The sequence below is a fragment of the Eublepharis macularius genome, chromosome 5, assembly GCF_028583425.1.
Source record: "Eublepharis macularius isolate TG4126 chromosome 5, MPM_Emac_v1.0, whole genome shotgun sequence".
NCBI lineage: Eukaryota > Metazoa > Chordata > Lepidosauria > Squamata > Eublepharidae > Eublepharis > Eublepharis macularius.
In genome coordinates, this window is record NC_072794.1 from 111,876,184 (window position 1) to 111,948,272 (window position 72,089).

Sequence of the window (72,089 nt, forward strand, 5' to 3'; positions counted from 1 at the left end):
ATGGAAAAATGCAGACTTGGCAACTGCCGTGACCTGGGCCTCCATCGATAGGGAGGCATCCAGGAGCACGCCTAGACTCTTCACCACTGGCAAAGTTGCCAGTGGTGTCCCATCCAGGGCAGGGAGCTGGATCCCAACATCTGGCAGCCCCCGTCCCAGCTGCAGGACCTCCGTCTTCACGGGGTTCAATTTCAGCCTGCTCTGTTTCAACCATGCCATCACAGTCTCCAGAGCTCTGGCCAGATTGTCTGGGGCCGTGTCTGGCCGGCCGTCCATCAACAGAAAAAGCTGAGTGTCATCCGAATATTGATGACAGCCCAGCCCAAACCTTTGCACCAACTGGGTGAGGGGGCACATATAGATGTTAAATAACATCGGGGAGAGTATCGCCCCTTGGGGAACCCCGCACACCAAAGGGTGACGGGGCGATACAAGGTGAATGTGCTTTTAATTGCTGATTTCCGGCTGCTTGCAAGCATTTTAACCCAGGATGCTGTAAAATTGCTAACAAGGTAGACAGGAAATGATACTAAAGGCCTGCCTTACTTTGCAAGGTTTGTATAAGAAAGTTGTCCGCATACCTCATTGAAATACAAGGAGATAATGGAAGTGACCTTTTTTTAAAATATTCTTTATCTGTGTATCTCCCCCTGCCAAGAAGGGCTTTGGGCTTATGTCTATCCATCAGCATCCCCCTGTGCCACTGCACAACCTGAGGAAGAGGCCCAGTCAATGCAGGCATCAAGTGCAAACTCTCGACAAGAGTTTTTCTCACCATCATTAACTGACATATACAATAATAGACTTTTTCCCACAAGTCATTTTTGTTTCATTACATTTTTAAGCCTTCTTTTCATTTTCATTTTGCTCATGGGGGCTATAACCACCCTGCCAGTTTTTGAAAGATTAATTAAGGGATTAAAACTGGAATGGCAGTCACAGGTGAATGGGTCTCTAGGAACCTGGAGATCAGGGGAAGAAAAAGAAACAGATGTTTTGGAAAGAGGGGAGCTTGTTCTGCATCACTGATCTGAAGGGGCTGTTCTTCAAAACAGGGACTGCTGGATACAGATTTCACCAATGATGGTCTTCTTTTCTGTAGCAACCTCTATTGTGGAGGCTAAAGAATTCTTGGGTAAAGGATGAAGACCTCATTCAGCATTTTCCCCTGCCAGACTGGACAAAATTAGTAAATGCATAAGTGATTTCCGTGAGATAGAACTGGTCAAAAGATTCTGCTCTCATTTTTGTCAGGAAGTAGCAATGGTTCCAACTTTTCGTTAAAAATTGTTCTTCCCTAATCAAATTGCTAGTACGTTTGTCCCTGGCACAATGTAATATTACCTATACATTTAGGGCTGCCAACCTCCAGGTGTGGCCTGGAGATTTCCAGGAGTTACAACTCATCTCCACACTACAGAGAAAATGGAGAAAATGGCAGCTTTGGAGGGTGGACTCTGTGACATTATACCCACTGAGGTGCCTTCCTTCCCCAACCCCTACCTTCCTCAGAGCTAAACTACACAGTAGCACCTGGAACATGTTCTTTACATGTCAGGTAATGCAATGTTACCTGGGAAGTGTAGTGTTACAAAAAACGGCCACTCAGGAGAGGAATATCACAGTGCCCTCCTCTGCCTGGGAGAAGACCCTTGTTTGTGCAGATGGTTGTTCGGCAATTTTGTTTTAGTTTTGCCCCTGCCCCCACTCTCTGCTTGCCTGCAGAAGACTGGGTCACTAGAGACAGAGGAAAATCCACAAGGAGCAGCTGCCTACATAGCGCAAAGCCGTCACTTTGCTCGCTCAATTTTCTCCATACTGTGCTCTGAGTGGAGGGAGCAGTGCTGACCAAACCCAAGCCACAAACTTGGAGCAGTGAGGCGGGTTGCTCATGGCAATCCATCACTCTGAGAAGATGTGAGTTCTTTTCAAATGTGAAACACAACTATATTATGCTAAAATTGTGACAATGTGTAATGGCATACCCAGCCATGGCAGCCGCGCCCCCGTGTAATGGGAGCCGCGACCCCCGGGGGCCCCCGGCCCGCCGGAGGCGGGGCGGGGGGCGTCGGGGGGAGCGGCGCAGCCGCGACCCCCGGGGGCCCCCGGCCCGCCTCCGGCGGGGCGGGGGGCGTCGGGGGGAGCGGCGCAGCCGCGACCCCCGGGGGCCCCCGGCCCGCCGGAGGCAGGGCGGGAGGCGTCGGGGGGAGCGGCGCAGCCGCGACCCCCGGGGGCCCGGTTGTCTTTGTCTTCGTCTTCGTCTTCGTCTTCGTCTTCGTCTTCGTCTTCGTCTTCGTCTTCGAAGACTTCGTCTCACCAACTCACACTGATCGTTACTTACACAAAAACTCCAATCATCACCCCCGACAGAAAAGAGGCATAATGAAAACATTAGTGGATCGTGCAAGACGGATATGTGAGCCGCGCTTTCTCAATGAGGAAATTAATCATCTAAACCACGCACTTCAGGCAAATGGCTACTCCAGAAATGAAATCCGAAGAGCAATCAAACCCAGGATGAATCAAACAACCAAGGAAAAACAGTCACCTACAGGAAAAGTGTTTTTGCCATATATCAAAGGAATTACTGATCAGATGGGAAAGCTTATGGAAAAGCATAACCTTCAAGCAGTATTCAGACCCACCCGAAAAATACAACAGATGCTACGATCAGCAAAAGACAGCAGAGACCCCCTCACCTCTGCAGGAGTATACCGTATACCCTGCAGCTGTGGACAAGTTTACATCGGGACCACAAAGCGTAGCATCCAGACAAGAATAAAAGAACATGAAAGACACTGCAGACTTGGACAGCCTGAAAAATCAGCAGTGGCTGAACATAGCCTAACTCAAACAGGGCACAGTATCTTATTCCAGGACACCAAAATACTGGACAACACTTCCAACTACTTTGTCAGACTGCACAGGGAAGCCATTGAAATTCACAAGCATAAGCAAAACTTCAACAGGAAAGAAGAAACCTTAAGAATGAACAGAGCATGGGCTCCAGTTCTGAAAAACACCAGGCCAACAAAACACTCCACACCCGACAATAGCCCTGCAGAGAAGATTAGCACATCAAGCACCAATCCATATGCAAAAGAACCTCCTCAGGATTCAGTGAAGCCTCCCGCCATTAGCATTCCACACCCTGGGAAACTCTTACAGAATGACTCAGCTCAACCCCACCCCTCCTGAGTAGATACAAATGACCTACATCTTTTCCACACTGTGACACTGAGAGATCTCTGTCTTTTGGTGCTACACCTCTGAAGATGCCAGCCACAGCTGCTGGCGAAACGTCAGGAACTACAATGCCAAGACCACGGCAATACAGCCCGGAAAACCCCCAACAACCATCTTTAAGTTTCCTTGTCATTTTATCCATTTCTGCCATGTACAACAATTTGTAAATCCAGTCTTCTACAGTTGGTATTTCTTGTGTCTTCCATTTCTGCGCATACAAAAGTTTTGCCGCAGCAGTCATGTAAAATAACAAAGTTCTATATTGCACTGGAACAGTCTCCATTCCAAGGTTAAGTTTCCTAACATTTCTTAATGAAATCTAACTCAGTCACATTAACGATGAAATGCATTCAACTTATCGTAGCACGTATTACAAGGTTAAGTTTCCTGCCTAGATCTTCATGAGATTTCTTTTGGCCAAAACCCTGATCTCCTATTTGGATTACCATTTTTATATATTATCTTATGCAGAAATCTAAGATCTTTTCATATGATAACATAGATAAATATCAAACCGATCATAATTTAATTCTTTTTTACTATTTCCAATCATGTGACATTCTACCTAGCCAAAAGTACCACTATGCCTATGCCCAGCTGCAAGATAAGAGAGATGGATAGTAAAAATGACAGGAAAAGTTACATGACCAGATCATCCTTGGTCTCTGCTAACAATTACAGAACATTTATCTGATACTGTTCACTATTTTTAATTGGCTGTCAAAGATAAAGAAGCACCAGTTATACACCATACTAGAAAAAGAACTACAGTGAAGTTCATACAGCGTTATTTAGAATGCATATGTTTCACTAAGTATGTGTTCTAAACCATAATCAGCAGTCTACTGGTTTGAATCCCACTACTGACATGAGTTCAGTAGGTGGCCTTGGGTCAGCCACTCCTCTCAGCCCCAGCTCCATTGTGGGGATAAGAATAACACTAACTTGTTCACTGCTCTGGGTGAGGCACTAATATGTGTAGAAGAGTGGTATATAAGCACAGTTATTATTATTATTTATATTTCCATGACACCATCCCTTGACCTGTGAAATTAAGTATTTTGATAAATATGAAAGTGATACAAAATATAAATGCATTGCATAATGTGTGAGTGTACATATACAAACTTTAAAAATTGTATTGGATAATACCGCAAAGCATGATTACTGAGAAAGCTGCTTTCACTGCTTTCAGTGTGGAGAGCTGCTTGTAGATCAAAACAACCTGGCGAGCTGTCTTCATGCAGAGTGCACTTGATTCTCTTGGCTTTCAATTCTGCTTTCGTTCAGCATGGGTAAATCAATGTGTCAGCAGTAAACATTTGTATCACTCCTCTCTGAATGACCTTTTAAATTTTACTGCCTATCGTGTCAAAGCAATTAAAATGAACAATACAGTTACTAAGCTGCTAAGATCAATTAATGGCTCTTAGGCTTTATCTATTGATCTAGTGACATCTTCAAAACCCACTGGTAACAGACTATACATACTTCTCTTCTATCCACAACATATACACAACGAGTGATTACATATTCTTATCTTCTAAATTATATATTTAAATGACATATTCTTATCTCCTAAATTAATTAGTTGAACTCTTTACATCAAGGATTGGTGACAAGTTGTGGACAGACTATGCTTGGCAGAATGTACACTGAGAATAACTGACATCACACAAATTGGAAACTAAATAAATCACTTTTATTTAACAAATACATTTCTTCTGAAATCTCTTTAGAAATTAAACAATAGAAACAAACTATGTGGCATTCCTCAAATCCACGTGTAGGATGCTGTGGAAGTGGTACTTAGAGGGAAATTAATCTCCATTGCCTCCTGTCATGAAGAGCAAAAAGAAAACATTAGAAATGAAATGATATCTAGAATAAGAAAACTAGAAGATGAACACAAAAAAGGCCACCCAATCTATAAACTTACTTGCTTGAAAATTAAAGGAAAAAACCTCCTCACATTCTATACAAGCTATTAAAGGCACCCAGGAAAAACTCAAACTAATTCTGTAAAATTAGCCGATGTATTTGCTGAATACTACCAAACCATTTGTACATCAGACAGTCCTGACACTAATCATATTTTAAATTATTTATCATCACAGGAAATTATTTGGAAAAAAACTCACAAGAACATAAACAATATCTGGACCAACCAATCACAACAGAAGATGTTACAGTCACTATCAAATCCTTGAAAAAAATAATAAAGCTTCAGACAGGGATGGATTCCCTGCCAAATTTTTACAAAAAAAATACATTCACCTACTTTAAACTCCACTAACTGCCACATGCAACTCTGTTATGATAGGAGGTAGCATCCCTCTATCTGGATCAGAGGCTGAAATAGTAGTTACTCCAAAAAAGGACAACGATATTACAAATACTAAATCTTCTCAACCAATACCCTTACTGAATCAAGACCAAAAGATCTTTACAAGCATATTTGCCAAAAGATTTTCTAAATTTAAATAACCAACTACATTCACCTTGACCAGACTGGCTTTATGCCAATAAGGAATCTTTTTGACAATACACGTAACACTTTAACTATAATTAATTTCTGTGAAGCATACAAAACCCCTGCATTACTTCTGGCCTTTCAGATAGAGAAGGCATTTGATTAAGTGTAAATACCATATCTAAAACTTTTACTTCAAAAAATGGGTTTTGGTGACCAATTCTAAAATGCCATTAATGCTCTTTATCTTTCTCCAAAAGCTACAGTTAGGACTAACAATGTACATTCTGTCAGGGCTTGCCGCGGCTGCCACTGGGCGTGGCACTGGGCAGTCAGCTCCTGACGTCACAGGGGGGCCAGGGATTCTGCAGGACCCTGCTCTGTATACCTCACCCTGACTCCCTCTCAATCCACTCGCTGGCCTGCTCAACCTGGCCTGCTTACCCCCTACATCTTCCACCATCTCTTCCTCCCAGGCCTCTCCTTCAAGCCTCCACTCTCCCTCTTGCCTTTTCCTTGGCTTCTCTCCACTCCAACTCTGCTCCATCACTCCCACTCAAACCCACCACCCCAGAGCTCTTCCCAGCCACCCTTTATAGGGTTTCCTCTCTCCGCCCCGCCCTCCTTCCAGGCTTGTTCCTTCTCCTGACCAGGCCCAGCTGTGCGTTCCTCCAGGTGTTTCCCTCCAACCACTAATCCCTCCTGGGCTCCTTTGCCTTGCTGGTAGGGTGGGGTTGAGTGCAAGCCATCCCCAGCTGAGGGCTCCTTGGCCTTGCTCACGAGGAGCTGCCCCAGCCAGCCTCTGTGCTTTTGAGCTTGCCTGGCCTTGCTCACGAGGAGCTGCCCCAGCCAGCCTCCGTGCTATTGGGCTTGCCTGGCCTTGCTCACGAGGAGCTGCCCCAGCCAGCCTCTGCACTGCCTGCTCAGCAATGCTGGGCGGGGCTACCCATCTCTTCCCCCAGAATGCCTGTGACAGCCCCCCCTGGAGAGGCTTGGCTTCTAGCAACTCCTGAGCCAGGCTGCTGTCTTCTAGCCATGGTGTGGCTCTGGGCTGTAGAGGCTGCTTCCTCTCCCTGCCAGGAAAGGGCTCTGCTTGGGCTGCTGCTGCTGCTGCTGGTCCCACATCCCCCCTGCTGTGGCCCTTTCCCTCTGGCCTGCTTAGCCCCCTTTCTTCCCCCTGGAAGGTGGGACTGGCTGGTCTCTCCTTGCCCCCTCCACCCCTCTGAGGTTCTGGCCTTTTACCCCTTTCCCCTGGAGTAGGTAGGTTCTGGCCCTGGTTGCCGGCTTGGGGGGTGGGGTTGCTGCCACCCTTTTGTCCCCTGCTGTTCCCTCTTGTCAAGTCTGGGGGCTGGGGCTCAGACCCCGGACACATTCGATAGATATCCATATAGCAAGGGGAACTAGACAAGGCTGTCCCCTTTCCCCATTTCTGTTTGCCATAACTATAGACAGGGCCGGTGCTACCATTAGACCAACTAGGCAGCCGCCTTGGGCACAGACCTCAAGAGGGGCATAGTTTTATACAGATTACTTTCTTGAAAAAAATGCAACTGAGAAAACCTATTGAGCACCCCCTAAATGATCCTGTCCACAGACATCAAGCAGCTCAAAAGCTCACCGTAACATTTATTTATTTATTTATTTATTTATTTATTTGATTTATATCCTGCCCTCCCCACAGATGGGCTAAGGATGGCTAACAACATTAAAAAATACATTAAAATCACAAAAACATACAATCAATAATATTTTTTAAAAACTTCCGGGTCAGGCCCAAGGGCAGTCCAGGATAGAGTGAGTTGCAGTAGTCTAGCCTGGAGGTGACCGTTGCATGGATTACTGTGGCCAGGTCCTGGGGTGAAAGATAGGGCGCCAGTTGCCTGCCCTGTTGAAGATGAAAAAAGGCAGACCTGGCAACAGTCATGACCTGGGCCTCCATTGAAAGTGTGGCATCCAAGGTCACACCCAGACTCCTCATCATTAGTGAAGGTTTCAATTGTACCCCATCAACAGCTGGGAGCCGGTTCCCAGCTCAATTGCCCCATGATCCAGACACAGAACCTCTGTCTTCAGGGGATTCAATTTCAGGCGACTCTGATGTAACCATACCGTCACAGCCTCAAGACCCTTGACCAAGGAATCCAAAGCAAGATCGGACTGGCCATCTGTAATGATTCCAAGTAAATGTGTGCATGTATCTTTAAATGCTTGATGAGATAGGTGAAGAGTGGGGGGGTGAAGGAGATGGATGAGTGAGTGATATGATTGGTTGAGGACTGAGAGGGTGGGTGGAGTGAATGCAATTTGAGACTGGGAGTAGAGAGAAAATTTTTAGTCAGAAGAAAGCATGCTAGCTGTGTGCTGCCTGAATATGTTGAAGTGTTTATGAGAGAAATATATCCTGTGTGGAACCTGAACTGAGCATGTTTGTGAAAGGACACTCAGTCAGGGAAAGAGAGGCCAGCTGTGTGAATGAGAGTAAATGAAGTAACTTTAAGAACTGAGAACTACGTTTATGAAACCGATACGCTTCTTGACTAAATAAAAGTTTATTTTTGTTTTGTTATATCCCAGTGTAGCTGTCATTGGTATATCCCATTCCTATCTTCAGGGCCACATAGAACCATGAAGGAGCCTGACGCTTTGGTAACGTTCCTAAGGGAAAATGTAAATAAAATATCTTGGAATAAAATATTCCTGGTGGCAGCAGACTACCCAGAGGGTTAAGGGATAGATTAAAAGAAAAATCTACCCTAGAGAAAGTAAAGGTCATAACACCATCCATCAGCAGATAGAGCTGAGTGTCATCCGCATACCGGTGACAACCTAGCCAAAAAGCTGTGGGCTAACCGAGCAAGGGGGCACATATAGATGTTAAATAGCATCAGGGAAAGAATCACCCCCTGAGGGATGCCACATACCAAAGAATGGTAAGCAGACATCTGTTCCCCGAGTTCCACCCTCTGTCCTAGATTGTGAAGGAAGGAGTTCAGCCATTGCAGGGCTGTTCCACGAATCCCCACATCGGCAAGGCAGTGGGTCAGAAGATTATGATTGACCATGTCAAATGCTGCTGTAAGATCTAAAAGTATCAGCAGTGCCGACCCACTCCGGTCCAGGTGTTGCTGCAGATCATCTGTGAGGGCAACCAGAGCCGTCTCTGTACCATGGCCAGGCCTGAAGCTGGACTGGAATTGATCCAAGATAAAGGCATCACCCAGGTATACCTGCAGCTGTTCCGCTACCGCCCTCTCAATTACCTTACCCAGGAACGGAATATTCGAAACTGGGCGATAATTGGCTGGATCAGCAAGATCCAGTGATGGTTTCTTTAATAAGAACCACACCACTGCCTCTTTCAGTGAGTCTGGATAAAAACCAGAACTCAGAGAAAGATTAATGATGTCAGCTAATGGTGCCCAAATCCCATCACCACCACTTTTCACCAGCCATGATGGGCATGGGTCCAGTCGGCACGTGGTAGGTTTCACAGCATGCAGGACCCTGCCCACCTCCTCCTGGGAGAGTGGCCTGAATTGATCTAATATAAACCCTGAGGACAACCAAGGGGCCTCCAGTACACATACTGCATCAACTGTGGTGGACAGATCCCAGCAGAGTGAGAAGATCTGATCCGCAAAATAGTCTCCAAAAGCCTTACAGCTTATTACCGAATTTACATTTTTATTTGTCCCATGTGTGAGGGACGTTAAAGACCAAATCACTCTGGAAAGTTGTGCTGGGCGAGAACTAGTGGACGCAGTGGAAGCTGCATAGTAGTCTCTCTTTGCAGCTTTCAGTGCCATCTCATAGGCCTTCATAAACGTCCTATAAGATGTTCTTGTCACTTCATCATGGAGTTGCCACCACACCCGCTCTAGCCATCTCAGCTCCCATTTGATTTGTCATAGCTCATCAGTATACCAAGGAGCGACTCTAGTTCGGGGGCAGAGAGAGCAACAGGGAGCGATCTCATCAATAGCTTCAGAGAAACGGGCATTCCAGTCCTCTATCAGCTCATCCAATGAGCCACCAGGGGGCATCAGATCCTGCAGAGTGTTCTGCAATTCAATTGGATACATTTGACTCCACGGGTGAGCATAAATCAGCTCGTTCCCCAAGCAGGAGGGGGTCATGGTGCCCAGACAAGCCCGCAGGATGAGGTGGTCTGACTATGGCACAGCTATAGCTTCATCCAGATCCACCTGTATCCCGAACCCAAAGATCAAATCCAGTGTGTGTCCTGCTCGATGTGTGGGCATTGATACAAACTGGGAGAGTCCTAATGCTGCCATGGAGGCTATCATGTCCATGGCCTGTGAGGAGGTAGCATCATCGGCATGGACATTGATGTCCCCTAAGACCAGAAGCGTGGGGTACTCCAAGGCCCAGCCAGCCACCGCCTCTAACAGGCCAGGCACAGCATCTGCTGGTGCGCTGGGCGATCGGTACACCAGACAGATGGCTATACTCTCCTCGGCATCCCACACCAGGCCCACACAATCAATGCCAGCAATCTTTGGCAAGGGGAGCAGCCTGATGGAGAAAGACTCTCGAATGAGCACCACTACCCCAACAAGACATTTACCAATATGTAAAACAAGTATGAGAAACCTGTACCATAAAAGTGTTGGAATATATGTGTGTTGCAAGGTCTGAGATTCAGTCATTATGGGGTTAATGTGTTTACCTACCATGCTATTGTTTAGATTGACCTGGAAGGGGAACCTGGCTCAAAGCCAATAATCTGCAAGCCCAGGAAACTTGAAAGTGTTTGTAAACTGTTATTGGTCAACAGGTCAGGTGATTTTATTTCAGGGTCAAGAAGATAGAGGAAGAAGAAGATTCTCCATTCAGTTATCCCAGCTCTTTGTTTGTAACCAGTAGTGAGAATGTAGCTCCAGGCATTTATTTTGTAGGCAATCCTGTTAACCTTTTTTCCTTTAGAAGTAAATGATTTTAAAAGCTAAACTCGTGTGCTGACTTTCTATTGATTCAAGATCCATTGCACCGCTGAAGAAAAGCTATTTTTTAACCTTTTTCCCCAACAAAGTGGACCAGTTGAAGTAATTATTAAGGTGAAAAAGATGCTAGCGACTTGTGTATATTGTTCTTTGAATAACAGCAGTATGGTATGGCTTTGGATAAGCAATATGAGATCATTAACTCTCGAAAAAGGCAAACCTTATGAGTTATATCATCCTGCTTTCAGATAATACTGCCAGTCATTGCTGCATCTCAAAATAGTCTAGGAGACTCAAAGTTATCTCAGAAGTCTCAGTCAACTTGAGAGGAACAATCCTTACTGAAACTACTCCTTTTTAGCTCTCCAGAGAGCCAGTTAAATAGAAGAAAGCAAACAAACAAAGTAACTGCAGACAAAAGTATCTCCTTTTCAAGTACAACATAATTCTCCCTCTCATTGTCTCACAGCAAACATGAGAAGGGGGTGGGGGTAGAAGACACTCTGTTGTACCAGCCAGGAAAAAGGTGGGGAAATAGCTTCTAATGCTACAAAAAGAAACTTTTCAGCAACTTGAGGAAGCCAAGCAAGAAGTGAGAAGGAAAACAAAAGGGAAAAGGTGGGAAACTGCCTCCAGAGCTAAGAAAAAAACCCACTTCATAGAGCAAACTGTATCCCAGCAACACCAAGAGAAGAGGCAGAGTGGAAAACACTAAAATCTTCACAGCTATTCTGCTGTGTCTGGAAAGAAATGGGCAGAAAGTCAGCTTCATGGGTGCAATAAAAGGGAGGAAAGTAGGGAAATTCTACTGTAGCAATGCACAGAGCATACTTGCTGCAGAGGAACAAGTGCAGGGAAAAATACCTCTGCACTAGAACCTACAATTATATAGTCAAGCTTTTAAGGTTTCCTCAAAATCTGAAAATCCTTTAAAGAGTTATGATGACCTCGTCCAATCCTTAAGGACACTTTTGGTAGGTGCTCGAAAGGGAAAACTGGTCAAGAACAATTTGTCATCTAAACCTTAGTTTGATCAAAGCTGTATTTGTGCTAAAATGCTTTAATCTATGCCTATAAGATAGCACTGAGAGCTGATGAAAAGACCAGACAGGATGCATATCGTTCTCTTTCATTTTTAAAAAAGAAAGATAAACCACTGATTTAATGTATTGTCGAAGGCTTTCACGGCCGGCGAACGATGGTTGTTGTGGGTTTTCCAGGCTGTATTGCCGTGGTCTTGGCATTGTAGTTCCTGACGTTTCGCCAGCAGCTGTGGCTGGCATCTTCAGAGGTGTAGCACCAAAAGACAGAGATCTCTCAGTGTCACAGTGTGGAAAAGATGTTGGCAGGTCATTTATATCTACTCAGGAGGGGTGGGGTTGAGCTGAGTCATCCTGTAAGAGTTTCCCAGGGTGTGGAATGCTAATGGCGGGAGGCCTCACTGTATCCTGAGGAGGTTCTTTTGCATATGGATTGGTACTTGATGTGCTAATCTTCTCTGCAGGGCTATTGTCGGGGATAGAATGTTTTGTTAGCCTGGTGTTTTCCAGAACTGGAAACCATGCTCTGTTCATTCTTAAGGTTTCTTCTTTCCTGTTGAAGTTTTGCTTATGCTTGTGAATTTCAATGACTTCCCTGTGCAGTCTGACAAAGTAGTTGGAAGTGTTGTCCAGTATTTTGGTGTCCTGGAATAAGATACTGTGCCCTGTTTGAGTTAGGCTATGTTCAGCCACTGCTGATTTTTCAGGTTGTCCAAGTCTGCAGTGTCTTTCATGTTCTTTTATTCTTGTCTGGATGCTACGCTTTGTGGTCCCGATGTAAACTTGTCCACAGCTGCAGGGTATACGGTATACTCCTGCAGAGGTGAGGGGGTCTCTACTGTCTTTTGCTGATCGTAGCATCTGTTGTATTTTTCGGGTGGGTCTGAATACTGCTTGAAGGTTATGCTTTTTCATAAGCTTTCCCATCTGATCAGTAATTCCTTTGATATATGGCAAAAACACTTTTCTTGTAGGAGACTGTTTTTCCTTGGTTGTTTGATTCATCCTGGGTTTGATTGCTCTTTGGATTTCATTTCTGGAGTAGCCATTTGCCTGAAGTGCGTGGTTTAGATGATTAATTTCCTCATTGAGAAAGTGCGGCTCACATATCCGTCTTGCACGATCCACTAATGTTTTCATTATGCCTCTTTTCTGTCAGGGGTGGTGATTGGAGTTTTTGTGTAAGTACCGATCAGTGTGAGTTGGTTTCCTGTAGACCTTGTGACCTAACTGAAAGTTTGCTTTGCGGATGACCAAGGTATCCAGGAATGGGAGTTTTCCCTCGATTTCTTTCTCCATTGTGAATTGTATGTTCAGGTGGATGTTGTTGAGATGATTCAAAAACCCCATCAATTCTTCCTCCCCATGGCTCCAAATGATAAATGTATCATCCACAAACCGGAACCATACACTAGGTTTGTGGGGTGCTGATTCTAGAGCTGTTTTTTCAAAATGTTCCATGTAGAAGTTTGCTATAACTGGGCTGAGTGGGCTCCCCATGGCGACCGCATCCATCTGTTCATAGAATTCGTTGTCCCATTGGAAGTAACTGGTTGTCAGACAATGATGGAATAAGGCTGTTACATCCTCTGGGAAAATCTGATTAATAAGTGCAATAGTGTCTTTTACTGGAACCTTGGTAAACAGGGATACAACATCAAAACATTTTAGTTTTTTGTAGGTGGAGGGGTCCAGGAGTTCCTTAATCTTCTTTTTGTATTCCTCTGTTTTCATGATCCCTGTAGCATTGCCTTTATCAGCTGGTAGAATGATGATGTCTGGATCTGCATTGAGGGCCTTGATGGCATTTCTCTCCTTGCGTGTTATATTGCTGGTGGGAAGCTTTGCCTTTCGTAGAATCCTGGCTGTCTCTCCTCTTATTTCCTCAGCTTCCTCTTCAGATAGATGACGAATGGCAGCTTCTACATTTGCAATGATGTCTTCCACAGGAATTCTGGCGGGGGTGACTGCAAACCCACCCAAAAAATACAACAGATGCTACGATCAGCAAAAGACAGTAGAGACCCCCTCACCTCTGCAGGAGTATACCGTATACCCTGCAGCTGTGGACAAGTTTACATCGGGACCACAAAGCGTAACATCCAGACAAGAATAAAAGAACATGAAAGACACTGCAGACTTGGACAACCTGAAAAATCAGCAGTGGCTGAACATAGCCTAACTCAAACAGGGCACAGTATCTTATTCCAGGACACCAAAATACTGGACAACACTTCCAACTACTTTGTCAGACTGCACAGGGAAGTCATTGAAATTCACAAGCATAAGCAAAACTTCAACAGGAAAGAAGAAACCTTAAGAATGAACAGAGCATGGTTTCCAGTTCTGAAAAACACCAGGCTAACAAAACATTCTATCCCCGACAATAGCCCTGCAGAGAAGATTAGCACATCAAGTACCAATCCATATGCAAAAGAACCTCCTCAGGATACAGTGAAGCCTCCCGCCATTAGCATTCCACACCCTGGGAAACTCTTACAGGATGACTCAGCTCAACCCCACCCCTCCTGAGTAGATATAAATGACCTGCCAACATCTTTTCCACACTGACACTGAGAGATCTCTGTCTTTTGGTGCTACACCTCTGAAGATGCCAGCCACAGCTGCTGGCGAAACGTCAGAAACTACAATGCCAAGACCATGACAATACAGCCTGGAAAACCCACAACAACCATCGTTCTCCGGCCGTGAAAGCCTTCGACAATACATCGAACACCTCTACGGGGAGGAAATATTCCAACAGACCCGGAGATTGGAAACACTTCGGAACAAGAAAGCACATCTACTCTGTTCTTTAACCTTTCTCCTACGCTGCAGGGACACAAGAACCATTCCATCTTTTCTCACAACTAAAAGAATCTTCAAAACCACACAGGCGATCCGCATTTATGGCCGTCTAGAACAGGCCCTCTTACGTGAGAGAATCCACACTACCTGCAGAGAACTTGCTGCCACAGACAAGGAGCTATTTTGCTTGCATATCAACACCAGCCATAAAATGAGAAGTCAGGATTGGGACAAGGTCAATAATCTCACCTACAGGAAGATGGAACAAGTTTTTACCTACCACACATCCAGACAGAAGCAGAAGTTTAACAAACTACAGGAAAAAAGACAGACAAGCCCAATGCTCGACAAGGCACGCATTGTCATCAATCTGACAGACCGTCAACTCTTACAGAAGAAACCTCCATCTTGGCAAAGGGAGGAAACTTTGCAGTCACCCCCCCCCCCCAGAATTCCTGTGGAAGACATCATTGCAAATGTAGAAGCTGCCATTCGTCATCTACCTGAAGAGGAAGCTGAGGAAATAAGAGGAGAGACAGCCAGGATTCTACGAAAAGCAAAGCTTCCCACCAGCAATATAACACGCAAAGAGAGAAATGCCATCAAGACCCTCAATGCAGATCCAGACATCATCATTCTACCAGCTGATAAAGGCAATGCTACAGGGATCATGAAAACAGAGGAATACAAAAAGAAGATTAAGGAACTCCTGGACCCCTCCACCTACAAAAAACTAAAATGAGATCCCACTTGCAAAATCACCAGGCTAACACATGCGCTGATCAAGAATTCCTCACTACATCCCAACACGCACAGAAAACTATGCAAGACTGAAGCACAGCCACCTAGACTATATGGACTCCCTAAAATACATAAGGGTTCAGTCCCACTCCGCATTGTGAGTGCCATTGGTTCACCGACATATGAATTAACTAGACATCTGGCAGATCTCCTGCAGGACCACATCGGGAAAACCTCGTCTTACATCAAAGATTCAGCAGATTTCATCAACAAAATCAGTTCTCTGAAACTCAATCCACAAGACATACTTGTCAGTTTTGATGTTGTATCCCTGTTTACCAAGGTTCCAGTAAAAGACACTATTGCACTTATTAATCAGATTTTCCCAGAGGATGTAACAGCCTTATTCCATCATTGTCTGACAACCAGTTACTTCCAATGGGACAACGAATTCTATGAACAGATGGATGCGGTCGCCATGGGGAGCCCACTCAGCCCAGTTATAGCAAACTTCTACATGGAACATTTTGAAAAAACAGCTCTAGAATCAGCACCCCACAAACCTAGTGTATGGTTCCGGTTAGTGGATGATACATTTATCATTTGGAGCCATGGGGAGGAAGAATTGATGGGGTTTTTGAATCATCTCAACAACATCCACCTGAACATACAATTCACAATGGAGAAAGAAATCGAGGGAAAACTCCCATTCCTGGATACCTTGGTCATCCGCAAAGCAAACTTTCAGTTAGGTCACAAGGTCTACAGGAAACCAACTCACACTGATCGGTACTTACACAAAAACTCCAATCACCACCCCCGACAGAAAAGAGACATAATGAAAACATTAGTGGATCGTGCAAGACGGATATGTGAGCCGCACTTTCTCAATGAGGAAATTAATCATCTAAACCACGCACTTCAGGCAAATGGCTACTCCAGAAATGAAATCCAAAGAGCAATCAAACCCAGGATGAATCAAACAACCAAGGAAAAACAGTCTCCTACAGGAAAAGTGTTTTTGCCATATATCAAAGGAATTACTGATCAGATGGGAAAGCTTATGAAAAAGCATAACCTTCAAGCAGTATTCAGACCCACCCGAAAAATACAACAGATGCTACGATCAGCAAAAGACAGTAGAGACCCCCTCACCTCTGCAGGAGTATACCGTATACCCTGCAGCTGTGGACAAGTTTACATCGGGACCACAAAGCGTAGCATCCAGACAAGAATAAAAGAACATGAAAGACACTGCAGACTTGGACAACCTGAAAAATCAGCAGTGGCTGAACATAGCCTAACTCAAACAGGGCACAGTATCTTATTCCAGGACACCAAAATACTGGACAACACTTCCAACTACTTTGTCAGACTGCACAGGGAAGTCATTGAAATTCACAAGCATAAGCAAAACTTCAACAGGAAAGAAGAAACCTTAAGAATGAACAGAGCATGGTTTCCAGTTCTGGAAAACACCAGGCTAACAAAACATTCTATCCCCGACAATAGCCCTGCAGAGAAGATTAGCACATCAAGTACCAATCCATATGCAAAAGAACCTCCTCAGGATACAGTGAGGCCTCCCGCCATTAGCATTCCACACCCTGGGAAACTCTTACAGGATGACTCAGCTCAACCCCACCCCTCCTGAGTAGATATAAATGACCTGCCAACATCTTTTCCACACTGTGACACTGAGAGATCTCTGTCTTTTGGTGCTACACCTCTGAAGATGCCAGCCACAGCTGCTGGTGAAACGTCAGAACTACAATGCCAAGACCACGGCAATACAGCCCGGAAAACCCACAACAACCATCAAATCACTGGTTGCCCGCTGTAAGAAAGAACATACCAGAAAACTGTGGGCCAATTGAAGCAGCTACGAGCAAAAACTCAGTGGTGTTCTGGAAACTAGTGTCAAACCGCGCCTCCACAGCCGCCTCCCCCTTGGCTTCCTGTATCCCCCCAGATAAATGGACTTCTTTTTTCCAAAAAATGTATGATGATCCTATTCAACCCCCTCCTGCCCTAACAATAGAAAATCTGGCCAAATGCCCCCCAGTTCATGCCGAAGAGGTAAAAGCTTATATTAGCCAGTTAAAGAATGCAAAAGCCCCTAGGCTTGATGGAATATCTCCAGAATTACTAAAAACAAATAAGGACTGGTGGGCAACTTTCCTAGCCTCCCTATTTACTTATATTGATGAAACCGGCTACATCCCCAATGATTGGGGAATGGCTATAGTAGTCCCCTTCCATAAGAAGGGAAAGAAGGAGGATCCATCCAATTATAGACTAATCAGCTTACTAAGCATTGTAAGCAAGTTGTCTACAAAACATCTGCTGGTGAAATTTTTAGACTGGCTAGAACAGGAGGATATAATTGCTGATGAGCAAGCTGGGTTTAGAGCTGGCAGGTCAACAATAGATCACTGCCTAGTAATGCAACACCTTGTAGAGAAATACGCTACAGGAGACCAAGCATCACTTTACCGGGCATTTGTTGATTTAAAAGCAGCTTTTGACACAGTCTCTAGAAATAGACTTTGGAGGAAACTGCAGGCCTCCTCTATTGATAGGCGACTGCTGTTCCTTTTTGGGGCTATGCACAACCAAACTGCCCTGAGTAAGGTGCAGCCGAATTGGGCATTTGACTGACCCCATTCAAACTTACAGGCAGGTGTGCCTTCTAGCCCCCTTTCTGTTTATCTTCTACATCAACAATTTGGTAAACGATGTATTGTCAAAGGCTTTCACGGCCGGAGAACAATGGTTGTTGTGGGTTTTCCGGGCTGTATTGCCGTGGTCTTGGCATTGTAGTTCCTGACGTTTCGCCAGCAGCTGTGGCTGGCATCTTCAGAGGTGTAGCACCAAAAGACAGAGATCTCTCAGTGTCACAGGCACTGTGAGAGATCTCTCATTGTGACACTGAGAGATCTCTGTCTTTTGGTGCTCCACCTCTGAAGATGCCAGCCACAGCTGCTGGCGAAACGTCAGGAACTACAATGCCAAGACCACGGCAATACAGCCCGGAAAACCCACAACAACCAATTTGGCAAACCTTTTGAATGACCCTGGATTGCACCCTCCCAAATAAGCAAATAGGCACATTCACGTACTGCTCTATGCAGATGATGCTGTATTACTTTCTAGGACCCCCATAGGGCTGAAACGAGCCCTAAAAAAATCCTCCCAATTCTGTGATACTGAACACCTTCTAACAAATTACCAAAAAACTAAGATCCTGGCTTTTGGTAAAAATCCAAAGATCAGACGATGGGAGCTTCAGGGGCATCAGTTAGAACAAGTTACCAGCTTCAAATATTTGGGTGTAGTTTTGCAAGCCTCAGGTACCAAAACAACACATTGCAACTTCATTGCTGATGTGGGAGAAAAAAACAGCACACGGTATACTGAAATTCTATTGATCACAAGGGGGGCAGTATGTACCGGCTGCACTCAGATTGTTTAAAGCCAAACCATTGGCCCGATTAGTATACGGATCATTCTTGGGGCTGCCATCCTCCTCTTTCTCTCAACTTGAGAGAGTGAAGTCCAAATTCCTTACAGCCCTATTACAAGTGCCCAAATGCATGCCTAACTCATGGGTTAGACTGGAAACAGGAATGTTAAGGGTAGAGGCCAGAATCACCATCCTTTCCATTTTCAAATGGCTGTCAGGACGTCTAAACCCGCAAGGTCTGCTCCTTCTGTTATTCCAAGACAAATTTCAATCTAATTGGCAAAAGGCAACTCTGAAATCCCTGGGAAAATTGGGTCTTTCCCCTCAAAGTTTGCTAGTCATGGGGTTAGACCGAGCAAAATCACTCATTAAGCAGAGAGTGACAGACATCGAAAGACAAATAGATTTACTTAGAGCACCAGGTTTTATTTCTTCAGATACTACTAAATATATTGCCGCTCCTGCAGCCTATTTTTACTTTCTTGAATCCAGTAACTCCAGAAGGGCATTTACTTTAGCTAGAAGTTCAACTCCACCCTCTGCCATTCTGGAAGGAAAGTTTAAAGCTGTCCCTTACTCTCTTAGGCTTTGCTCCTATCCTCTAAGAGAAACTGACTCAATGGAGCACATCTTCTTTAACTGCCCAAGTCACAGTAAAATTAGAGCGGAAACCATCAGTCCATTAGTAGAAAGATTCCCTGGAAGTTCAAATAAAATCAAACTTGATTATCTTTTGTCTGATCGGAATCACCAGACAACACATCAAGTAGCAAGATTCTGTGGCCAGGTCTACAAGCAACGTAAATCGCATAAGGCAGACTGAATGTATTTTAACCTTTTAAACAACTAATTTATGATGATCTTATTTTTTTACTCTTATATTTATTCATCGTTCTTCCCCTGTATCCAATCTCAACTGTTTTTAAACTGATTTGCAAATGGTTTTATATGTACTGGTCGCAGACTATAATAATAAACGTGACTTGACTACCTCTGCACTAAGAATAGCAGAAATACCTGAACCTACTTCATGGGATGAATTATCCTAGCTACCACCAGAAGAAGCTAAGAAATGGAGAAAAGTGGAGGGTGTGGTGTAGGTGTTGAAGAGAATGATAGCACATTGAAAGAGCAGCGTCTCTCCCATGCCTGAAATTTAAAATTTATGTTGGAAGGCTAAAGTAAAAATATTTACCCTTCCAACATAAAGATACACTAAGAGATCCGAAAGGCAGATCTATATTTATTAAAGGCACTATAGAAAACCAAACTTACACATTTGGCTCAATTTATGCCCCAAACCAAGACAGCCTAATGAAATTCTAAAACAAAGATCATTAGAATACACATGTATCACTTAGTATAATGTGCTCTAAACCATATTTTCATGACAACCCCACAGAAACAGCAGCAACATAATCTGAGAGTATAATGTAGAGCAACAAATAGAAACAGAAGGATTAAAAGTATCCTACTCACTAGGTTGGAGGCAAGTTCTGACGACAACAGGGCCAACAACAAAGATTCTCAGGTCAAACTCCATGGTCAAGTAACAGATTCCAAAATCAAAGACTGTGATCCACCAAGGCTCAGGCAGCCAGAACCTAAGAGCTCACCAACAGCCAAATCCAGAATACCACAATTGTGATTAGCTAATCCCATGCTAGCTGCGGCCTTATAAAGGGAGTTTCTCCTACAGGTGAGGCTGGGTTCATTAAGCTTCTTTCTCCAAGCTGGCTCATCTCTGCTACTCAGGAGGAGTAGATCAGATCCTGTACTGGCTCTCCTGACATTTCCTCAGCAGGGGGAAGGCCGTGGGCTGCCAGGCATGCGCTCCTGTGCTTGGTCCATGCCACTGCCCTTACCCTCAGCCTTCGCTGCTCCTGGAGTTCTTTGGAGACAGTGGTAGGTCTGGCAGCAGGCAGGTCCATGCTAAGGCCACCTGGCTTGATGACACTGTGGTTGCCAACCCTCCTGGAGATCCCCACAAATTACAACTGATCTCCAAATGACAGATTTTAACATTCTCCGAGACATGGAGGCTTCTTAGGCTGGCCTATGTGGAATTATACCCCACATAGGTACTACCTGACAATTGATGCCAACCCACCTAGAGAACTCCGAGAGTTACAAATGACTTTCAAATGACAAGTTTTAATTATCTCAAACAGAATGGTGGCTTTGGAGTGTGGCTTCTGTGGAATTATACCCCACTGAGGACCCTCCATATTATGATTGCCGTACCTGGAGATCTCCTTCCATTTCAGCTGAACTCCATATGTCCTATTTTACCTAAATTGGAGACAATGGTGGTATTGGGTAGTGGCAACTGGGGTGTCTGAAGCACCTCTTTACAGTAGTTGCCAACCCGCCTGGAGATCTGTTTCTGTTACAACTGAACTCCATATGGTGACGTTATCTCTCTTGGAGACAATGGTGTCATTGGAGGTCAGTGCCTGTGGCATTATACCCCTCCAAAGCCCATCTTACTGTGCTTCCTAATATCCAGCTGGTATCATCTGGCCCATAATTTAAACCCTATCCTCTGCTGCCAACAGGAACAGCTCCCTGCCCTCCTCTAAGTGACAGCCCTTCAAATACTTAAAGAGAGCAATCATGTCCCCCTATGACATCATGCAATTTGGATGTTATGCCTCTGTTGATAGATCCCAAGATCGCACTCACCTTTTTTGTCACTTCATCACACTGGCTGCTCATATTTAACTTACGTTCCATCTGAACCCCAAGATCTTGTTCACACACACTGCTAACCAGAAGTGTATCCCCCATCCAGTATGTGTGTTCCTCATTTTTGCTACCCAGATGTAGAACTTGGCACTTATCCTTGTTAAATTGCATCTTGTTCACATCCACCCACTTTTCCAATATGTTCCGATCTCGTTGAATTCTATCCCTATCTACTGATTTTGTTTGCTGCTTCTCCCAATTCGATGTCATCTGCAAATTTAATGCATAGCCCCTCCACACCCTCATCGAGATCATTTATAAAAATATTGAAAAGTACCAGGCCCAGGACCGAGCCCTGTGGCACCCCACTGGGCACCTTCCTCCGTTCAGATGAAATGCATTGACATCTACTCTTTAAGTGCAGTTCTCCAACCAGTTCCCTATCCACCTAACTATCCTAGAGTCCAGTCCACAGTCCTCTAGTTTACCCATCAGAACATCATGAGGAACCTTGCCAAAAGCTTTACTGAAATCCAGATAAACTACATCAATTCTCACGATCCAGTAAGCCTGTCACTTGATCGTAGAAGGAGATGAGGTTGGTCTAGCAGGACCCATTGAGGACAAATCCATGCTGACTTCCGCATATCACTATGTTGTCCATCAGATGTTTGCATACAGACGTGTTTAATATCTGTTCCAATATAAATTTGTTTGTCACTGCATCACACTGGCTGCTCATATTTAACTTACGTTCCATCTGAACCCCAAGATCAGCTGTAATTCAAGGAGAACTCTGGGCCCCATCTGGAGGTTGGCAATCTTATCCAGTCTCCCGCTCTTCAAATCAGCTCTGCTGTTCTCCTCTATATGCTTGAATCATCTCTCCATGCACTTACTGACGCTTTAGTCAAATCCCTCTCCAAATACCCACACTTTGTGCAGCTTTCTGACCAACATGTCACCAAGTTTTGTTCACATTCATCCACTGTTCAATGTTCACACACAGCCCCTTTCCATTATTGTTGCATTCACCTTCATTTTGACCCACTGACTGAATTGATCTATGGGGAAGCAGTTTCCTTTGTTTGGTTGATTATATATATTAACTAGCTTGATGCCCGTGCTTCGCTATGGTACTTAACTACTTAAAATCCAGTTATAATATTTATGGGTAAGTAACGTTTTTGGTTTGGGGGGCGGGTTGAGTTGGTTTTGTAGTATAATAGCATAGTACCCGAGCTTCACAAAAGCGTTTGAATAAAGAGAAGGGTGTTGATGCCTAAAACTGATGAAGTGAATTTCAAAATGTAACATTTATTGAAGAGATTTTTAAAAGGAAAAGATTGTAGTGCAAGAAATAAAGTGAAAAATACGCACAACCTTATTTTTCCACTGAAGGACCTCTTTATAAACCTCATGGGTGGTTTTCTCCCACTTTGGAGCCCCCACTTTGAGGAGAAGCTTGTGGGCTTGGAAGTCAGGAGGGTTGAGCATGTTGAGGAACTCCACAGGGAGGCATAGAATGTGTACTGAGTACTGTTTAGAATGTTGGGATGATGACCAATCAAGGCCACATATGCAAATGACCTCAGGGCACAGCGGCTGAGTTGGCAGTTGGCAGGGGGAGTGGGATGAGCAGTCTCCCAGCCACACAGGGAAGCTGTATCCCTATGGGAAAACACATTTTACCCCTTTTTACCTCCTTAGGGGCCAAATGTCTTAAAATCCCTTCTTAGTGAGCCTCTACACCACAAAAAGGAACGTTCTCCCCAAATTTCATGCTTTTAGGTTCAGGGGTTTGGGCTGGGCACTGATGAGTCAGTCAGGACACTTGTCTTTAGATAGATAGATAGATAGATAGATAGATAGATAGATAGATAGATAGATAGATAGATAGATAGATAGATAGATAGATAGATAGATAGATAGATAGATAGATAGACAGATAGATAGATAGATAGATAGATAGATAGATAGATAGATAGATAGATAGATAGATAGATAGATAGATAGATAGATAGATAGATAGATAGATAGATAGATAGATAGATAGATAGATAGATAGATAGATAGATAGGACATCTCTTTTTGATTGTCTGTTGGAGCCAGGCAACCGGTATTGGCTTGAAGCCATATTTTAAGCCCCAGGCTAACTCCAGACAATGGGGAGGGGGTTTGAAAACCTGATCTGGGTGCACATAAAGCCCCGAGCCACTGCAGAAAACCCTGCTGTCTGCTGTTCTTTTTTTTTTTTTGAACTTTTTATTTTCTGATTTTCTGGAATACATAACAATTTAAACAAAAATTTTACACATAACAAGCAAAAAACATAAACAGTGAACCTTGGAACAGTCAATAAGAGATCAGCTATCACTGAAAAGTACATTATTGTTAGAGAAGGTACAATACTAGAGAAGACTCATAAGATTGCCAAAAAGCTGAAAGTGTTCATATCTGCATTCAGCAGTTTATTGGTAGCATGAAGATGGTTCAAAAAAGGTATCCATTGTGTAAAGAACATTGAATGATGCTGTGGATTATCAGTAGAGTGAAGATAATCCGCTATTTTCTCCATGGTGAAGATATCCCACACTTTCTGGTACCACTGCTGCAATTTTGGAAGTCTGTCTTGTTTCCAGTATAACACAAGAAGCATTTTCGCTGCAGCTAATAACAAGAGTATTCAGTTTCTCCTGATCGTTGGTACTGTTGGGTCTTCCCAGAGACCCAGCAGGATTGTCTCAGGATTTTTAGGTACATCATAGCCTGTGATTTCTGTAACAGACCTCGAGATTAAGTCCCAGAATGACTGAATTTTAGGGCACATCCACCAGAGATGAATATAATCTCCAATTTGGCCGCATTGCTTCCAACAAAGCGGGGCTATAGTAGGATTAAGGTGATGGAGGGAACTAGGTGTCACGTACCATCTCGACATTATTTTAAAAGATGACATTTTAATATTGATTGCTTTAGTTTTTAGGTGTCTGCCTGACCAAATCAGGGCCCATTGGTTGTCCGTTAGTATGTTCTTGCAATCCCTATTCCATTTCATTTGGTATTTTAAGGATGGATGTTCATTTTTTTAGGTTTAAAATGGAATAAATTCTTGCTATAAGTCCCTTATGTTGAGATGATATTTGTTTTAGCAGGAACTCAAAGTCTGTTAGCTCACATTTCAAAGCATTTGCAATTGGTTGGCTGTTTATAAGGTGTGACAGTTGTAAGTATTGGTACCATGGCAAGGTATCAGCTGCATCTTTTTCAATTTGCCCTTTGCTTAGGATGGCCCCTTGTTTGGTTATATCCATAATTCTACTTTTCTTAAGTACCTTTCATTTCTGGAATGAGATTAAATCCTTTCCAGGTGGAAACCAAGATTGGTCCAGGAAGGATGATAACAGAAAAGGAGTGGGGGCTAGATACTCTGTCCCAAGTTATTAGAGTAGATTTCAGAAAAGGATTGGTAAATGTTTGAACTGGTCTGCTTTTATGATCTGTCCAGATTGTATCTTTTATGTCATGTGGGGAAATGTGTGTTGTTTCAGCATAGCTCTAGTCTAAATTTTCTGTAGGATTTAACAAAAGCACTATATTAGCTAATTGAGCAGCCATGTAATAATGTTTTAAATCAGGTATAGCCAATCCACCTCTATTGGAGGCATGTTTCATGGTTGAGAAGTTGATTCTAGGGCGTTTGTTAGCCCAGATAAATTTATTTATGAGACTTTGCCATGACTGGATATCTTGATCCGTGAGATGAATAGGCAGCATATGAAAGTTAAATAAGAAAAGAGGTAAAATCGTGGATTTGACTAGCAGTATTTTTTCAGCCCAGGACAAATTTAACTTGTCCCAGTCCTTAAACTTATTGTTAACCTAGAAGCTGAAGTTGGTTCCCAGTTTCTTATTCGCAGTTCCTTATTCCTTGTTCGTTATTCACAAAGCCAAAGAAAAATATTGTGGGAAAACTGAAAAGCTCTAAACTCCAAAATAAAGTTTGCAGGGGAACATATTATACACCTCCATATTCAGAAGACTCAGCACTCTAAGTGGACCTATACTGGGTCATCCTACAAAACCCAGATCTTGAGTAGACAGCTTCAAAATAGGATACCCCCAGAACAATTCAATAAGAAGAAAGGGGCGGCAGCTAAAGCAGAAAAAAACTTTGGATCACCCCATATCACACAGATCTGAACTCCAGAGATTGTCCCCTACAAGAGGACATGTGCTGGTGCTGATCCAGTCTCTGGTTCTGGACCTAAGGCCTCGAATGTGGCCTGCCCCCAAGCACCCAGTACTAGACATGGCTTTGAAGAAGGCAGTGGTGAAAATATAAGCCCCCTGCAACCCCAAATAATCTTTGGATCACCCCAAATCACACACCCCTGAACTCCAGAGACTGCCCTCTGCAAGAAAACATGTGCTGGTTCTGATCCAGTCTCTACTTCTGGAGATGAGGCCTACTATTTCACCTTTCTCCCTGAACCTTATATTAGACATTGCTGTCAATAAGGAAGTGAGAAACATAAAAGCCCTCTGCATCCTCAGATAATCTTTGGATCACCCCAAATCTCACAGACCTGAACTCCAGACAGTGTCCCGTACAAGAAGACATGTGCTGGTTCTGATCCAGTCTCTGGTTCTGGACCTAAGGCCTCCTATGTGGCCTGCCTGCAAGAACCTTGTATTAGACATTGCTTTGAATAGGGAAGTGGCGAAAATATAAGCCCCCCTGCACCCCAAATAATCTTTGGATCACCCCAAATCACACACCCCTGAACTCCAGAGACTGTCCCCTACAAAAGGACATGTGCTGGTTCTGATCCAGTCTCTGGTTCTGGTCCTAAGGCCTCCTATGTGGCCTGCCTGGAAAAAAACTTGTATTAGATATTGCTTTGAATAAGAAAGTGGGGGGAAGTGGGGGAAATATAAGGGCTCTGCCCCCCAAAGTGGTTCTGGTGCTGTGAGCTCCCTTTTCAGCTGCCTCCAAGAAGCTTGTATTCGGAAAAGTTTCTCTCTCAAAGCAGCCCTGGTCTCGGGTCTGCTCAGATTTGGAGCATGGACTAGAGTGTTGATTTTTATGCCCTTTCCTATTATTCCCATTCAGATATACTGTAATACCAGCACATGTCCTTTTGTAGGGAACAGTCTCTGGATTGCAGGGGTGTGTGATTTGGGGTGATCCAAAGATTGTTTTGGGTTTCAGAGGGCTTATACTTCCCCACTTCCTTATTCACAGCAATGTCTAATAGAAGTTTTCTCCAGGCAGGCCACATAGGAGACCTTAGATCTAGAACCAGAGACTGGATCAGCACCAGCACATGTCCTCTTGTAGGGGACAGTCTCTGGAGTGCAGAGGTGTGTGATTTGGGGTGATCCAAAGATTGTTTTGGGTTTCAGAGGGCTTATACTTCCTTACTTCCTTATTCAAAGCCATGTCTAATACAGGGTGCTTCGAGGGAGGCCACATTCGAGGACTTAGGTCCAGAACCAGAGACTGGATCAGCACCAGCACATGTCCTCTTGTAGGGGACAGTCTCTGGAGTTCAGGGGTGTGTGGTTTGGGGTGATCCAAAGATTGTTGTGGGTATCAGAGGGCTTATATTTTCACCACTTCCTTATTCAAAGCCATGTCTAATACAGGGTGCTTGGAGACAGGCCACATTCAAGGCCTTAGGTCCAGAACCAGAGACTGGATCAGCACCAGCACATGTCCTCTTGTAGGGGACAGTCTCTGGAGTTCAGGGGTGTGTGATTTGGGGTGATCCAAAGATTATTTGGGGTTGCAGGGGGCTTATATTTTCACCACTGCCTTATTCAAAGCCATGTCTAGTACTGGGTGCTTGGGGGCAGGCCACATTCGAGGCCTTAGGTCCAGAACCAGAGACTGGATCAGCACCAGCACATGTCCTCTTGTAGGGGACAGTCTCTGGTGTGCAGGGGTGTGTGATTTGGGGTGATCCAAAGATTATTTGGGGTTGCAGGGGGCTTATATTTTCACCACTGCCTTATTCAAAGCCATGTCTAGTACTGGGTGCTTGGGGGCAGGCCGCATTCGAGGCCTTAGGTCCAGAACCAGAGACTGGATCAGCACCAGCACATGTCCTCTTGTAGGGGACAGTCTCTGGTGTGCAGGGGTGTGTGATTTGGGGTGATCCAAAGATTATTTGGGGTTGCAGGGGGCTTATATTTTCACCACTGCCTTATTCAAAGCCATGTCTAGTACTGGGTGCTTGGGGGCAGGCCGCATTCGAGGCCTTAGGTCCAGAACCAGAGACTGGATGTCCTCTTGTAGGGGACAATCTCTGGAGTTCAGATCTGTGTGATATGGGGTGATCCAAAGTATTTTTCTGCTGCAGCTGCCGCTCCTTTCTTCTTATTGAAAAGTTCTGGGGGCATCCTATTTTGAAGCTGTTTACTCAAGATCTGGGTTTTGTAGGATGACCCAGTATAGGTCCACTTAGAGTGCTGAGTCTTCTGAATATGGAGGTGTATAATATGTGCCCCTGCAAACTTCATTTTGGAGTTTAGAGCTTTTCAGTTTTCCCACAATATTTTTCTTTGGCTTTGCGAATAACGAATAAGGAACTGCGAATAAGGAACTGGGAACTGGGAACCAACTTCAGCTTCGTGATGGCGCCTACAAGTCTTTCCAGGTCCTCCACTTGTCACTACATAAAGCCCTTCTTCATAACCAAGGCATGATAGCTCTAACAATAAGGTTTGTAAGAGGCAGAGGGCAATGGGGATTGTGTTTGTTCATTACTTCGATTAGTTGTGCACTTTTAACGTTTAGCTGTGTTCTTACACAGACAGTATAAGACACTGTTCTTACAAAGGGAAGAATTATTTACAAGACAGCAGAATGGTCAGGTGCCAGATGTTGACAGCCTTCCTCTAATTATTGCTAGATGTATTTCCATCCTGGTGAGCAATTCTATTTTTGCGGCTTCTGCTTCTGCATCCCCTTTGAGAAAGCAACCAAAATCAGGTCTTCAGGCTAGTGTGTTGTTAGCCTGCTGTTTCATTTGCATGAGACTAGCATACTGGCCAACTTTTAATTAATTGGAATGGTTCTTTTGAGCACTGATATTAGCTACCATCAGCACACTTGTGAAAGTGTGCCAGAGGTGCGTATTTAACCCCATGCCCTCACAGTTTCTGTCTGCCACTCTGTACTTGGACAGTGAAGACAACTAAGACTGAATGGGCAGCCTTCATAGGTAACACCTCCCTACGCCCAGTGGCAAAACAGATTAGCTTTGTCTCAATCGAACATTCCTCCTGGCCAACAAGGCAGGAGGAATGTTGTGTATTTTAATTTTTTGTTATAAACAAAGGCAGGCAGTGAGCAGAAATGAAAAGGAAAATAACGAAAATAAATAAAATGTCCACAGTTGTTAAGAGTGGAACACAAATATAAAACACATAAGATTCATACAGATAAGAATCAAAAGTTTCATTGCCTGTATAGAAGCATTAGACCATGTTAAGATATAGCAGTAAGAATGTGCATGGAGACCACTCGTTTTGATCTTTAGTTGATCTAAAAGTGAACACTGTGTAGAAAAAGAATGTATTTAGTCAGTAAGGTACTCAGAAGCTGGAATAGTAGATGCAATCTTCATTTGAACATTGATGAACTCTGATGAAGGTATGTTGTGTGTACGCTGTGTTTTAATAACCCTTGTAGTGCAAAATCCTACCATTCCTGGGACCCTGTTATCCCCCCCCTTCTTTTTCTGTACCCCTCTTTGTTTGGGGGGGGGGTTCATTGCGAGTCTACCCAAAAATATCATCCAAACTGTTTAACTAGACATACTTAGCATTCCAGAAATGAGTGAAAGATGACCGATTGAGAGATCACTCAGGATCAGATATTTTGTCTTGGACCAGAGCCACAGGAGGAGGTGTACTGCAAGAGCCAGTTCTCTTAAGGGATTCTCAAGGCCTCCTACCTGATTTTTCAGCTGTTTTTTTTTTCCTTAAAGACCCCTTGCTTGCAAAGATATAAGGAAAACCACATAAACAGTTTTCTACTCATCTGTTGGAGAAGAAGTAAACCTGATCTTAATTTTGGTTTTCTGAGCAATGAATGCAAAGGCCCTGCTTTTTGTCTTATTAAATTTTAATAATGATTTTAATAAAATATGCTAACATAGTTATGCTTAATAATAGGAAATTCCACTGGATCATGTGCAACTGCCTTGGTGATTACATTTAGTGAGCCTTTAGAAAAAAAACTCATCAATTTTCTAAGAATTCTGTCTTGGAAATAATGATGATACACGTGCATAATATGTTGTTGTAAGCATGGGCCTTATATTGCCTCCTGGTACCTGTAGTTCCCAGCCCTATGGAAACTGATGGAGACCTGCTTAAAAATTCAATCTTCCTACCTCCCCACACACACCTGTGAACAAGGCAGGGCTTTAGAACAGGACCCTCCCACATACAACAAATGCATCATGGAACTGAGGAAGCTTTATATCTAGATGGGCAGGGACCACATCCACATAAAATACTTTTTAAGAAATAAATTGAGAGAATTAACCCTAACAGATATTTACCAAATAAAAGCTGTTTGGTTAGGTGGTCTCTAGACACATAGTTCTTAACATTTAATCACTTCAGTGAGAAAGAGGGCTTAACATTCAAGAATTTCTTTGCATGCATCTATAAAGCATTTGTACTAAGGGATCAGATTCCTGTCTGACACTTAAATGCAATATTCTGTGCATTGTGAGCTGAAGAAGATCTTTTGAAGATCTGGTTGGTATTCCCAAACAGATTATTATGAACGTTGCCAACAGCACTACTTAGGTTTAGCTCTTTTCCCCCCCAAATTGGCTTATGGCATACCATTAAGATATATCTGTAACATGCCATTTTGGTGAAAGCCAGTCAAGTGGATGGTGGCATCCTGACCTTTCCTGCTGAAGTTTCATCATCATTGAACTAGTTTGGGTTTTCTTCCTGTACTGCACTAACAAACTGTCAAGGTGGTCAGCTCTAGTGCCTGCCTCCTCCCCCTCCCCTGAGTCCACTCTTCATGGGGCACCTGCACATAATAAGCACTGTTATGTTTCTTAAAATGTTCATATTTAGAGAGGTTTTTTTAAAAAAATTGTACACACTTGTATATGCACACCACTACTAGAAAACATGACACTGCTGGCACTGGGCAGCAAAGAAGGCTGCAGGGATAACATTTATGTGAAGGGAAGAGGCAGAAAGGAGGAGATCATTTGGAAATTCCAATCTTTGCTGCTGATTTCCTTCTTCAAATCAATTATTTTTGCAATGTGCAAGGGAGTAAATTTTTCCAGAAGATAAGCAAGTGTTCACCCAAAGGGAATCCTTAGAGCTATAGAAACGCGTTCCTGCCAGGAACTAAGCAGCCGAGACAATTCAGACCAGACCATTGGACCTACTCTGTGGAGGTTGCCTACTGTTGTTTCCATCCAACTGGAGAATCTGTTCAAGATTGATAGTAGGCTGTCCAAAGGGGAGGCATTTAAGCTGTGGTCCAGGAGGGAAAGGGGCATTCCCTGCTTGCAAAATCATGTCTCTTGCCCACTGGGTTGATGGAACTGGCTGTCTATCACTCTGGACTTGGTTTTTCACAATGTCATTTCTCACTCAGGCAAACCATTCCCACCGTTTTCACTGCTTTTCAAGGTCAGTGCCAAGCCAGCAAGTCTGCCTTTCCCTCCATTCCTTCCATGCTATTAATCATATATGCTTCAGCTAACTATGGAAATAGTAGGGACACCTGTCATGAAAAAACAGCCAGGCATGAATAAATAATAGCAAATGTTGAAATGCCAGAGAAGGGGAGGGGGAGGAATGGCAGCACTGGAAAAGGGACAGCATAGTACACTGGGTCAGACTGGCTGCTGCTTAGCACTGTAGCCAGAAGCTGAGGTGGCTTGGCTTGAGTTCCATGCTCTGCCAGAGACTCCACATATAACCTCTTACCCTCTTCTCATATCTGCTTTTCATTTCTAAAAATGGGAGTAATAAACCTTATTGCACCTTAGAGATAACTACAGTACAAAGATGTAGCCTAGAAAACTGGAACAAATCTATATCAATTATTGCTCATGCACACTGCGTGATCCATTTGGATTATAAATAATACTTTGCATTTATCAAGAGAGAGAGAGAAATTATTATTGTATAGTAGACCAGTATATTTCATCTTATGTTACAGCTGCAGTTTAAGGATGGAGGGTTAGAGATCAGAGTTGGGTTAAGACACACTGAGGTAGGGTTGCCAACTCAGGCTTGAGGAAATTCCTGAAAATTTGGGGAGACAGCAGAGTTTAGGGAGGGGCTCAGCAGAGATGTGATGCCATAGAGTCTGCCCTCCAAACTGCCATTTTCTCCAGGGGAACTGATCTCTGTAGGCTGGAGGTTATTTGAAATTCCATGAAAAATCCAGGGCCCAGTTGCAGGTTGGTAACCTTATGGTGAGGCCCCAACTATTTCATGTTTAAGAGACCCTACAGCATTACTAACAACAGTAATTTTAGCAATTTTTTGTAGTTAGAGGTACTTCATAATCTGAGGTACTAAAATGTATTTTACTGTGCGTAAATCCAGCTCTGTAAAAGATAGTCTTCTTGCCTAAGACCACTCCGTGTGTTTATTGCTGAGGTTAAGTTTGAAACATTGTGTAGTTCATGCTGTAACCACCAGCTGCCTTTTGCATCTGGCCAAGATTACAAGGCAATGTAGTAGGTGAGAAGATAAGGCTTGCATGAACCCTCTTGACTGAGCATGGAATGTGAAGAATTCTGGATTTACAACAGGCTGTAGTTTTGTCATTCCATTGTAATCACAAATGGCCATTTATTTTGTGACTATAATTGATTGGACCCCCAACCCAGGGATAAACTGTACATGAGGGAACACACAAGCCTAGGCCGTCTAAGGCTCAATAGGTCTGAATGCTGCCAATGCTGTAGCCAAGATGGCTTATTATGAGAGTTGCCAACTCTGGGTTGGGAGATTCCTGGAGATCTGGAGGAGGGAGTGGGTCTTGGGGAGAGGAGATCACACTGATCTCTGTAGGCTGGAGATGTGTAGTATTTCTGGGAGATCTCTAGACCCCACCAGGAGGTTGTCAACCTTACTTAATGTAATGAGTATACTCTGACAGACATTAGTACAAGTCCCTTATCTGTCATCATTTCCACCGTGTACATGTAGGTTTCGCAAATGTATCTTATTTATTTAACAAATGTATCCACTACCTTTTTCCTATGTAAAGTAAGTAATTTACATCACAAAAAAACAAGAAGGAATAAAAATATAAAAACAACTCTAACCCGAGTATCTAACACAGAAATATAGAAAGCAGTAATCTTAAAAAGCAGCCTGCAACAACCCAAAACACAATTAAAACAGCAATAACCAGAGTACAAATTTTGAATGTGCTGGAAACCCAAAGCCTGAAGAATCAGTGTATAAAACCTGCAATACTGAAGTGAGTGGTGAAGTCAAAACCAGCATTGAAGATTTGGCCCTCAGATCCAGGAGCAACATGTTCTAGAATGAAAAAGCCTTAACAAGTACGAGGAAGTTCAGAAGTGAGGGAACCTATCAAGCCTCCTGAAGCAGAGAATTTGTCTGGAGCCACAGCTGAAAAGGCGTTGCTCTGTTTCCTGAAAACCTCAGTCCAATTAGAATATATATATGAAATAGGATTCTAGAGGGCACTCTCAAGACCATTAAAGGCATGTATCTTAACACATACAAGCTGTATGCTGGGGGGAATTCTGGCTCATGGCATTTTCTGCCACAATCATTGTGGTTCATGATGTTGTGACTTCGGTGGTCTTAGCAGTTTCTATTTTATTTGTTGGTGTTTATTTATTTATTAGTTTTTTATTTATTTACATTTTAAGTACTTAGATGTATTCCTAGAGAGAGGCGGCATATAAATATTTTAGATCAATACATACATTTGTCAGCCTTTAAGGTGCTACAAGATTCTTTGTTGTTTTGGCTGCAGCAGACTAACACAACTATCCTTCCAGAATTTAGTCCTAGGTGGGTGGCTGTGTTGGTCTTGAGTAAAACAGCAAGATTTGAGTCCAGTGGCAAGTTAAAGATTTTCAGGGTATAAGCTTTTGAAAATCAAAACTCCCTTTGCCAGAGGTATCTGATGAAGGGAGCTTTGACTCTCAGAAGCTTATATCCTGAAAATGGTCTTTAAGATACCACTGGACTCAAATCTTGCTGTTCTTCCAGAATTTGCCATTCTGGTTGAAGATGCTTGATAGACTACACTGCAAGGTGTAATCACAACATTTACCAAATGCCTTATGCAGAATATCAAACACAACTTGCTTTTCAATGGATGGAGAAAGAATGCTGCAAGTTACTAGTACGTAGTAAGTAGAAAGAATACTGCAAGTAACTGCTTAGGCAACACCCAGTGTGGCCTAAGCAGTTATGGAATGTGGACCTGGGAGCATTGTGATCCTCCTTTGGCAGAAAAAGAGAAGTTATAGTAGGAAGCTATGGCGTCTGGAACTGCCGATTATTGTAAAGCACCGATTATTGACTCTCAGTGCCCCTGATGCACCTGAAATGAAGAGAGCCAGGAAGAACAACAGGCACTTTGCAGTGTTCTCCCGGATTCCCAGCCTGCTGCTGCTTTCATTCTGCCCTCTCATCTGTTCATGCTTTTTGCTTTGAGCTGTTACCTGGAGACACATCCAAAGCCTGGCTCCATAGTGAAGTGATAATGGAATTGAGCTGCCTGTATGGCACAGCTGCAGGCAGGATGATTATTTAGATAGCACTGAGAGCTTTCATATTGTTGGGTTAAGTGTGCTGAAGCAAATAACAACCTGTAGAGCATTGTCTCATTTCATTAATTAGGAACTGGGGGCAAAACAGGGAAGTGAACCCAAATTCCTGGGTCAGAACTGTTTACTCTTGCTGTATCAGAGCAATACCAAACTTTTTATAGAAACATAAATTCTATGCAGTTCAGGCTGTTCAAATCATTGCATATCTATCTGACTGGGTAGTGCAAGTGGTTGGCTCCCAGCCAGCCCATGAACTCTGTGAGTGACACTTCACAGGTCTGGCTTGGAGCCAATTGCATGTATTACTTGTTCAGTCATGAGAAGTAGGCTATAGCAATGGGGGGAATCATCAAGGGCAGCTACGGCTGCCAAGACCCCTGGTGGGGGCGGGAGATCCCTCACTCCCAGCCTCTGCCCACTGCCACTCACCTGGCTGGCAGGGGTAAAGTCCCTGGGAACAGGCCCAGGAGACAAAAAACCTGCCAGGCCAGTGTGCAGCAGGGGACCTGGCAACCCTAAGGACAACACTGGCAGTGGGCCTGTACACGTTTCCTGCTATGAGTAGTAAAGAGGAAGAGCTGATCTCAGCCAGCAGTGAAATTCCCACCGATGTGACTCTCAGGATGTGGCCGAAACTAAAGTGCTGTACCACTGTTCCTACTATTTCCTGGTTGATCAAAGGTAGTAATAGCAGCTCCAAGTTGGGAAATTCCTGTAGATTTGGGAGGTGGAGCCTGGAGAGGGCGGGGTTTGAGGAGAGGAGGGACCTCCAAGGGATATAATTCCATACAGTCCACCCTCCAAAGCAGCCATTTTCTCTAGGGGAGCTGATATGTGTGGCCTTAGGGTTGCCAGCCTCCAGGTAGTGGCTGGAGATCTCCTGGAATTACAACTGGTCTCCAGGCCACAGAGATCAGTTCACCTGGAGAAAATGGCTACTTTGGTGGGTGGACTCTATGGAATTATGCCATGCCAAGGTCCTTTTCCTCCCCAAACCCCACTTTCTCCAGGTTTCACCCCCCAGATCTCCAGGAATTTCCCAACTTGGAGCTGGCAGCCCTATGTGGCCTAGAGGTCAGTTGTAAGTTCAGGCGATCTCCTTCCATCACCTGGAGGCTGGCAACCCTAATCAAGGCCTTTACGCTGAGCAGTTCAGATGGTTCTGAAATGCAGGCTGGTTTGCTCTCCTTGCTCTGCCTGTTCTTTTGTTTTCTGTTCTCTCTTTGTCTGTTCTCCATTTGTACCTTGCATTGTTCACTACCTTGTAAGTACCTCGACCACATCTTCTGGTACCAGATGACACATAGCCCTGACTCACTCAGCACTGCTTTCTGGTTGTTGGCACTGGCTTGGCTAGTTTTGGAGCAAACATTCCCCCCATAGCTGTCCCCAAGGTCTACCCATAAAAATCTTGTCTAAACGGGGGGTGGGGGTGGGATCTTACTAATTCCACATGAGGACAAAACTTGAAGGGAGATAAGATCCTCTTTTTTTCTTATAGTGCATTCCAAAGCCTGTATCTGAGGTAAACTGGAATATGAAGAAATCACTAGACAGTTATATTACAAAGTCTGTTTATAGATCCAGAGGAGTAGCCGTGTTAGTCTGTAGTAGCAAAATAGTAAAGAGTCCAGTAGCACCTTTAAGACTAACCAACTTTACTGTAGCATAAGCTTTCGACAGCCACAGCTCTCTTCATCTGATGAAGAGAGCTGTGGCTCTCGAAAGCTTATGCTACAATAAAGTCTGTTTATTAGTTCCTTTTAGAATCTGTAGGAAGTGCCCCAATTTTACTTCCTTCCAAAGATTCATAAGAGCCATCCCTATACCAGGATGATCTATTATTGGGCATGGTTCCATTCTATCGAACTTTACTAGGCATGTTCATGCTACCTGCCTGGTTCTGAATCCCTCCTCGAGTTGGAATCGTGTTAGCCCTGTTAACAAGTTACAGTGACCACACATACAATCCGTACACATACACTTGATTTTTCTTAATATATACATAGAGTAATTCTCATGTTATATTCAATGCATGTACAGCTGAAACGTCACATTTGCCCAGGTCCTGGTCCCTGGTTTCATTTCTAAAGTGAACACAAGTTGGCGCTTTCTTACAAACAGAAGTACACATATACATGCAGGATGTACGTGTGTTCATTGTAACATGGCTACAGTTTTATATTACCCTTAAACCAATCTGATCCTTATATCTTTACCATCACTTTCTGACATGAAGCTCAGAGTAAGCTACTGACAAACAGAGCTTTCGTTCCAAACAACTTCACAGTTCACTGGTGAAAGGAGGCCATATTCCTTGAGGGGGGAAATTCTTTTCCTGAATCATCCCCCAAAGCAATTGGACATGCCTTCTGCTGTTGGTTTGGTGGGAGCTTCTTCCTTTTGAAAGGACTTTGGTTTCTGCTTCAAGCAAAGAAAGATTGCATGAGTTTTTATACAGGAGCTCTCTCTATCATAAACCTGTCTGTCCATCACTTAACTTGACGGTCTTTATTATATGCTTCACCTCAACATTTATCCATCTGCCTTGCAGACTGTGGCAACAGCGTGTCTGGCCATATGTTTGTCTTCCTGCTTCTAAACAACATCCATCATCTCATCAGTCCATTTCTATCTATCATATCGCTGGGCTGGCGTCATTGTTCCTTAGCTTTCTCATACTGACATCTATCTGTCTCAATTTCCATCCACCTAGCTGTAGCTGTACATAAATATTGTTTCCTTCCTCGAGGGATTTGGATCTTTGTTTGGCCACTCAGTTCAAAATCTTTTCTGGAGCTGCAGAACTAATTCCTTCTGGAAGGAGAGTTGTATTATGAGTCCATGCTTCTTATGTCCAAAACTAGCTTCTGAGCCTTTGCCATAGATAAAGACAAGATTCCTGACCTACTTGGGGCTGGAGGGAACTAAAGTTAGTTGTAACTAGGGTTGCCAGCCCCCAGGTGGTGGCTGGAGATCTCCTGGAATTATAACTGATTTCCAGGTGACAGTGATCACTTCCCCTGGAGAAAATGGCTGCTTTGAAGGGTGGACTCTCTGGCATCCACTGAAGACCTTCCCCTCCCAAACCCTGCCCTCTCCAGGCTTGACCCCCTCCCCCCAAATCTCCAGGAATTTCCCAACCCAGACTTGGCAATCCTCATTGTAACTTCCATTTGAACCTCTAAAATATAGGACTAGCTTCACACCATTGTTTCAAGTCACCATTAGTCACCATTAATTATATTTCTGTTGTGGAGTGGGTGCTCAGTTTATACTGTGTATCTGATGGCAACTTGAGACAAAGGAACTAGTATAGGATTTCTATGGCTGAACTGTTATTCCTGGATTATATGGCCAATTTGGAATGCTCATAGGCTTGCAACACACTAAGTCAACCACAAAAAAATTAATCTGTGTGCCAAAAATGCAGCCTCTAGACCTGTAAGGTATTTTGGCATCTTAGTGTCTCTTCTGTAAATGAGAAAACTGATTTTTAAAAAACAACAACATGTAACAGAAAGGCAGGAGGAAGCCATTGCAAGATTGCCTCAAGTCACTTTCCTAACCTCATTGAACTACTACAGTGAGAGCCAAACCTGAAATGGCCCTAAGATGTTATTGTCCCCATGGGGCGAACGAACAGGTATCCATAGCAGTACTTGTATGTTTCCCCAACAGTGCAAATACCAGCTCCAAGAGGCTGATTTATCCCAGGAACAGAGGGAAGGCTTAAAACTCTTTTTGCTATGGTCAGCCCCTATCTATCTACCATATAAAGACAGACACTCTGGGAACTCCCAGTGAATGCTCTGGTTTGGTCCTAAGTAGTCATTCTAAATTGTCAGACAGGCAGGCTATTTATCCAGTGAGCATAAAGGGCAGTTGAGGAAGGCCCACCACCATGAGGACCACAGCCAAGGATTATAGCTATTGGGGGGGGGTGCAATGGGGGCAAACTTTCCTTTAAAGATTGAAATGTTCCCTCTAACAGCACCACCACCAGTTCCTCAGTTCCTCCTGCCCACTGCCTCCATGCTGCACTGTTGATTCTCAGTGGCCTTAGCAACTTCTCATTTTGCAAAACACACAGCTAGTTGGTACCAGATGGGGAGGTTAGATGTCACTGCCATGGCAGTACAGGTGCTCTTGCCAAGGTACAGGTGAAAGAAGTCTGCCACTGCAAGGCTGCCTGAAGATGGAGCTGAAGGGGCTGCCCTCTCTCATCTCCAGGCTATACTTGCCTGTTGTGGTTATGCTGCACTGTCCCCTACAAATTGAAGACCTCTAAAGAGACCTTGTGGAGAATAGTTAGCTGTTCCCAGCTGATAATGTGAGCATGCATGGAAGAGTGGGAAGATGAGGCCAGGCAGCCTGCCCAAAGCTTCCCGAGCGTGTTAGATTCTTCCCAGCACCATAAGGTTGTTTGTCTTTGGATCTGCATGTGTCTATGTCTTTAAAACATTTCTGTCTTACCTTTTCCCCAAGTGAACTCAAGAGAAGAGGAGCCCCATTACAATTATGTTCTGTCTCCTTAAAATCTTGGTTAGGTAAGTAAAGTATGAAAGAACCAAATACTAAATAAAGTCAGCTTTTACATGAGAATTGGGTGTCGGCAATTATGGATAACTATAGGTGAACATTTGGCAAGCATTAGTTATAAGTTTTAGCAGGGGGGGGTTGTGATATAATTGTGCGAACTTTCCTATAATGTTGATGAGAATCTGCTGCTGAAGGACAGGGAACATCCTATTTCATAGAATCAAAGAGTTCGAATGGGCCTTACAGACCATCTAGTCCAGCCCTCTGCCCAATGCAGGAACATCCTAAAGCATCTGCGACAAGTATTCGTCCAGCCACATCTTGAAGACTGCCAATGAGGAGGAACCCACCACATCCCTAGGCAGCTGATTCTACTGCAGAATTACTCTTAATGTGAAAAGGTTTTTCCTAACATCCAGCCAGTACTTTCCCTCCTGTAGTTTAAACCCATTTATGCAAGTTCTGTCCTCTGCTGCCAACAGGAACAGCTTCCTTCCATCCTCTGAGTGACAGCCTTTTAAATATTTAAAGAGAGCAATCATGTCTCCCCTCAGCCTCCTCTTCTCCAAACTGAACATTCTATAGTCCCTCAATCTTTCCTTGTAGGGCTTGGTCTCCAGACCCCTGATCATCCTGGTTGCTCTCCTCTGTACCCGTTCCAGTTTGGAACACATCCTTTTTGATGTGAGGCCTCCAGAACTGCACACAATACTCAAGGAGGAGCCTGACCAGTGCAGTGCATAGAAGGATCATGACATCCTGCGATTTGGATGTTATGCCTTTGTTGATACATTGCAAGATTGTGCTCACCTTTTTTGCTGCTGTATCACACTGACTGCTTATATTTAGCTTCTCATCCACTTGTATCCCAAGATCTTGTTCATACACTGCTACCCAGAAGTATATTCCTCATCCAGTGTGCATGCTTTGCATTTTTGTTACCCAGGTGGAGAACTTGGTACTTATCAATGTTAAATTGCATCTTATTCAAATCTGCCCACTTTTCCAATGTGTTCAGATCTCGTTGAATATTATCCCGAATGTCAAGGGATAGAATTGCTCCAAATTTGGCATCATCTGCAAATTTAATGAGTAATCCCTTCACACATTTGTCTAGATCATTTATAAAATTATTGAAAAGTACTGGGCCCAGAACCAAACCCTGTGGCACTCCACTGGACAGCTCCCTTCAATCAGGTGTGATGCCATTAACTACTACTCTTTGGGTATGGTTATCCAGCCAGTTCCCTAGATTCCTAGATTCCAGTCCACAGTTCACCAGTTTACTCATTGGAACATCATGAGGAACCATGTCAAAAGCTTTACTAAAATCCAGATAAACTACATCAACAAGCATTCCTGTGATCCAGTAAGCCTGTCACTCAATCATATAAGGAAATGAGATGGATCTGGCAGAACATTTTGTGGACAAATCCATGCTGACTTCCCTGTATCACTATGTTGTCCATCAGATGTTTGCATACTGACACTTTTATTATCTGTTCCTGTATCTTCCCTGGGACAGAGGTCAGGCTGATTCGCCTGTAGTTCCCAAGATCATACTTTCCCCCTCTCTTGAAGATCAGGATGATGTTTGCCCTCCTCCAGTCTTCCGGCACATCACCTGTCCTCCAAGAGGCCTGGAAGATGATCCATAACAGGAGGCCATGCTTCTACTTGTGAAAAGGTAAGCAAAGGAATCTCTTCATTTAAACATCACCTAGGACCAACCAGTGCCTTAACATGGACCTACAAACAAAGTCATACCACTGATATACCTTGTGCAAGAAATTGGCCTCCTTGCTTTTTGCCTCTGGAAGTCACAAACATTATTAACACAAGTTAGGTTATTTAAAGCTAAAACATATATTTATAAAGCAAAGAAAATAAAATCTATAGGAAGTCCTGAGGAAAACAAACTGGGTTCTCAGATAAATATTTGTATGTGTGACTTTTTAGCTGGATCGAAAATGAAAATAACGTTTCTATCGAACAGATGCAGCATGGGCAGGATGTCATGGTACAGAGAATTACAATCTGTCTTAAACAGGAGGTGTTTGTTAAATAAGATGGAGAGAAATGCTGTCAAATGAGCTCCTATGCAGCTTGGGCTCCAATCCCTCTTCTCTTCTGTGTTCAGCAGGAACAGCACCAGCACTGGAAGTTTATATATCATGCAGAGCTATATCAGATTAGGGTACAACAAATTAATACGATTTTTTGAAGAGTGTCTAGCTTTTCAGTTGCTGAATACTATGGCTTGGCTTGATGACATATGCAAATAATAAATACCGTTCCTTCCTATCATCAATCTTGTTCATCTTGATCCTGGATATACACCAATGTTGTTATTTCAGGTAGTAAAGCATTGCTAGACACTGACCTATCTCCCTTCCACTTTGATATACTATCAGTTACCTTGTAATTTGCTCTGTTATTTTGACAGTTTCTTTCACAGACGTTTCTTAAATAATTGCATTTTTGATACTAGAATAGGAGATGGAAAAGGCAGAAATAATGTAAGGAAAGATGTTTGGCTCCCCTTAACCTTGTGTTCCTTTTTACATTTAAAAAAACCCCTCCCATCTTCCTACTGCCTTATTTTGAAGCAAGGCAAAGATTGGAAAAAATAGGCACACCAGCCCCTCTTATAAGTCCAGTAACATCTTTAAAAACCAACAAGATTTTCAGATTTTAAACTTTCAAGAGTCAAGTTCCCTTCATCTGATGACGGGAGCTTGTCGGTCTTTAGAAGTTCTACTGGGCTCACATCTTGCTCTTCTACTAGCCAGTATTGTATAGTGGTTAAGAGCACGGGACTCTAATCTGGTGAGCCGGGTTTGATTCCCCACTCTTCCTCTTGAAGCCAGCTGGGCAACCTTGGGCTAGTCACAGCACTCTGGAGCTCTCTCAGCCCCACCCACCTCACAGGGTGATTATTGTTGTGGGGATAATAATAACATACTTTATAAACCACTCTGAGTGGGTGTTAAGTCATCCTAAAGGGTGGTATATAAATCAAATGTTGTTGCTGTTGTTGTTGTTACTGCTGCTACCTACCTGAAACCTAGCCCTTATCATGTATTTTAACAGTTTGGCCCATTTTGCAGGAACTGGGCTATTAGTTGGTGAAAACTCATTCTGCACAAGAGCCAGAATCTTATGCAGGTTAATTAAAACACAAAAGGAAAGGTTTGAAAGAACGTTGGAGCAGAATACCTCTCTGCAGTGGAGAACAGGGCTACAGGAGACAAATGTAGTAGCATTCAGGGATCGTAAACAGAGGTTTGTTTGTGACAGGAATTAACTTGGGTGGCTGGTACGCTTTCACACTGCCTCCTGCTTTACGTTTCATATGGAGTACAATTCAAGGCTTCTTGGTTCCAGAATCTTTCCATCAAATTCCAACTGCCATAAATGCTGAAATGTGGCAATCACCTGGACTAACTGAAGTAAGGTTGTGGGAGAGTTGGGGTAGAGGCATGGTGGGGGCAATGTCATGGAGTTCACAGCAATTCCTAGAGCTACCCACCTTCCCTTCCTGTGTGCTGGCACCTTTTTTTATTTTTCCTGAGCTCATGACAGGGGTTCCTCTGTCCCCACTGGGGGCTTAGCAGCCTTAAACTGAAGTTTGATTCTTCCTCAGAAACTGGGTTTCTGATCCAGAAACAAAGGAGAAGCAGGTGGGAGAGCTAGAGGGAACAGGGAGGGCTCAGGGGTGCCTGCTGACAATATTTCAGCAGCACCAGAGGCCACCCCACCAGAGACTGCAAAGGAAACCTCTCCACCAGACCTGGAGATAGTCACCAAGGCACCGCTGTGCAGGACTGTTGCCGGGCCTGTAGCCCACTCTGCAGAAGGTCCAGGCAGACTAAGCTGGCATAGAGGAGGTGAAGTGCCAGGCTGGCTGCATGCTGTCCAACTGTTGAGCTAGAACAGTGCTCTAACAGTGGTGCTTTCCTGAAGGATCCTTCCCAGAGCACAGGGCAGCTTCACAAACTCCAGCACCTGACAGTGTTACGGCTGGGGTTGATTACCTCTCAGCCTATTTAGGCTAAGACCTGGGAGGCTAGCCTTGCTGGATCAACAGGTTTACCAGGTGTAAGTTCTGTGTACCAAGGATCACCTCTGTGCCCTAGCTTCAAGTTTCTAGTCCCAAGATCCAGTCATACCCGCCCAGGCCTGAGGGCCCTGCTCTGGAGGAGGACTGACTTCAGAGTGCAGGACACCTGGTCTGACCCATTGTGAACAAACCTCTCTTTCCTTGGATGCCAGAATGCAGCCTATGTGTTCAGTCATGTAACATGTAGTACTTAGTCTTTGATTCAGTCAGACATGAGCCGATCATCAGATCTACTTGGTTTGGTGCCGAATGACTCAAATGCCTGCTCAGCAAGTTTGCGTAATTTTCTTTCCCACAACTGCACATGCATGAAAATGCTGCTGATCCAAATAGATTTTGCAGCCATTAACATTGCTAAGGACTACAACAGATGAACACCAAGTAGTAGGACATTTTAATTATTTATTTATGGCTGGGTTTTATTATTTGTAACTGTTTTACTGTTAGTTTAAACAATCCCCTGGCAAGCAAAGCAGCAGTACAGCAAAAGGAGGAAGAGACGGTGAGGGGGGGCGGGTTCTACTACGAAACTAATTAAGCTTAAGTTTCAGGGCTCCAAATCCTGGAGGGGGCCTGAAGCAACCTTTTTCTTTTAATGAGTGAATTTTTCAACAAAATTGATGGAGTTTTTTTTAAGCGTTTGTTATTAAAATAAAGCCATTTTAGTAACAGAATCATAAACCAATGGACTGAAGTACTTAATATTGACCTTAGAATATGTTCTAGTTCCCATTTCATATGGCTTCAAAATGTCCCTATAATAGGTCAAATTTCATAATTTTTCTTGGGGGCTTGCAGCCCCCAAACGCCCAGCTGTATGGGCTCACCAAGCTTGCCAGAATCTATTCTGGCACATGATTTTCTACTCCTACTTCATTGGAATTTGGTTCACTACATTTTTTCCACCATCCTTGTAAAAACTACATGATGCACATCAATCCAGCAGTGCAGCTTTTCCAGGCAAGAAGTTGCAATGATAGGAAAACTATACAGGCTGAATAAGTGTCTGCCATGCAGCTGCTAAAGAAACAGAGAGACGGGGGGGGGGGGGGAACGGCAGGAACCCTGCTGGTCATTTGAACAGTGACAGCTTTCTCCTCGTTGACCCAGATAATGTTCCTCAGCCATTAACTGGAGGATATAGCCAGTACATTAAAAGGTCACTTTGATGTTAAGAAAACACTCTTTCACACTCAATAGTGAGAAGAAAAGCCCAACATCCACAGCACACTTCACCAGGTAACACAGCTGTAAAATGTGTTAAGTTACTTTGTTTCTCCACTCTTTCTCAATGCTAGGACAGCTAAGAGAAGCAGGGATTAGGAAGATAAGATTATAGAAGCTCTGGGCCATTTTCACACATCTTACTGGCCATGCAAAATCATGCAAAACTCCTGGAACAGCGGCGTCTTCCTGGCGTGATTTCCTGTCCAAACTCTGGTTTGTGGCATGAATCGTGTGAAAATGGCCCTGGTCAGCCTGGGGCACCATAGAACTGGAAAAATCATGTGATTTGTTTTCATATGATGTTTGGCTTGGATTTTGATGTTGGGGAGGAGTATGGTACCTCTCCCCTTACCCTGATCTTGAAAAACACGCACGCATGCACACGGGTGCATGCAGAATTTTTATTCATTACAGCTGTCAGCCATTTTAGCAAAACCTGGGACTCCCCCTCCATTTCAAGTGTTAACTAGCTAAGCTTAGCATAACTAGCAAATGGTCTCAGTATTTCTCTCGATTAGATTTGTTTAGATTTCACCCTGTATTCCCACATTTCATGGCCCTTTGTGCCAGCCGTTATGTTCTTTTACATGAAACCACTGCATAGCAAGGTTCCACATGTTGCACCTAAAAGTGAACTCCAGTCCACAAAAGCGTGTGCTGTTATACTATTTTGTTGATCTTTAAGGTGCCAAAAAAACCTCCAAATTATTTTTGCTGTAATAAACTAACATTTAAGAATAAAACAAAATCCATATGATAACATTTAATAAGAACGACCAAAATATCGCATACATGTTTTGTAAGCTTTTTAGTGTTTTATCATATCATTATAACTAAGGGATAGCACATGCATGAGGAAAGGAACAAGGGTTCCCTCCCAGGTGTTCCCAACACCATGCCAGAGAACTCATCTGAGGGATACCAGGCAGGTGCTATGGGTAAATGGGAGTTGAAGGCAAGAATGAGAGCAAAGCTGGAAGGCAAGTAAAACAGGGTTTGCAGGAAGGGCCTTAGAAACAAAGAGGGGAAAGTGTAGGGACAACAAACCTGAGATGCTTAACTGGTCTGTCGAACATTCCACTGTGAGATTCTTTGCCCAGAGGCCCTTCTAAGATCTACCCTCCCTAACCCAGTGCAGAATTATGAAGCAGCAATGTACAAAAAGGCAATGAAGTAGGAGAGAGTAGGTGCAGCAGGAATTCAAAGAACCTACAGATGGGGTGTGGCTCCCTCCAGCAGCTGCCATACCACCTGACCCTGATACGCTATGGGAAAGCGGCTCCTCGTCTCTGCTTGTGGCGCAGTTTAATCAGAATAGAGTAAGTTAATTTATAGGGGGCTGTGCTGTGCTGTGCTGTGCTGTGTGTGTGTGTTCTTCTCATGGATACAGATACTGGGCCCTTAGCTCAATAGAACAGCAACCAGAATCAACAATGAAGCATGTTTTTAATGCAAGTATTCCCTAAGTACTTTTGGAACCTTCTCACATATTTGTAAAAATTTTCATAGTTCTGTGTTTCTCTCTTATTGAAATTAAGATAGGTTCTCTATTTTTGATGTTTCTGATTTAAAAAAAAAAAACCTGTTGTGACAACATCACAACGATGGATGCAAGGGTGCTTCATAACAAACTGAATCAAAGAAACTGTTGACAAAATCCAAGCAAAACTTAACACGTGGTAAGAGAAACAATCATTTTACTTTCAAAATAATATAAGGATTCGTAGCAAGCTGGCTGAAATTAAAAGCAGACTCATAGGGTTGCAATTTTGCCTACAACTACTGCAATGCATAAAACTCAATAATTTCCACATTAAAAAAAACCTTTAAATCCAGTTGGATACTACATATGCAAAATCTTTGCATTTGCAATGTATGCCACTTTACTTACAAAAAGTTGTGGTTTGAGTTTGACTGCCTGTATATACGCGAGTTATTAGATATATTTAAAACTTCCTCATTATTCATTTAAAACTTCTTCATTATTTCAACTAAATCAGACAACTGAAAATCATAGAACACAGGGGGAAAACATACATGGTTAAAAATCTACACCACCTATTCTAGTTTTCAAAATGACTAGTTATCAAATGGTTTTCAAAAAGCATCTGAACTTCAAATCAGAAGCAGTTTGAATGTGCCAAAATTGAACAGACATTCAAAACAGTTACTAGAAATACACAGAAGCACAATCCACAAGTCACTGGTACGCTGTAACCTCTACTGATGTCAATGAATCTGGCACAGGGCAAATGGAGCTCCAAGTGGGCAGGATGCCAAGCTCCAGATGACTGCTAAACTCATCCTATAATTCTCATGAATTATTGACTGAACACCATCATAATTATATACTTACGCATCAGTCCAAGCCAGTTCCATGGAGCAGCTACTATGTGCTTCGATCGAGGCAGCAATCTATATTCTAAGAATGCCTGGATTAATCCCATACATACCAGGGCACTGTGGGGTCATTTGATATGCAACAGTACGGGGGCAGTTGGTGCAGGAAAATGCCTCTCCGAGTCAGATTACTTTAATACTGTATGGATTCTGTGGTACAGCGTGCAGGAATTTCTTTGACATGCTGAACTCATCCTTCCTTTCCTCTGAGGCTGTATTGTCTTCAGGCATTTAGGAACATCATGCCACAGAGATGACATTCATACTGCTGGTTGCCTTGCTTATTTGCAGTGTTACCTGATATAATTTTCATTTGCATCTATTATTTCCTTTCAGTATTCCCATGTTATGAGCACATTCTTTGTCTATATACATTATAAGGCAATAGATCACTCAAAAATGTGAGCAGTCCTGGTCCTTTATAGTCATTTCAAGACTTCCCTCCCATTCTGAAACATCTAATGCAAATTGCATGGGTGCCTACCAATATTATTTGGCACATTCTACCCTACCTATTGGTGATTTAATAGGAGAAGAGACTGCAAAGTAGACATTACCCACAAAAGTAGGATGTGCGTGGCATGAAAGGATACCATGCTGAAAATACCATTGTGCCCCCAGTGAGCATGGCAGCAGCTGAACCACTTCCACAATTGTACTAAGTTACCACTTTGATTTCTTCTGCTGTTGATCCAGCTTAGAACCCTTGTGCTGTCTGGATTCCCTGGAATGGTTTTGCAAGGGGTTGAAGCTGATGCCCAGTCATACTTCCTTCTTAATAGGCAAGTAAATATGCCTTATTGGTCTCGGACACAAGGTGACATATTCTTGACTGAGACCATGTGACTGAGAACCAGCATTGAATAGTGGCTTAAAAAATGAGCTCTGACCTGCAAAGTCTCCATTTCAAATGTCATCTCAGCAAAAAAACTCATTGGGTGGCATCAGGGCTCATTTTGAGGGGGAACACACAGGAACGCAGTTCCGGTAGTTCTCCAAAGAGGTCACATGTCAGGTGTCCCCGCCCACCTGACTCTCTGCCATTTGGGGCCTCTTTCAGCCTGGAATGGTCCCAAAATAGCTAGGATTGGGCCCAAAACAGCCAGGATTGGTCCCCAAATGGCCAGGATCGGGCCTCTGACAGGTAGTGGATCACTCTCCTGCTCAGCAGCGGCCCAATTCTGACCATTTTGGGCCCCTTTTCGGCCATTTTCAGCCCCTTTTTGCCATTTTGGGCCCAATTTCAGCCCTGAATGGCCAAGATTGGGTCCAAAACAGCCAGGATAGGTGATGTCAGGGGGTGTGGCATATGCAAATCAGTTATGCTAATGACACACTTCCAGTGATGGCAAGGGGCGTGACATATGCTAATGAGTTATGCTAATGAATTCCTGCATCTCTTTTTCTACAAAATGACCCCTGGGTGGCATCAAGCAAGCCTTGATCTCTTAGCCATCATTGTTAATATGGGAAGAATAATACTTGCCTGCCTTACCAGTCTGTTGAAACGATTACAGAAATCAGGTACGTGGAGCACTTGGGGGATGGTGCTATATAAATACTATGTATTATTATTAGCACCCCCTTAAGTAATACCAGACAGCTCTTATTTATGGAACATTTCTTCACAGCAGTCTCAAAATGTGTTGGTCCCACCTACAGCCGTTCAAAGTATCTGCAATTATTAACAGGGTGGTGATGGCATACCTCTGATCTCTTCAAAGACACAAATCCACTTCCCATCCAGTACTGTCATCCCTTTAACCCACTTTACAGCACATATCTGTGTTGCAATCACGTCAGATTCTATTTGCCAGCTTGTTGTTTCCTGGGGCAATGGGATTAATTTATTTAAGCACTTTTATTTTGGGCAATGTTGAATGCTCAGGCATAAACAACATTTTTGAAAACAAATGAATACTGGGGTTTATTTACACAGGCATTATCCCCAGGCTGCCTGTGCCAAATCTCCTTCCCCATTATTTTGCATTATGCCACTTGTGAATGATAAACTTCAGCCACTTCTGCTTGTTTAAATGGCTGTCTACCTGGAGGGCAAAGAAAATCAAGAAAAATAACAAGTCTGTGGATGGCTGTGACAGTGCCTTCAAAAGAACCCTTTTTATGGAAGTTTCCCAGTTTGATGCTTCTACTCTAAAACACAAACAATGAAGAACGATGCCATCGTCTGTCATTCTTCCTGGTAATTCATCTTTTTTGCAGTTTCTATTGTGGCCCAAACACTTGCACATGCTCACCAGTTTCTTTGTTTTGGGGAAGAATGAAGTACTGCTTTTCATTTCACATGCTAAATAACTGCTCCTTTTAAATTTTTTATTTATTTAGGAAATTTTTATGCTGCTTCTCCAGAGTCCTGCTGTATATAGTCCTATCCTCCAAAATGATTATTATTGTTCATCGCCTAGCCAGATTATTTGTAACATGTTTAGGGAACAATTATTAGAGACAACAAGTGATTAGTTGATATTTGTAGTCTGTTGAACATGTACTGGTAATTAGTTTGTGTATGTTTTGATGAATAATGAAGTGCAATTGATGAATGATGAATTAATTTCCGCTACACTGAGAAGCTCAGATGTGTATCCCTCTGTACCCAAGTCATTACCTGATGCTGTGGCTATATCAGCAGCAATGACATAGCAAATCACAGGTCTGCATGAGCATCTCTTTACACAACATGAAGTGATAATTGATGAGCTGGCTTGTTTACTTGCAGAGATTTAAATGGAGTTCCTTCTCCAGCAGGTTCAGGTTTTAGAAAGTTTTTGTTTCAATACACAGTCGTTCTTGTATTATTTACAGTGTAATCCTAAACACTGTTAACACCCTTCTAAGTCCACCACAGTCAAGGATTGCGCTGCCAAAGCCTAACTTTCTTGCATTAATGGTTAGCAGATGAAGCCTAGTGGTGTTAAAAATAAATTTATCCAGGGCTGAATCAAAGACCCCAAGCAAACCAAGATCTCTTCAATGGTCTAACTTCAGTTTCTCAAGGCAGAAATTCTGTTTGCCTCTTGAATGTTAAAATTGCTACAGGTCTGCTGGCTGCCCTTTTATCAAAAATAGAAGATGAGTAGTCGTCTTACCAGCTGTAGGCAAATTTAGAATGTTGTTTCATGTTCCTCCTTCCCTGAGCAGTAGGAAGTTTAAGGCAGACTTAATGGGGACATTTCCTTCAGCAGAATGAGTACTGGAGGAGACTTATGGTGTCACTGTAATGGAAGATCCATACTTGGTTTTAAAATGGTGAATAGTACCACAAAGGGGGGCGGGGGGGGTTAAGTTAAAGGCTGTGCCATGAGAGACAGAGTTAACCCCTTCTCCTCATGTTACATATATTAAAAAACTCAGTTGTTCCATTGGAACAATTATTTGTCCTGTGGAAACAACATACTGATATCATACGAGTGCTTGCATATTTTCCCCCATTGGGCAATTAACAGCTGGGGAAGATGAGATTGGGGGAGGATTAACTCCACATGTCATGATTTTTTTTAATGACTCCCTCCCCACAGCTACTATTTACTCCTTTAGAAACAACAGGAGATTGTTCACAGAACTCTGCTACATCTACTTAACTCCATAGTCCATTTATACAATGGAAAGATGTTGTGGCTCAGTGGTAGATCACCTGCTTGGCATGTTGAAGGTTCCATGCCCACCATTTCCAGTTAAAAAGATCAGATATAATAGGTGATGTGAAAGACCTCTGCCTGAGAGCTGCTGCCAGTTTGAATGGACAGTACTGACTTAGATGGACAATGGTCTGATTCAGTGTTTGACAGCTTCATGTATTCATATACTACATGCACTCTTGAATGGTGGGGAGTACATTCTGGTATGATTTCCTTTGGAGAAGAAAGCACTGGAAACTTATGTTGTCTTTGTAGTATTTGCTTTATTATACTGCTTTGCTTTATTATACATGCAGAGTACACATGGAAGCAAAGAGACATTAATTGAGGTCTACTACCCCACTCAAATCACAAGAGAGAGAGAGAGAGAGAGAGAATGAGATCAAGATCTGCCCTCTCCCTTCATCTGAGTAGTTACCTTCCGCAAACTCTGATGGGTACTTAAATAGAGCTACTTCCTAACAATTATCCTTCATTTCCACAACTTTCAAGGAATGTTGATATTATTTTGGCATGGAGCCTAGCTCCGGTGTCTTTAGGCCAAACCCATTCCCATTGATCCCACAACAATATATAGGTTGGGCAGGAATTAGAAAGGTGCAGAGGCAATCATGGGTGCTGAAGAGCTAGTTCTGAAACAACTTCAGAAGTCTGGAACTAAAACTACCTTACTTTCCAGCAGTTCTTTGCCTACTCTTCTAGCAGATGGGTGTGACATACATTCCACATACCAGGACCAATCATCTGTATATTGTCACCCATCAATGACCATGCCTCTCTTAAGCAGGGGTGAGTCATTTCCCCCCTTTGCATAATAAAATGGCATGGCTTGTAACAATACTGAGAGTCTGGCCAGTAGAAAGAACAAAATCCTTGTGGTTTTCCCTGTGCTTAAATATTAGATAATATAATGGTTTGTAGATTTTGCATTGTTAGTTGACACAGGTCCCCTATTACTTGAATTTGCCTTTGCTTCTGTCTAGACTGCAAAGACATTGTATTAAGTATGCCCACAGTAAATGGAAATATCTTCAGAATCAGAAACAACAGATACACACCCCATGAGTTGTCACCTGTAAGTTACCATCTATTTATTCCTAGAAATAAAAAATAAAATAAAAAAACATACTAATAACAATGATAATAGGTGCCTTGGCATAGAGTCTAAGGCAGCCCAGAAAGTATGTCACATCTCAGGTGTCAAAATTATTCCTAAGTGTCCCCTTTACACTGTTGCTCTGATGCACAAGACAAATCCATTTCTGTCCATACTCCATATCCTTTCATTGTGACAGATTTAATGCAGTAATTTAAGATATTTTTATCCCACCGTGGTTATGAAATTTGCCTTGTGTACTAAAGAATATGACAAATAGAGGCAAATAAATTGGTGCCTTTTCAGTCCCATTAGGCAGGACTTTGGAGTTCTCCATGGAACTTTGCATGCTGCAAAACGTAGATGGATATTTGTGGTGCTGTGCATTCAAAGACAGCAACTGTCTTTTTGTTGTTGTTTTTACTGTGTTTGCAAGAGAATCCTCAAAATGCAACTTTTGCTGATAACCGTCATTTAGCCCAACTGGGGAAATTGACCAGTCATGACCTTTTGGGGAAGGAACATACTCCTACCACACCCTTGCCACTAATATAGTCATTAGCGGAAAGCAGAAGCTTGTTCTTTCCCCATCCATTCTGAATAAGATTTTCCAATGTGATTTTTTTGGTAAAAATCCAAAGTTGTGGAAATTATTCTGCTGCTTCTGCAGTAACTTCTGTTTTTAGAGCAGCAGAAGTACCACCCATTTCAGATGAAAAGCTGTGTCTTAGTGGTAAAGCATACTTTCAGTGAAATCCTAAGAAGATTTACTGCAATCTAAGCTTACACTGGAGAAGCTCTGCTTAGGATTTCACTGTTAGTGTGATGAAAGTCTCAGATTCAATTTTCTCTCTGGATCTACTGTTGAAAAAAATCTCTGCTGGCAGGGCTAGGAAAAGCCAGTCTCTGCTGGAAGGCCATTGGCAGTAAGAGTACACAGCACTTACGCTAGTATAAAGTAGATTCATATTATTTATATTATCGAAGGAGCCATGGCTCAGTGGTAGAGCATTTGTCCTACATTCAGAAAACCTCCACCCACTATCTCTAATATGTTCAGGACGCTGAGTGCTCAACTCAGACATGAACCATTGCAGAACAAACTGACATGTGGAGGTATGGCTATACATTAAACCAAAATTGGGCAATACTTGAATGAACGTGTGTAGATTGTCATGTTTATTTTGGCCCAGAGAGTACAAATTCCGCGAGCTGTGGCATTCTAACCTGCCACCCAACCCACCCCATTCTGTTTGGTGGCTTCTACTACATGTTCAGTCACTTCAATTGTATTTTCTTACAGCCTTCTAAAGTACAGCAGTCTTATCCCCATTTCACAGATTGGGAGTAGGAACAGCTGACAGAATGGAAGCATATTTAAATGAGTTCATAGCTGAGCTGAATCAGGGACTTCTTGACTCAGAGCTAGTTACAATAAATCAAAGATAAGCACTTTTAATAACCCAATGTTGGCTAGTTACAATAAATCAAAGATAAGCACTTTTAATAACCCAATGTTAAGTTTGGGTTTAGGATGAAATTAAATGTTATGTAAGTTCTGTGATATTTTCTGTAGTTTTTTTTTTATTCTAGACAATGCAGCCACTAAGGATGAAATTGAAAAAGGGAGGAGGAAGGGAAGTCAAACAGTTTGCTAAATATAATTCCCTCCCGCACACACACACACCAGTTGCTTTTGACCCTACTGGGAAAAACTTGCAGATACATATCAGGGTTGAAAGCAGCTTAGAAGCTGCAATTTTAAGAAGAAAACAGTCCAAGGGGAAATGGTTGAAAAGCCCCTCTCCCCCTGTGCAGTCTTCCTCTTTAGACTGCAGCCTAAGCAGCTGCATTTTATTAAATTTGAAAAGTCTGTAAAACTGATTGTGGAAGTACACAAGAACAGGCTGTAAGTGTCCATCTTGATTATTGTAAATGGAAATAGCTGAGTTATTGGGGATTTTAAACAAAAGGACTTTGATGTCTTTTAACTAGAGGTGGGCACAGTCTGGAAAACAGACCAAACTTTTGCACAGTCTGGGCCAGTTTGTGGTTCACGAACACACAGTTCATGGGACTTGCCTTTTTCACAAATTTTGGTCCATTTGGGCTGGTCCATTGGTCTGAAAGGACATCCACAGACCTTAAAAACTTAATAGGCATCTCTGCCTACCAAGCAGAGAGCTCCCGTTCTGCTCTATGGAGCAAGGAGCAAGAATGAATTCCCTAGGCAATGGAGGGGTGGACATTCTACAACCAATCTTAGCCCTCAAAACCTTGATAGACAGCTCTGCCTGCCAACCACAGAGAAGTAGCACAGTGGTTAAGTGGTCTGACTGCAAATCAGCACTCTACTGGTTCAAATCCCACTACTGCCATGAGCTCAGCAAGTGGCCTTGGGTAAGCTACCCCTCTTGGCATAGCTCCCCAGCTGTATTGTGGGGATAATAATAACACTAACTTGTTCACCGCTCTGGGTGAGGCACTAATCTGTCTAGAAGAGCAGTATATAAGCGCAGTTGTTACTATTATTTGTTAGATCCATGATTCCACATCAGAGAAAAAGAGAAGCCATGTATCCAAGATGCTTCAACTTCCAAACAACTCAAAGCGATCAGGCTGCTCCCCTTGGTGATCTGTCCCCAAATCAAATTTCAGCACTTGTGTTTCTTCTCACAGACACTCTTACTTTGGTGTAATGGTTAAGAGCATGGGACTCTAATCTGGAGAACCAGGTTTGATTCCCCACTCCTCCACTTGAAACCAACTGGGTAACCTTGGATCAGTAACAACTTCTAGTAGCTCTCTCAGCACCGCCCCACCCCACCTCACAGGGTGCTTGTTGTGGGGATAATAATAACACACTTTGTAAACCGCTCTGAGTGGGTGTTAAGTTGTCCTGAAGGGTGGTATATAAATCGAACATTGATGTTGTTGTTATTGTTGTTACTTGCTCCTCTCCCCTTGCGAGGAGGGGACATACTGTCCAAAAGTCTCATTTAAGAACAGAGATATTAGGATATCGTCTCTTGATCATTATTTCCCATTGAAGAAATGTCTTAGCAATATTATCATTCTTTTCTCCAAGGTTCTGATTCCTACCAGATATGTCACTTTAGCCCAAACCCATAGTGATAGAAATTTGAACAGCAATGTCAAGGCAATTGAATAAATAACTTTCAGTTTGATTGAAACTTCTGTGTCTTTGAGCTATCAGGATTTTTTGGTAACTTCAACTCCCTGAAAGTGCAACATGAGGGTAATTGTGATTAAAACTGAGAATTATAAAGTTCCTCTGCAAGAATTTCTAGATGAACGTCTGACATCATTGGTAGGTATAGCTGAGAAATAAGGTATAGGGTCCCCTCCTGATTGGAGATGGAATTCTCCCAAATTACAACTGATCTACACAGATAAGTTCCTGCGATGGTAAAACAGCTACTCATCTCTTTCATCCCTGAGCCTATGGGAATGTTGCTCCAGCATCCCATCACCTGCCACAGTGAGGATGGAATGCTGGAGGGAAATGCAATAGTTCGGTTCAGAGCTGCCTCACCAAGAGAGCAGACAGTTTCATGTATAGCTCTGCCTGACAGTATGGCAGAGTGGTTTAACTCTGTCTCTGAGAGAGGAGAGAGTTGTGAGGAATGTCTCTGGTGATGAGCAGCCCTCATTCTCTTTAGTCTGGCTCTTGGGAAAGGAGGCTGGTGTGGGTGAAACTGTGGGGGGAGGGGGGTTCTAATCTTGTGGCTAGTTAGCAAAGCCTGCTTGTACTTGAAAGCATTAAAGGGAATTAAAATCACAACTTGAAGCTATAACTATCTTAAATTTATGTGCCTCAGCCAGGTTTCTCCTCTGAATGATGGGAGACTTGTACTGCTGATCTTTTCTTTAAAAGAACGTATACATAAATAAATTTTCTTCATTGTTTTTGTAAACCTGTTTCAGTGATCTGTGAATTCTCACCACAAAACTTACCTCGTGGCAGTGAACCCAAAGCCTTTACACTCACTACCATAAGGACATGTAGTAACTGAGGGAAAGGATTACATTTTGAAACAAACCTAGTTTCCAAAATTAAAGGAGACTGTGTGGGTTCCCTCAAATGGAAGAAAGGCCTGTCACATCTCCCCTGGAGACAATGGCAGCTTTGGAGGGTGAACTCTATGACATTACAACCCCACTGACCTCCTTCCCCAAGCCACTGTCCCCAGATCTCTAGGAATTTTCCGTGCTGGAGTTGGCAACACAAAAAAGGAGAATCCAGTAAGCTCTCAAGAGAAATGGTAGAGAGCAACCTCTGCTTTTCCCTCTGAAGCCATTTTCCCTTGTTGCCAGTAAGGGACCAATATGATAGGAAGGGCCTTAAAACCTTCATTAACAGTGATCATGGACAATGGAATGGAATCCAAGTATGTGATTGACATGGAGCTCTCTGCGCAAAGCTTAACACTTCTTAGCTTCCATGATCTGACAAGATTGGGCTAGCCTGGGCTATCCAAGGTAGGGCAGGTTGGGGCACTTCTTATTCTTCCTGTTCACTCTAAATCATACAGTCTGGTGCTTTAGGAAGCTGCTGGCTAATCATGGCCTAATTGGTTTATACATACAATATTTTTCCTGAGCAGTGACAAATTCTTCAAGAATTTATTTCATTTATTATTTATTTTTATTTTATTTATGTCATTTACAGTCCGCCTTTCTCACTGAGACTCAAGGCAGGTTACACAGTATGAAATTAGTACAATCAGTATCAAGGACATTTCCATAAACAATGCCATAGGGTAAATAGATACAAGTTTAAAAGACATATTATTATTATTATATGAGCCGCAAGCGGGCTCAGGGAGGGTCACAACAGAAGATAAAATATACAAGATACAATCACAATCAATTAACACAGCTTTCTAATAAAACACTTGCTCACTGTATAAAAACCATATTACCATTCCACGCTCCTAGAGCAGCTACCATGGGGCATGTGTCTGGAATTTGAAAGTCTCCCAAGACATTTTGGAAGGGCGAGTCATTTTAACTGGACCCCCTATTTTGTGGGGAGTTGGGGCTATATTCACTTTTGCCTTCAGCAAAATGGTTCAGGCCAAACCTCCAATGTTGAAACAAGGCTTTCTCTTAAAGGCTCAGTGCAAAATATTGAGTCTAAGGTGTGGCCACTTTCATGTGTAGGGCCTGTCACAATTTGAGAGAGGCCAAGGGTTGCCAGGGAAGCTATAAATTCCTGAGCTGGGCCTGACTTTGAACACTCAGCATGAATGTTGAAGTCTCCCAGAACTATCGGTCTAGGTGTCTCTAATACCATGTCTGCTAACAGCTCTGCCAACTGAAAAAGGGTGTTTATGGGGGAGCTGGGTGATCTGTACACAAGAAGGATACCCAATCTGTCTTTAATTCCCAGAGACAAGTACATGCAATCAATACCAGCTATAGCTTGTACTGGAAATCTACAGAAGTTGAACGACTCATGGAGAATAATAGCAACCCCTCCTCCTCAGCTACTATAGCGAGGTTAGTGTAGGACCCCATAGCCAGGGGGAGTGGTCTTGTAGCCATGTCTCTGTTAGGCAAGCCACATCGATTTTCTCTTCCTGCAACATCCCAGCAATGCAAGTGTTCCACACAATCTGTGGTTCGAATGTCCCTCAGCCAATCATAAGAGACAGACGCAGAGTCCTGTGAATGAAGCAAGTCTACTACATTTATTAAATGTGGAGGAGCGAAGATTACACAGAAAGTAAAGGGTTCCCTTGTGCCCAACACTCATCAAAGCTACAATAGCTGTGCAAAGCATCTTATACCTTTTGATTAATTACAATATTTGTTGTTCTATTGGCTCAAATATTACTGTGGTCCCCATTGGCTCAAGTGGGCTACCACCTCTAATGATACAATAGTCCAGGGGTATTCTCATTGGAAGAAATAACTTTGGGCAACAGCATAATTACAACATTTCCTGATTGCCATTGCTTATCTTATCAGTGCTTGTTTTATCTTTAGAAAGAACATCTCTCTTCCTTTTCGCACATCTCTTTCATAGACTTTCCATTTTGCCCATTTCTCTGGTCCATGTAACATTTTACCAAGGATGCCCCAATGTCGCTTTTGGCAACCTTGTATGCTACAGGCAGAGATTGTTTCTATGAGTTCCATGGGAGGGGAGCACTCTCCCTTCCTGAAGAATGTGCTTGCAGTTGCATTTAGCGCCCATTCCCCTTGCTCTGGGGCTTCTTCTCAGCCTTGGAAGGTACTGCTAATCTGATTAACTCACAGCTAGCATCCTTCTTTCATTAACACATTTTCTTTCCCATTCTTCTATTGCTACAGTTAGCATAAAGCAGCTCTACTAAGAAGTTTCTCTATCAACTTATAAGCAGTGTTTAGCTAATAATAGGTGCAGGTGCAGGTGTAACCTTATAGCAAGCTTCACGGTGGCTGGTCTCAATCTTCACAGTGACTATCATACATAACATACATTCTGCTTTGGTCATTTTGTTTCAAGTCTCATTCTCTTGCAAGTTGCATTATAAATACTACATTCGCTCCTGAGAAGAATAATGCATAGCAATAATAAAGGCACATAAAGGTACATGAAATATTTTTCTTCATTAAATCTACTTCCCACACATGCAACCTTGTTCCTAACAGATCTTGTATTTCATAGGATTAGTGCAGCGGGGAGGGGAGGTAGAAGTGGCCCCCATTGTCAGCAGGTGGAATACTAGAGAGGTTGGATAAGCAGCGAGCATTACTGCTTGATGCTGAGTGCATGCCATCAGTCCCGCTCCCATATCTACTAGCTCCCAACTGCGCTTGAATAGTAAATTTGCCAGACATTTTCTACCAAGCAAGTAAGTAGTAAGTAAGAAGCTGAGGATTTCACCATATAGCCACATATTAGAATTTCAAACATACTGGTGGTCTCTCAACTCAAGACAACAGTCTAGGGCTACAATCATCGTATATTTATGCAGGCAGTGTTAATCAGTTGCTGCAACCATCTCAGAAGCAGTTTCTTCCTGTCCTCTCGTGTCCTCCACCTCATTTGATGTAGTAGCCAGTTTGGTGTAGTGGTTAAGAGCATGGGACTCTAATCTGGAGAGCTGGGTTTGATTCCCCACTCCTCCGCTTGAAGCCAGCTGGGTGGCCTTGGGCTAGTCACAGCTCTCTGGAGCTCTCTCAGCCCCACCCACCTCACAGGGTGTTTTGTTGTGGGGATAATAACGACATACTTTGTAAACCGCTCTGAGTGGGCATTAAGTTGTCCTGAAGGGAGGTATATAAACCTAATGCCGTTGTTGTTGTTGTTTAGCCGATGACTGCTCCCTAGAGTTGCCAGCCTCTAGGCAGTGGCTGGAAATCCCCTGGGATTACAACTCGTCTCCAGGCCACAGAAATCAGTTCACCTGGAGAAAATGGCTACTTTGGGGGGTGGAGTCTATGGAATTATGCCATGCCAAGGTCCTTTTCTTCCCCAAACCCCACTTTCTCCAGGTTTCTCCAGGTTTCACCCCCCAGGAATCTCCCAACTTGGAGCTGGCAACCCTACTACTCCCTGAGCCCTTGTGCTCTTGCCCTTCGGCTCACACCAAGAGGCTTGTGCCTCCGTGCCCAGTGCCCCAGTGAAATAGCCAGCCTAGAATGCAGAACCTGTGTGAAGAGAGGAGAAAGCAGGGTGGAGCTGGGGCCTGCAGCCAAATGGCCTGCAGCCGCAGATGAAAGGAATGTCCTGCAGGCATCCATCCAGCCCTCAGAAAGGTCTCCTCATGAGCAAGCCTCCATCTGGCCTTTGATGTTAGGAACAACAGTTTCTTTACCATGAAGCTGCACATAGACAAGAAAGCCTTTAGCAAGGGAGCTGAACACCCAGCCTCCTCCAATACCCTCACTTTCTTTCTTCTCCCTACCCTTTTACTTTCCTTTGTCACCCAGAAGTCCTTAATGACAGAGAAAAGAGTCTATTCTTCACACCCAATGGTTGGATGATGATATCTTCAGCCAATTTCCAGCTTCACAGAGCATAACGATTTCTATTTAGCTCCGTAAAGAGTGTTGAAAACTCTGCTCCCCAAAGGTTATGTACAGATCGTACAGACAATTGCAGGCATTCAGGTCCTCTTGCTTTGAGAACCACTGGCTTAATACATCTGAATAGGACAGGATAGATTCTTGCCCAGCACAGACTTGCAGTGCTGCCATCATCCCAGAAACAGTACCCAAGCTCACTTTCATCCCTCACCTTTCTCACAGGTCCATCCTGTAGAAGTGAAATGCTCTTTGTGGATAAGAAATACTACTGGCTAGGCTTGAACACTGGGAAAAGAGTGCATTGCTGCAAATACACAGACATGAAGCAAGTCAACTTCTCTCTTCTTCATTCACTTATTATGGTCAGTTCACAGAGTTCATTCAAGTGGTACATAGGATGCTCAGGAAATTTTGCATCACCAAATCTCTCCTCCAGATCTGATCGTCCACTCATAACACTTCAAAATAGTTGGACTGAGGAGGGGGGGGGGCGCAGAGGGTCATTTCAGTGCCTATGGAATGATGAAGTATATACCAAATATTCAAATAAATATTTTCAGGAAGAGCATATGACTCATTCATTTAACCAAACCCAAAAGAAATACTCTATTGAGAAGCAAAGGATATATTTAAATACTATTTGGAGGGATGAAATGTCCAAAAACATCGAAAGAGAGGAGTGGAAGTCTACAGAAACTGATACCTAAGCCCAGACGGTCAAAGAAAGGATACCAGAATAAAGTCCAGGGAATTTATTTGTCCCTAGTGGCAAACATTGGGTAATTTAAACATTTCATCAGATTAGTTTCCCTGCTTTAACAGAGGCTGAATTCATATAGGGGGAAAACTGCATGGATATTAGCCCCTTCGTACAACTGAGCAGCTATGGGACAACTGCATTTATAAACATAGTGGTATGGCTGGGCTCTAAGCATATATGCACTCCAGGAAAGAATAACTTCATCCCACACATAAGAGGATATCTGTTATTGCCACATTCATAATACACACACACACACACACACACAATTATATTGTACATGACACAGACAAACACAACTCTGCCTGTATGTGCCACCGCAGAAATAATGGCTGTTTTCACACTGCTTACCAGCTACGGAACATTGCGCTGCGCTCCCGGAACGACAGTGTCTTCCTGGAACAATTTCACGCGAGAACAAAACAGCCATAAAATGAAACAGCCCTACCCAGAAACCAAAAATGAAGCAGCCCTACCCAGAGACCAAAATCCCATTGTTTTGAAAACTGAAAATTTTGAAAGCTTTGTAAGATCTTTTTATTTGAGCGGAACTTTATCTTCCATTTAGCGAGAAAGTGACTTATTTAGGATATTTTTGTGCCGCTACTTGAAAGTCCTGATCAAGGCAGCTTACAATTAAAGCCACATTACAATAAAACAAGCCGTAGGCCATAAACAGCATAAAAACTTTCCATAAAACAGAAGCAGACCATTAAAAAGCTGGTAAGATAAAACCCCTAATTAAAAGCCTGGGTAAAAAGATCTGTTCTGGCCTAGCACCCAAAAGAAAGTAAAGTAGGTGCCATGCAAGCTTCAAGGAGGAGGACATTCCGGAGATGAGGTGCCACCACAGAAAATGCCCTGTCTCTAGTTGCTATCCACCTCACCCCTGAAGGCAGGGAAACGGTTGTTGGGCTGGATAGTATGAGAGGAGACAGTACTTTCTATATCAACATAGAAAACAGTCTCGTCCTGTAAAATTGCCAGTTGGTCATGGAAAAAATTCCTGTCCCTATAATAGATATTTAATATGCAAAAATTAGGGTTGCCAGATGGCCATCCATTGAGGCTGCTGTGTGCATCTTTATAAAAGTGTGCCACACAAGAGGGTGACAATAAAGTCATGGCATTCTCAGTCTTTTCTTCCCAGTATCTTTCCTTATCACTACCACCACACACACCACACCAAGCTAAGTTTCCAGTAACTGTGGTTTTCAGAATTCAGTTCTACGACTGCAAAACTGCTTAATCAAATATTTAAAAACTGACGTCCTCTAAAAAGCTCTGCCTGTAAACCATATTGTAGCATCCGGATAGTATACTTCCATGTTATTTACACATTTGGCACACACCAGCAACATGTACTTTGTGAGAATATAGGCTGTGTATGTTACTAGGCACCCTTGGAGGGTTTGCTCAGAAAGATAATCGTACCAGAGTCATGTGAGCAACAGTTACACACTACATAATCTTCTCACCCACCTACATATGTTCATACTTCATTAGGCAAATGCAGAGAGCAACCACATATCGTGCAGTTCTTTCCACATAATCATCACTGACATTGCCACATGCTACTCTGCCATCTGCTAACAATGTCACATGCTCCCACTGTGTCAGCTTGCTCTCACATGCATGTCACCACACAACCTATATTTGTGTGTGTGAGAGAGAGGGGGGTGGGGGTCTCCACTAATTATCACATAATATATTCACACAGTGAGATAAACGCATGTTTAATAGCTGGTGGTTACAACACAAGCACAAAGATGCTTCTCCAGAGTATGAAGATGATGGCTGAACCGCTTTAGCTATTATTTTTGCCTTCTTGTATCTTAAAATATGAGTCAGGAAAGGATGACTGCCAGTATGGTGGTGAGGTTATACTTTCAGACTAGGATTTGCAAGAGCCAGGTTGAAATCCCCACTCTGTCATGGAAGCTTGCTGGGACAGTCATTCTCTCTCAACCTAACTTACCTCACTGCATTGTTGTTATTGGGATGATAAAATGGAAGAGGGCAGAATAGGGTTGCCAGCTCTGGGTTGGGAAAGTCCTGGTGATTTGGGGATGGGGTGTGTGAAGGGCAGAGTTTGTGGAGGTGAGGAACCTCAGCGATATATAATGCCATAGACTCTACTTCCCAAAACAGCCATTTTTTTCAGGGGAACTGATCTCTGTGACCTGGAGATCAGTTAATTCCAGAAGATCTCCAGCCACCACCAGGAAGATGGTCATCTTAGGGCAGAATAATATTGTAAGCCACTTTATACCACAAGTGTGGTATAAATATATAAGTAAATAAATTGAAATGTGTCTTTGAAATATCTGAAACAAATCTAAGTTATAAACTCACAGTTCTGTGCATCGGCTTTCCCTTTGACAATGTGGATATTGCAAATACTCATGAATCAGACTTCTGTCCTTTTTGTCTCTGCTCTCTCCTTTTCCACTTTAAATACATAAGAATTGCACTGCTGGATCAGAATGAGGATCCAGAGCCAGTGTGAGCCCCCAGATAAATATTGCCTCTATTCCCCCCCCCCGCCCCCGCAATACTCACACCCAGCCAGATCATTAATTGAAAAGAAATCACATGGCTTCTTGTCATCATCAATAGGATAACAGCTGGTTCTCTGTATGCATCATATATTTTATTTTCCTATTCCATTCCTCACATCTATATATCACCCTTTCTCCAAGGAGCTCAGGACAATGTAAATTATCTTCTTCTTTTATCCTCACAACAAATTAATATGAAGTAGATTAGGCTAACAGAAGGGAACTGTGCCAAGGTCAAACTTCCATATTCCCACTTGAGGCAATCACCTCAGGCAGCAGATTTTTGGAGAAGGGAAAGTCCCAGCAGCCTGTCACAGCCTCCCATCTCACCTTCTCATCGTATTCTCTGCCTCCAACTCACCCCCTTGCAAAACTGCCTCTCCTGATGTGCTCCGCAATGGCAGCTCTGCTCATCTGAGCACAGCCTTCTGAAGGTGCCACCCTGTAAATGGGTAAGATCAAAAGCTTCCTGCACCTGAGCATTCTCTGATGTGGCTCCCACCTGCTAGAATGGCCTGCCTGATGAATTATGTTAGGAAGGCTCTCACATTTCTATCACTTCATAGAATAAAACAGAATTATTCAAGAGGGTATTTTTATAAAGGGAATAGGATTGTCATTTTAATGTCTGTGGAAATGTTACGCTATTTTTATTGCAATTTTTTTGTAGATATTGTATTGTTCTAATGCATTGTTCTCAAATTCTGTAATCCTGTTTTGTTGCATGTTTTCTTGTGGTTATTATACTGCCTTTTTCATTCTCTAATTTGCAATTCATTTGTGTACATTGTTTTATATATTGAACTATTTTATTTCATTGTTTTAAACTGTGTAATCCATCTTGGGTCTCAACAAGAAAGCCCAACAACAAATAAAGTAAGTTAATAAATTAATTTCCTCTGCCTGGGATCTCAATCAGCTAATCCTCCTTGCTTCCTCACGCCTCAAAGCCTCTTTTTTAAAAGCATAGCAAGTAACACATGCCTTACAGGGCTTCTCAAACATCCATGAGCGTTTGGCCACCATTTATTATATGGGAGAAAAAGGTTTAAATTCCACATTCTCCCCCATTCACCATTTTCTTAACTGAAAAAGCATCCCAGATGGTGCATCTAGAAATAAAAAGGCTTTAAAATGATCATACATGCAATGTATAGTTTCACTTTTATCTCAAGAACTACGGGATACATATTTTCAGAACCAAATCTAAATCTAGATTGCTCTATATTACCAGTTTCACAATGTGGCTTTTGATTAAGTCCTGTTCATTTATTTTAGAGATGATGCTTTGAGATGATCAGGAAGGCTTACAGTCCAATCCTGAGTGGAGGGGCAAAAGCACCCTGAAAGCCGACTAGGAGTTACACGGGTGTATTCTGGACTTACGCCAGCATAACGCCCCCCCCCCATGCCGATGCAGCAGCCTGGCACCACTCCACCTGCCACCCCCCCCAGTGCTCAGCCCCAGCAGCTGGGTGTGGTCATAACCAGGGCATAAGTCCCTGGGGCGAGGCAGGGGGTAGGCCGCATTTCAGACATGGGAACACCCTCAGAAGTAGTGGAAAGTTATGCCATGAAAAATGAGGGCATAGCCCATAGGCACCCATCCTGTAGGAGAAGTCAATTCCCATCGACTTGGGCGCATTGGCCGGCACCCCATCCCAGGGCTCCTCCCTGGACCCTCCACTTGGGACAGTGAAAGCTGCTGCCAGGTGGTGTTGTTGTGGAGCATGACACAAAAATCCATGAGTTTCACTACTGGTATGGGCTTTATCACCCAGCAGCCCCCCATATGGTGCAAGCATTAGAACTGCATCTTCAGCCGGCCAAATGCCTTCTCAATGAACATCCACATCTGCTGGTGAGCTTGGTTGTAGGCAGCATGGTCTGCCAGCTTGTCTGAGGAATATGGGGTCAGGAGGTATGGGAGGAGCAGGTAGCCCAGGAAACCTGCCCGAGTACGGAAGCCATCAGCTGTCTGTGCTCCCTCCCAGTGGCAGCCCCCCCCCCCAGGCCGCCTACCCAGCAGCACTCTTGCCCTCCAGCCATGTCCAGTCAGTCAGGCTGGATGCCACAAAGATCTGGGCATCGTGGATGTTCTCAGAGAACTTGGCCACCAAGTCTGTGAAGATGCCCTGGTGGTTGCACATCACCTGGACATTGATACTGTGGAAGCAATGGCAATTCCAGTAGACCTTGGGCTCCTTGCAGAGGGCACAGAGGGCAATGTGCGTGCACAACATTCAGAATTCAAACCTGGGTTCCCAGATCCTAGTCTGGTACTCTAACCACTACAGAATAAACTCTTGTGGACTACGCCCTGTTTCTTCTGAGACTGAAAAAAATGACTGGGGGAAAAAAAAGCTTAATGGCATGTGTAAATCTGAGGTATTTTATGTTGCTTTTCCTCCAAGAAGCTCAGGCTGGCATACATGGTTCTTTCTTCTCCATTTTATTTTCACAACAAAGTGGTAAAATAACAGGCTGAGAGAGTGCAACTGGCAGAATAAAGATTTGCACCTGGATCCTAAACTTTAACTACTATAAATGCCTATTTTGATGGAGCGAATCTTACCCTTGTTAATTTTCAGTTAGTTTTTAAAACTTAACTCAAGATTTAGCCTGTCTTCAGAAACATATTATTCTTGATTTAGCATTCAGTATGACATGATTTTCAATGGGTAAGTTGATAATGCTTAGTTGCCACTACCCCTACAGACTATGGCTGCTAAAGTTAAAGCGGGAAGCTATGATAGAAGAACTCTCAAATGTTGCATGGACAGGTCATTCCATCAAGGTTAAGCAATCTCCTGGAAAAAAGAGAGTTTAAGCTAGAGGAATGGATTCACAAATATAAAAGCCAGAGAGAAGAATCGATGTTGACAATATGTTATAGTATGAGCCTTTTACAGTTGTTTCATAAAGAATAACACATTTAATACATGAAACACTAACATCTCAGTGGTGGAGCAAAGGTTATAAGTTCAGCAGGTTACCTATAGTCATAGCTCTTAACCGCTGGGTTATCTTTAGAACAATCTACAATGCACACTGTGCTTACTCTTGTATGTTTATAACATTTTCCATCATTTAAGCTATGGAGGTACATAAACTCTAAGGTCAGACAGGACAATTATCTTGGATACTATATGTCATTAAGTTGGCATGACCAAACTTTTCTGCCTATGGAATTCAGTAAATGTACACAACACATAATTTAATCAATGCTGGTTTATCATCCCCAGGACTGTCCTTATCAATGAGCAGGCTTATACAGACGCCAAAGGCAGACTTCGCGTTGGATATGGTGGGATGGAAGGTAACAAAGAAGGGTCCAGCAGCAGACACAGAAGGAGCAAGAAGACCACTGAGCTCAAGATGGAGGATGAATAAGTGAGTGATATTGTATATGGACCAATGCAAGAGTAAGATTCTGTAGAGGATGACGGGATTCACAGCAAGGGGCAATAATATTTAACAGGGTTCTCAGGACTGTTTGAAAGAAGCCTAATAAAAGGATTAAAAATGGTATTAAGTGTTGCAGAAGTCCTTTCTGTGCTTCACTCCATGGAGAGAAATTACTATGAAGTGTACTTAGCTAAATGGGCTAGTAATATGATGCAATGTAAAGCAGTCTCATAACTGGTAATTCAGCAGGTTACAGTAACAGGTAAGATGGATGCAACCAGACCAAGAGGTTGAAAGATTTAGGCCTGATAAGGGATTAGGCAGGCATTTAGGGATTTCTGAATAAAGCTGATTGTTTGGATCCATTCCAATTCGGTTTTGAGGCTGGATGTGGGAATTAAATGGCCTTGGTCACCCTGGTGGATGATGTGCCAGGAGATGGGCGGGGGGAATGCAACCCTATTCTCCTGGACCTCCCAGTGGCTCTTGATACCATTGATTATGGTATCCTTTTGGACCGCCTTTCAGGATTGAGATTGGGAGGCACTGTTCTGTGTTGGTTTTGGTCCTATCTTGAAGGTAGGTTTCAGAGTGTGGTGCTAGGGGACTGGTCTGCCCCTTGGCCTCTGGTCTACAGGGATCTGCAAGGTTCCATCTTGTCCCCCATGCTTTTAAACATCTATGTAAAACCACTCGGAGAGTTTGTTTGTTTGTTTGTTTGTTTGTTTGTTATATTCCACCCTCCCCATGAATGGGCTCACAACATCCATAAAATACAATAAATTAATCATAAAACTATAAAATCAGTAACAATCTTAAGACAGTCATTAAAATAGTCCAGGTGCCTTATCCATAGGCTACTTAAATAAACAGTCAGGAGTCCGTATATAGGTCATACATATGGGCATAACACATGGCTGAGGGCAGTCCCAGAAAAAGTGATGGCCTTAGGTGGAAGAGGGGGAGATACCCGCTGGTCCTCAGCCAAAGGCTCGGCAGAACATCTCCATTTTACAGGCCCTGCAGAACTGTAATAGGTCCCACAGGGCCCAGATCTCCAGTGAGAGAGCGTTCCACCAGGCTGGGGCCAGGGCAGAGAAAGCCCTGGCTCTGGTTGAGGCCAGACAGATGTCCTTGGGGCCAGGGACCACCAGGAGTTGCTTGTCTGCAGAGCACAACGCCCTGCAGGGGACGTAATGGGAGAGGCGGTCCCACAGGTATGCAGGTCCTAGTCCATGAAGGGCTTTAAACACCAACCTTGAACAAGGTTAACATCTTGTGGAGTTTTAGACTGAGTTGACACCAATATGCAGATGACATACAGCTCTATCTTGTATTTCCAGCAGATCACAGGGAAGCTGCAGAAATTGTGAAGAGGTGCTGTAGTGCAATTGTGGAAGAATCCCCAAAGAGGATTTGAGATATGGTGTTGTCAGGTGGTCTAATTCTGGCATCAAGGAAAATAGTAGGTGCAGGATCGTCTCCTCCTTGTGAACTTCTAAATAAGGGTTAAAAGACTTACTAGAATGCCAGGTGCATTTAGTAATCCCAGGGCAGCTTGACCTACCAGATTGCCAGGTGTTGTTGGTTCTGGAAGCTGAGCTTGGTAATTTGAGGCCAGGGTTGCCAGCCTCCAGGTAGTGACTGGATATCTCCTGGAATTATAACTGATCTCCAGGTCATAGAGATCAGTTCACCTGGAGAAAACGGCTGCTCCAGAAAGTGGACTCTATGGCATTGTCCCTCCCTTCCTCAAACCACGCCCTCCCCAGACTCTACCTCCCAAATCTCCAGGAGCTAGCAACCCTAGCTAAGGCCCAGTATATAATACCAGGAGGAAGAGGCCTAGCTGGGTTGTCTGCACTGAGGCCTCTGTTGGAACCTATGTGCCTGCACTAGAGCTACTCAGGTGTACGCTGGGTGTTGTGAATAAAGGGATTTTTTCTTCTGTTTCCCCTAAAGTAAGGAATTTCTGATTTGTTTCCCATAGGGCAAGGGAGTGCTGTATGCCTGGCTCTCCCCCGCCCCCCATAAAGCTTTTATCTAGACAAAGTATCTTGCCTCAAGTGAGTTTTTCTTGAACCCCCCCCCCCCAAATCATCAGAAGAACCCCTGCCTCTGGCACCATAGGTGCCTAGAGGCAGTTTTGGAATGCATGAGGGCTAACAAAATGAAATTTAATCCCGGCTAAAGGGAAGTGCTACTAGTGGATGGAAGGTAGGGTTGCCAGGTCCTCTTACCCTCCCAGAAGAAGTGGGGGAGACCTGGCTCTTACCTCCTTCTTCCCATGTTAATCTTGTATTCATGTGCACAGTGCGCATGGGCCCACAGCTGCGCGATGATGTCACTTCCGGTGATGGTACCGTGCAGGCTCAGGAGTGCTCCTGCTCTTCTCAGCAGGCTGGTTTTAGCCTCAAACAGGCCCAATTCAGTCCATTTGGGCCCAAATTCGCCTGCAGCGAAGCACAGGAGGGCTCTCAGGGTGGTGCAATGATGTCAGTGACATCATTGCGCCACCTTGGAAGCATGCCAGGAAGGCCCATTCCCGTGCCTTCCTCCTCCGCCAGCCAGTAAGTGGAGGCGGGGGATGGAGGGTGAAAGCAGGGGATCCCCTGCCCCCCTCCAGAGGAATGGGATCCCTAGGGGGGAGGTCTAGGATTGCCTGGCATTTACCTTGCTGCATTTGTGTGTTTGTTTTTCTGGCTTGCGCAATGACATCACTTCTGGGAAATGACATCATCACATGGGTCAAAGGGTGGCCTGGGAGCCCTCCTGCGCTCACTAAGGGGCTGGATTGGCCCACTGCGGGGTGCAATTCAGCCTGAAATGGGCCTGCTGTGGGGCACAGTTTTTAAAAAATTCTTGTATCTATAATTTGTTTTAAATGTTGAAATATATTGTCAAAGGCTTTCACGGCCGGAGAACAATGGTTCTCCCTCCATTAGCATTCCACACCCGATGACTCAGCCCAAACCCACCTTCCTGAGTAGATATAAATTACCTGCCAACATCTTCTCTGTGACACTGAGAGATCTCTGTCTTTTGGTGCTACACCTCTGAAGATGCCAGTCACAGCTGCTGGCACAATGTCAGGAACTACAATGCCAAGACCACGGCTATACAGCCTGGAAAATCCACAACAACCACTAAATGTTTAAATGTTTTAATGTTTGATGTTTGCAAGCAACCATAGGCCCCCTATTTGGGTAGAAAGATGGTACAGAAATGTTTTAAATAGACGCCTAGGACTAGCCTCTTAGTAATGTGCAAATGCTCCTCTGTTTGAATGACAATTCAAATAGAGGAGTATTTGAATTGAATGTTTGAGCACTCTCAAACATTCAAAAAATGTTTATTGCACTTGAAATCATTCTAAACTTTTTATATATGTATATTTTTGTCCAACATTTTTGCAGCTGTCTCTGTCCCTCTCCCCTTTCCCCCACTGACCCAACCTATCTGACAAAAGCACTATTAATTTACAAAAGAGGTACTTTTCTTGATTATCTTGATCCTGCCGTGGGGTGGATGGTGAGGATATTGCAAGGCTTGCTTCTTTATTATCCAAGCTGTGTCCATTTTGCCTACTTGACTCCTATACCTGAGCATAAGATTATGTTCATTGACTGTTCTAAATTGGATCACAAATGCTTTGCATTTGTTTGTGCAACTGCCTAGGGTTTTTTGGGTTGTGATGTAAGTCCTGAACTTATGCCAGCGCAATGAATGCTGCCAAGTGATGAATGCCACCAAAACATCAGGCACCACATATTCTTGAAATATAGGGTGAAGCTACAAGTGACAAATGGCACTTGAATGGCAAGTGTATTTCTCCCTGTTCACTTGCCCTCCACTCAATCCACTTGCTGCTCAAGTGTCATTCGTCACTTGTAGCTTGGCCCTTAGATGATTTTAAATGATGCTCTGCCTTCCCTGACCATGGGACATATAAAAGCAAGTAGATTGCGGGCAAGTGCCAACTGTGGCCATCTGACCAATTGCCAAGCTGAACGCTGTGGGCTGTACAAACACAAAACCACTTAAAACACTATTCGTTTTAATTTACAAACAAATCAAAATGGGATGCATGAATAGGCACTGGGAGCAAGATCATTTTAATTTTCCAAATGTCTAATTCGCAAAAAAATCAAAGTATTTCTAACTAATCTTGGACTTGCATATTCTGGATACAGGTCTCAGTAGCTAATCCTCCCACCCAAAAGGTTCTGAGAAAGTGTATCCCCAGCCAGCACATCCTCTATCAGCAGCATCCCTTCTGCTTTGCTGAGAGTTTTCCCCACCCCCAATTTCTCTGGTCTTGCTAGAAAATAGCAGGCAGTCCTGCCTCACAGACAAGGCTATTTCTTTCTTCAGTGATTTGCACATTACAGCAGGTTCATCACATTCTCTCGTGATTCCTCTCCTCTTTTGCTTTGGTTTTCAGTTTTAAACTAGGCCTCTCATTTAGCCCCAATCTAGCCCCAATTTCCCATCCTCAAGGAATTGAAGAACAGGGAAACATAAATAGCCTCCACATTGTGACCTCTTAGGAATTTCCCCTAGTTTCTATGGTAAAGAAAGACCAGAGAGAGTGGAGAGGAATGACATTATACGGTCTCCAAAGTCCACCCTCCCCAGTAGGGTTGCCAGGTCCCCTAACCTCCCAGGCGGAAGGTTGGATACCTGGCACCTACCATCATCTTTCCCCTCACACATGTGCATAGCGCGCGTGCACCCCTGGCTCCATGATGATGTCACTTCCAGGAAGTGATATCATCACGTGGGTAATGTGCTGCCCTGGGAGCACTCCCATGCTCAGCAGGGGGGCAAACTGGGCCTGAATCAGGCCGCTTAAGAATGTAGGAGTGCTCCCACGCTCTGCAGAATCCCATTTCGGGCCAAATCTGGCCCAAATTGGGTCACTGCAGCACACAGGAGCACACTGCGCCACCAGGAGCACACCTTAGAAGGTGCATTCCCCTCGCTGGCCAGGTAAGCAGGGGTGGGAGCAGGGGATCCCCCACTGCCAGCAGGGGACTGGCAACCCTACTCCCCAGGCACTCCCCCAAATCTCCCACCATTTGCTGAGACAGTGTTGGGATGGAAACCCAAAAATAAACATGCATATGATTGGAGTTCATAAGTAGTCCTGGATATTAAGTCCACTCCAATGACTGGTGTGGGGATTTGGGGTGACAACACAGAAACCCCAGCCAATCAGAACCATACATAGCTAGCTTTTGCTCCAAATTTTCTGAACCACTTCTTTTTTTCAGAACTTCCATATTTGATCTAAGAACACATATTGTCACAAATATTTTTAAATATGTTTGTATTACTGCGAGTTCTTTTTACCCTTGATTACAATTCTGGCCCTGAGGACTTAGTTCCATTTAAAGAAACTAGACGTTTACGTACTACCTCTATGCTGTATGTTACATCAATTTTACTTAATTATATGTTTCTGTTTTTTACTCTTCACTATTTGTGATTTGTAATGGCCTATGGCTAAATACAATAAACCTTTACTACTACTGCCAGCCTAAGCTCATACTGAGCTTTAGCTTTTCTAACACTCTCCCTACAAGCATTGGTTATTTGTTTATATTCATCCTTGGTTATAAGGCCCTCCTTCCACTTCCTAAATGAGTCTTTTTTATTTCTCAATTCATTAGAAAGCTGTTTATAATTGAAGCCATCGTAGCCTCTTTACGCTCCTCCCATTTTTCCTTCTCATAGGAATGTTTGTGATTATGCTTTCAATATTTCGCTTTTAAGAAACTCCCCACCTCCCTTCTCTTTAAGTGTTTCTGACCATGTGATTCTACCCAGCGTTGCTTTCAGTTCGTTAAAATTTGCTTTCCTGAAGTCCAACCTATATGACTGTCTACGTACAGCTTTTCCCTTCCCCAAGACTGTAAATTCCAAAATTACATGGTCACTGCTACCCAGGGTGCCCGCTACTTTCACCTCGTCAACCCTATTGGTGAGTATCAAGTCCAAGATAGCAG